This window comes from Carya illinoinensis, chromosome 6 (assembly GCF_018687715.1).
Source record: "Carya illinoinensis cultivar Pawnee chromosome 6, C.illinoinensisPawnee_v1, whole genome shotgun sequence".
Classification (NCBI taxonomy): domain Eukaryota; kingdom Viridiplantae; phylum Streptophyta; class Magnoliopsida; order Fagales; family Juglandaceae; genus Carya; species Carya illinoinensis.
In genome coordinates, this window is record NC_056757.1 from 9,257,782 (window position 1) to 9,329,870 (window position 72,089).

Here is a 72,089-nt window from a genome sequence, read left to right on the forward strand (position 1 = left end):
TAATTTGGAGGATTTTATTAGAGTTGAAGATTCATTCTGGGTATATTTGAGTTTGTTACCCAAATTAATATAAACTACATGTTAATTTGTTTGTTTAAAGTCATTTCATTTTTTCTAACGTTGGGCTGCTATTGAGTAGATGCCACCTTATAATCAGTACCAGTCGTCAAGTAATCTGGAAGACTTGGGGCAAGAAACGCCTCCTGCGTCAATGACACCAAATAGTGTAGAAGCTGAATTTGAAGAAAATGTTGGAAGTTGTCATGATGCTGATGGTATTATACTATGACGTGCTATGTATTTAGTGACGCTAATATCCAATTGATGCTAATTCATTCTTATGTTTCCATTCATAGAAATGTTCTTTGACATAAATGAAGATTTAGAGGGTAGTACTGTTGTCCCGGATGATGAGGTACAAGTTGAACCACCAAGACCCGGTATGGAGTTTGACAGTGAGAAAGAGCTTATTGCCTACTATAAGCAGTATGCCAAGCAAGAGGGTTTTGGCATAAGGACACAGAGGACTAAAAGAGATGATGATGGGAGGCCTGTGTATCTGACTATTGGTTGTGCCCGTGGCGGAAAGTACTATCCGAAGCGAAACACTAATATCTCGAAGCCACGGGCAACAACTAAAACGGGTTGTAAGGTGAAGGTAAATGCAACATTGAACTGTCATGAGAAATGGGTTTTCACTACTATTGAAAATTCTCATAACCATATTACTTTGAGCCCCAAGAAAAGTAGACTATTGCGATCGCACAAGCATCTATATGAATATAGTCAAAGGATCCTCGAGCTGAATGATAGAGCCGGTATACGAATGCACAAGAACTTTTATTCTCTTGTTGTTGATGCGGGGGGTTATGAGAATTTGGCTTTTCAAGAGAAAGATTGTAGGAATTATATTGACAAAACTAGATTTTTAAGGTTGGGTAAAGGAGGTAGCGATGCACTTAATGAGTATTTCAAAAGAATGAGAGATCAGAATGATGGCTTTGTTTCTTACATGGACGTGGATGATGATGGAAGGCTACGGAATGTGTTTTGGGTTGATGCACGGAGTCGAGCTGCCTATGAGTAGTTTGGAGACGTTGTATCCTTCGATAACATACCTAACAAATAGGTACGATATGCCTTTTGCTCCATTCGTTGGTGTTAACCATCATGGTCAGTCCATATTATTCGGGGCGGGATTGCTATCAAGCGAGGACACACATAGTTTTGTTTGGTTGTTTAAAATGTGGTTGGATTGCATGAAGGGTAGGGCGCCCAAAGCTATCATAACCGACCAAGATCGAGCGATGAAGAATGCGATTGCTACTGTATTCCCTGAAACTCGCCATAGATATTGTTTATGGCATATAATGCGCAAACTTCCAGAGAAGTTAGGATCGCACGCCAACTTCAACTATGGGTTGAAAACTGACATTCAGTCTGCATTATATGATTCACAGACCACCATAGAATTTGAGGAGAGCTGGGGTCAACTACTTGCAAAGTACGATCTGCTCGACAACAATTGGCTTCAGTCCTTATATGAGGAAAGGTCCTTTTGGGTTCCAATTTTCCTCAAGAGTGTATTTTGGGCTGGTATGAGCACAACGCAAAGGTCGGAAAGTATGAATGCATTTTTTGACGGGTATGTCCATGCTGGGACGACATTGAAGGAATTTGTTGACCAATTCGATAATGCTCTTAGAAAGAAAGTGGAGGTCGAGACAACTGCTGATTTCAATTGTAGCAACCAAACTATCCCCTGTGTCTCCCCTTTCAACATTGAGAAGCAATTTCAAAAAGTCTATACAAATGCAAAGTTTAAGGAGGTCCAAAGAGAGTTGATGAGCCTAATGTGTTGTAATTGTTGGTTGGTAAGCACACAAGGTTGCATTTTAACATTTGATGTGTTGGATGAAATATCGTTTGATGAGCAAACCAAAAGAGTTCATTACTCAGTTTACTATAATGAAGATGAGTGTGAAGTAAAATGCACTTGTGGATTGTTTGAGATAAGGGGGATTTTATGTAGGCATGCACTTAGAGTTTGTCAGTTGAAAAATATTAATGAGCTGCCAGATGTATACTTCTTAGATCGATGGAGAAAGGACTTAAAAAGGCATTACACATTAATTAGAAGTAGTTATGATGACGTGCGGGGTAGATCAGACACGCGTAATTACGAGCTTATGATCCAAAGATGTTCGAAATTAGCAGCAAAAATATCCTCAAACAATGACAAAGTCCATGCATTTCTGCACTATGTTGACGAGTTTGATAAAACATGTGAAGGTTCAACGTGTGAGTCGACAGTACGCGTGTCTCAGGCCAACCCAACGGTGGAGAAAGATAAGGGTAAACAGATTTTAAGCCCTAACGTCGTTCGAGGGAAAGGGAGACCTCCAAATAAGAGAAAGGTGCCTCCCGTGGAGAAGATTGCAACAAAGAGAAAAAAACTGGTAATACTTGTTGAAACACCAGGCCTACTTGATATTTTGTAGTGTTTAATTCTAATATATGGAAAGATATTTTGTAGTGTTTAATTCTAATATATGGAAATTTTCCTTGGAACTTAGACTTGCAGGAAACTCTCTTTAGATGAAAGTCAGTTGGGTGAGAGCCCGGGATCTCAACCTTAACCAAGTTACTTTTTTAGAAGGGTGGTAGTAACAACTTTGTAATGTGCCTTTTTTCATTTAGCTCTTTATTAGCATTAATAACTTTTTATATAATACTTGAAAAAATTTCGATCTCCTGCAGGTTGTAAACATATGATTTAGTGAGAGTCAATAATTTTGTGAAATGGGTGTTGGTGTAGATGAGGGAGGAGGTTACAGATCTTGATTGCCCAGGGGGACAAGTGAGAGTGACATCAAGCTCCAACATATTGTGAAAGGTATCTGCATTAGAACAGTATGTTGGGAATTTTCTGTTGAAGATATTTGCATGTGATCATAACCTTGATAACAGATTCCTTCCATTTGCAGGAACTGGTGAAAGCTATAATTGGTTTTATGGATTCGGTTTTATAGATGTTGCTGGCTTTACTTTGCCCTGACTCAGTTGAAAATGAGCACATATGGCACTTTATATGTGAAAATGATAATTGCTGATGGTTACTAAAGGTTAGAACATGATTTGGAAAATTTTGGAGCTGCTGCTGACTTTATTGACCTGATGACTTTATTGATGTTACTTTCATAGCTTGACCTGCTGACTATATTGATGCTGCTTTTGGAGCAATTTATGTACCCATTAGCCTAACAAAATGGTGGTATTATAGCCTGCATTCTTGAAGGGTGCCAGTGGATGGAGGCTACTGGCACACCTCATTTTCTAGAATGCACAAGAATGTTGGCTACTGTGTCTAGGCTGAAAGCACAATTTCTAGCAATTGTGAGTCACAGTGTTGAAATAGATGCTGCTGGTATTGGTGTAGATCAGAATGATCTTTAGCTTCCTGTTTTATGCTACAATAAATGATTGAAACTAATTTATTAAACTGAAAATAATTTTATGCTACAATCTTTAGCTTCATTTGGCTTACTATGCAATAAATGAAAATGATATATTGCTACTGTGATTATTACTTTATTATAATCATGAGGTCCGGGGATGGTTCCAGTAATAGAGATACCAACTGCAGCAGTAATGAAGAAAAAGTAGTGGATACTCTGCATTTCTCATGAAACATGTTCGGGTCCACTGAAACTTAAAATACTTGACCAAGCCCTAGATTAATATTCATATTGCTAACCAATGTAGGTACACATGGTGATCAGGAAGCAGCAATAATGAATTAATATTTCACAATGCATAGATGCATATATATTAATGCTAGCTGCAAGCATGACAGAATGCTATCTATATAGGTAGGTAAATAATCTGCAGCAAGAGAATCTACATATATTGCTACTGTGTACTAATAGTAAGGCAATATTGTGGCCTTACTTTTAGAAATGCGTGATTAATGATGACCAATTTACTTTTAGAAATGCAAATTAATTAGGTATGTATATATATATATATATAGCTGGACCTAGAACTCGACTCCATATATGCAGCACTGTAATCAAGTAACCATAAATGCATTAACAACGGTGAAGTAGACCTAGCTGCCATTTATAGGAATTTACTTGTTTTGGTATGTTTTTATGTTGTTGTTGAACTTCATACGATAACACCAGCAAGAATACTGAGGAATTATATATATATATTTTTTTATCATTCGCCCCTCTAATTCTTTCTAGAGTAATACTTTCCTGATTTGCATGGGGGTTGAATAATTCTTTCTAGCAAATACTTTCCTGATTTGCATGGGTGTTTAATTCTAAATCTAGATCTATTAAAGTGTGTTATGTAATCCAAATGAGTATTTGCTAGAAAGTCATTACAGTATATGCGATTGATCCCTTATAGGTCTCGGTGATCAATTGGAGATGTCTATCTGAGGAAAGTTAAGTTTGACAGCCATCATCTTTTGGTAGATGCAGTACAGTTCACTGGATTCAGTCGGAATGCACTATATGCTGCCAATAATCAGTACTCAGTTTGAGGAGGCTGCACTGAACTGAACATGTAACTCTTTTGTCTAGGATTTTGAATGGTTCATATAATGTCCATTCAAAAGGATGTTGCCTGAATCTGTTAACATTTCATTTTAAGACTTAGAGTTTGTAGCATTTTCTTGTACAATCCAATGGATATGTATTAAAATCTGAACTTGTATAGCAGGAAGTTTGAGATCAGAATGATGGCTGTATATATACATTCCAATATGTTGAATGACTTACCATTTTTAAAGTTGACTTTGTATCTACATCTATTTAATTTGAGTCCATGCATATCCACAACAAGAATGTGGGACCAGATCTCAATTTTGATGAGGTAAAACGGTGAATTGCCATCAGGATGCTGAATGATATGACCATAACAGTTTTGCCATTGGGTATTTCAAATGCAGCGCATTAATAATCAAATTAATACTTTCCAATATGCTGCTAGTTATTTTCATATATACTTGGGATAATTCAACCTTACTTAAAAACATAAATCCACCTTGCCTTCAAATCATATGAGGATCAGGAAATGACAAAAACAATATATGAAGTGCATAAAAACTGAATGTAAATTAATAACAGAAGTAGTTTTGAGCAATGTCACTAAATAACACTTAGAGAAGTCTACAAAGACAATTTAATTGCACAAAAGTTCTTCTTTACACGGCGAGGTTAACACCTTACAATTTACACACATGGTCTTGGGACACAAACCATGTGCACTTCAAAAGAACCATGCAAAACCCAAAAGAGTTCATACGAAATACTTTACATAGAATTTATCCGAACCAAATCAACAAGATTACAAATGTCAGAATCCAGTACAAACACAAAAGTTTTCGCTTTTGCTTTTTCATGTTCTTTGCTAGCTCTCTCACTTTATCTTCCCGTTTCTGAACGGCATACTCGCGCTGTAATACATCATTCCACGAAATACCTGTCGCCTTATTCTCACGGGCACGAAAATTTTCCTCTAGCAAATGAAGTATATCGGCCCATACAAAAAAATGACACCTTGCTTCTCCCTACACAGTATTAATAACTAATTAATATGATAAAATACACCCCAAGCAGCAAACCATTAGGCAAAACAAAACAAAACAAAGCAAACCATCAAGTTGCTTTTACCGTTTTATAGTTTGGGCAAGCGAAAAATCTCCTTCCAGGATTTTTCGACGTGTGAGATGTCTTTAGTGGTGTTTTCAAACCACACCAACAAGTTGGAGATTCCATGACAAAATCATGGAATGAAGATGATGATTGAGATGCTGACATGACTGATTCTGAAAAAGCAAAAATAATTTGTGCATGTCATAAGTAGCCAATTGAACAACAGAATTTTAAAAAGAAATTCCAGAATTTCTTTCCAGCTGTTTCATAAATACAAGCTATAATAGTGACGGTTAATCCAAATAAAGTATATAAGATCAGGAGATCAGGAAGAAAACTTCCTGCTCCTTTGTGGACTCGATTTAGTGTATTTTGTGTACTTCGTGTTATATATTGTCTAAGTGTTACAATATAAAAAACAAATTATATATTGTCTTAAGCTATGAAATACACACAAAAGAGGAAAAAGAAAACTAGTTGTCAAGGCCTAGAAATTAGTTGTCACAGCTAGTTCTGTAAAAGGGGCAGGAATCAAGTAATTCTTTTTGCCAAAATGTTTGGTTTTGGGGGTCAACTTCAGGTGGTTAACTGACCCAGTTAAACCAAGTCTTATATAGTTAAAAAAGTGACTCATGTTGATGGCGAGTGTAGCTTATTTACTAGTGTTGACATGGGTTGTGAAGTTCTCAACGTCTTATTTTGTTATGTTTTGGAAAATGAAGTTGTAGCCTAAGACATAACAGAGGTCTAAGACATATTCTGAAAGAACAGTTAGAAATTATAAAAAAATAAAGGAAACATTATGATATATGAGAATTACACATATCAAGTGCCATATGTGCTTGTATTAAATCACCAAATAGTTTATCATGAATTACATATGAATCTAAGAAAGTTCAAATATCAAGCCTAACCTAAGAATTTCAGTATGTGATCTTGTTGATTTTTTTTTATTTCTTTATTTTTTTATAAGTAAAAAAAAAAAAAGTGATGAAGGAGCTTGAACTTATAACCTGGATAGCGAGATTTAGAATTCTTCCTGAAGCATTTGCAACTCCTGAAAAGATCGAAAAAATTTAACATTAGATGACATAATACATCTGGAAAATTCTTTACATGGATTCTTGTATACAATCATCGCTATATGCCAAACCAGAAGACCTTTTTCTATGATACTTCTACCATTCTTCAGGCTCCCCATATCAAACACAAAATTAATTAGATATTCACATTAGAACCATATTTATGCTCTACGTAAACATCCATATTCCAGGATATGGATGGTCATCCAACTCTTCTCATCCTCCATCCCTGGATTTTAGTTCTTAAAAGAAACCTTAAATTTCACACATTAACCAGCCCTACTAAACCTAGAAAGCAACTGAAATCCACCAATTTTTCATTCCACATTGCCATGTAGCCAGAATTTGAAGCTTACATCTAGTATTCACATATCTGCCTACCTCTTTCCTTTTCGTATTCTACTACACAAAAAACCCGGTTCACTAAGCCACTTCAACATTTAATTTCCCAAGCAATAGAAACTAAGAAAGCAATGCAAAGGTAAAAGTCAGACCAACTAACTGTCTCAGGAAGTGTATAGATAAGCACAGAACTCATAACGTTTGCCAGTGCAAAAATCCTGCAAACCCAGGTATTAGAAACATGGAATGTACAAGAATTACAATCATCGATGCAAACCAAAATTACATATGTGCTGGAGATTACCGGTAGACTTCCCAACACTCTCAAATCCCTCTGTATCAAGGTACAAGACAAAAGTACTAACTCCATCAATATTCAACTCTATTTGTCACAGAGAGAAAAAAGAGAAATGTATGCCATGAGAGGCAACATCGGCAACTAGAATCACAAATTCTTTTCTAGCAAATACAGGGAGCAAAAAAGAATGAAGTAACTAGAGAAAAAAAATTTTTTTTTTGCCCAAGCCCTAGAATAACACATTGTATTTACCTTCCCACGTCGAGAACACAAGTTTGGGAGAGAGTAGGGAACTCGAGCACAGTTTCTCAAAAGTTTCTCAAAAATCAGAACGATGAGGAGATTCGGGAGGAAGAGTTTGTGCGAGACGAGGGGGAGCTGGTATACGGGATCCGAGTCGAACGTCGACAAGGAGAGAGGAGGGAACCAGAGGATCTGTTTCTCAAAAATTAAAACAAAAATCAAATGTTTGCTGGAGCTGAGAGAGGGAACGGAGAAAGTCAGGGACTATTTTGTCATTACACAGCGCCACGTAGGGTGTGCGCCGGCTGCTCCCAAACAGGGGCTGACGCGAAGATTAATTCAAAGATCAAACTTTAGTACTTTACCTGTAGTCGTTGCGCGTCTTCGTCTCAACCAAAACCACCACTCCATCTCAATGGTACTCTCTCTATTTTTCAGTTTCCATTTTAAAATTGAAGCCTCCGTTTGGTATCCGAGAAAAAGGAAAGTGGAATTGAACAAAATGTGCAATTATGATGTTTTGTGCTGTTAGTTTAAATTAATCAACCAAGACTAGGAGTTGGATGCTTAATTTTCTGTTTGACCGTTAGGAATTGATGTTATAATTTCTTTAGAAACTCATTTATGAAATTCTCTCTTCCGAATCTGTTTGTTTTACTGTGAAAGTCGAGAGAAAGGAAAAAAAATTACAAGTAATTGATGTTCGTGGTTTAGGTGTTACTGTTTTAGTATTGGTTTCTGATATCCGTGAAACTTATATGTGGTCAATGGCAGTATGTAGATGTTCAGCTGTGTTAAGTGCTTCTTCCTTGCCCTTGGTCTTAACTCTTCCAATTTATGGTAAAATTCAGGGCTCCTATTAACAGCTGTGTTTGATCTTCAGTGTATTTTATTTTGCATTTTCCAGAAAACCATTTTTAGAGGGAGTTGAATGTATGAATTTTGTACACTTTTTTTTTGTTTTGGTAAGTTGTATGAATTTCTTACCAGCATGTGGCAATATAATAAGAATTTAGTTACAATGGCTGATTCTGTTTGGTCAGTGTTCTCATATCATGAGTAAAAACTTATGTAAACTTCGAAATGGAAAAGATTAAATAAATTTGTGTATAATTACAATTAAATGAAGTAAAAAAAAGATTTAAAAGGGATCGTATAAAGTTCCAGAACAGATAAGAAAACTTGTGTCCTAACCATGTTCCCATTAAGGAATTGTTTGTACAATTTTGGTTCACGGGCAAGCAAGTCAATGCAATAGTTTTACCAAAAAAATAAAGTTTGTACTATCTCAGTGCAAGATTCTTGTCTTTAAATGTTTTCTTCTGGTGTCTTTCTTCTTCAGAGTTTAATATCAAGGGGGATTCAATTCCCTGGCCGAGACAATGAGAGTTTGGCAGCTATCTTTACTCCTTGTTCAGTATCAGATTCCAATTATGATGCTTGTCTTCCCCAGCAGATTCTGCGTGATTTTCCTGTGCAAAGCTTTACAGCTGAACAAACAAAGGAAGTGCTTGATGTTACAAGAAACATTATTGAGCTTCTTACAACAGTCTTACACACTTCACCCCAACAAGATTCTTTGAAGGTGACTTTTTTTTTTTTTTTTAATCTCCTTCTTTATTTTTAATTTTTTTTTCCTTAGTGGACAATCTCCCGTAAACTTTGTTCAAAACCCTCACTTGTGGCGGAGGGATACTATGGTTACATATCCAGGCATATTTAGTACATGACCAAGATGCACACACCTATACCATTTCCTATGTGTTCCTGTATGGAGATCAAAATTACCATTCATTTACCACGTATAATAATATAATCGGCAGCCCCACATTAGCCAAAAAGGCTAAGGCCTTGTTTGGGTAATAATATAATCTCAGATATTATCAAAACTTCTCATAATTTCCTTCCCATGCATCACTCAAACACAAAACGCCTTTCAATTTCAAATCTTCAACTTTTTATCCAATCATTACCTAATCATTATCGAAACACAAAAGCCAAAAGAATTTCCCAAACTTCCAAACAAAAAACAAAAAGCAATACAACTTTTTCAAATTTCAAAACAAAAAATTATATTAAACAATTTTTTAACTTCATAATATTTTTATTTAATTTTTTCTCTCTCCTTTCTCAAAACTCAATAAAACATCTTAACTCAAACCATTTTACTAGTATTTATAGAATTCTAAGATATTCTAAGTGTCCAAATGAGCCCTTAGGGTTCTGGGTTAATTGAAAGGAGTCATCTAGATTTTAATGTTAGTTAAGTTTGAACATTTTGCTGATGCTCATCTAGAGTTTGGGGTTATTGAGGAATGGTTCTCAAACATTGTATGAACTTACTTTTGTACCTGGATTTAAAAATGTTATGGAGTAATGGAAAATATGTCACTTTTCTCCTGTAACATATTCAACACACACAATTGGATGGATTCTTGTAAAACCAAATGCCTGTGGTATTGGACATTTTAATTATTGGCAGCCGAAGAACCTAGTAGATCAAGCCATGGGGCAGCTCAGGTTACTGTTATACTAAACCCTTGTACAATTTGTCTGAAGAAACAAGAAGGAAGCTTAGAGCAATAAGATGTTGTGTTATGTTATTTGTGTGGAATAAGATCAAGACTTAGTTGTTTTAAGCCTCCTGGTATGAAGTGCTTGCTACTTGACCCTCTCTATAAACTCCACAAGACAATATTCAAAAATCTCAGAATATATATGTGACAGTGAACATGCGTGAGAGTGGACGTCTAGTTAGATACTCTGGAATAGCCCCTATTGATTATAAAAATGTATATAAGAGATGCCATGTTCCAGTTATATGTATAATGAATGCATTACATAATTCATGAACCACACCATTGCATAATGATCCGGTCTTTTGTCGCTAAACATCTTACATTATTATGTAAACTTTATCAGAGTTGAGAAATACATCAAAAGATTTTATTTGGCGTTAAATTTTTCACATACACAAAGTATCCCAAAAAAAAATAAAAAATGGCACATCTCCAATTTCAATGAGTTCATAAATTTCAAATGGCATACTAAAATAAATGAATATATCATCTCAAAGGTTTGTTTTTTGATGCATAATTGTTGTATTTGGGGCATATTATACTAATAAGAGACATCCGTACACAGATCTATGAAAGCATAATCCAACAGCCAGCACAAAAACAAAGAGTGAAAAGCATGCAATTGATTTAGAACTAATGACAAGGAGAACAGCACAATGGCTTTCCAAATATTAAACATGAAAAGTGCAAAGATAACAAAAGAACATTGATATCGAGAAAGGAACATTTTTTATTAATAAATTGTAAGATTTGCAACAATAATTGACAGAGAAAAATGGAGCAAGAAAAATGTCATGATTCCCCATTTCTAACCACTTAATTCCCAATGCCGAACCCACTGTGAGGTCCAAATGCTATGGGAACTGCATCCAGAAAACACCTTGTGAAATAATTTTATCATCATGTATAGAGATCTGTGCTAATAGAAACATGCATGTAGAGAATAATGTAACATGGTTGGAGAGTAAGAGAGACATTACGTTTCTCAGGTAATCCACTGATTCGATGAGACCATGAACCGTTTATACGCTGATCTTGACTTTTGATTCTCTTCCTATTTGAGAATCTCTAGATTCTCCTCCATTTTGTAGCTTAGATGTCAAGGGACAACTATACAATGCACAAGCTGTAGTGTGGCAGGTCATGAAGAGTGATCGAACGTTGGATCATCGAATTTGTATGCAGAGAGCTTCTTAGCCCTTTAAATTGTGCCTTCTGCTAAGTGGATAGAGGCCTTTAATAGAGCCAAAAAGAAGTTTCAAACCACAAATATCGTGTGAGACCAAAAAATGCCGAACGCCATGTGCCGTTTATAGATCAGATTTTTTCTAAGTAAATCTCATTATCCTTATCTTCACCTGCCTTTTATAACCAAACGATATAAATGAATATATTTTCCACTGATTTTTTATTTAATTATTTTACTTTATCCTAGGAATTAGAAACCTAGGAGAAAGTCTAGAAATGCATGTACGTCTAAATGTCCAGACATGGACGTACTCTAGACATGTACATGCATGTCTAGGCATGCACATACATAAATGAACTATTAAGACAGAGAAACTGCTACTCATCCAAAATAGTGAGACAGTATATAAGACTCCAAATCATGAACACCATCAGAAGATCCAGCCACGACTCCTGTAACAATCAAACCAGTACACGTGGATATTGTCACATGAGGACCAAATATTCCAATGCTAATCAGATCTCACTAACTAAGGACATGTAGTTATTATAAATGGACTAAACTTAAAGTTAGGGTTGCAAAGTAACTATGTCGGATAGGATTAGGGAAAACATGACAGACTGATGGTGGTCGTTTAGATTCAAAAGATGTTTGGAGAGATAGTGGTAGAGTCAAAGAGAATTGTGTTTGCGAGAGTAGGAGCTAACTTTCGCATCTCTGAAAGGGGTTGGAAGGAAAAATATGAGGTGGTTGTGTGCCGTAACACCGTGCTATGGCTCGTACATGTACTGGAGGAATGTCTGCGAGGGGGGAGCAAGGAGGTGTACTCTGTGGTAAGGGAGGGTTTTAGGAGTTTCATTGCACAACGTTGCACAAACCACCGTGGTCGTTATCTCTCGGTTGCAGAGTACAGACGTGAGGGAAGAGTTTCCCTTCTCTGTTTTCTAGAAGGTTCAGGTGGACGGGGTTGGAGGAGTCTAAAGGAACTTGCTGAGGAGATGACCAGGTTGAGGGAACAGGTAGTGAAGGTTGCTGGGGCTCAGGCGTATAGAACGAATGTGAGACAATCCAACCTGACGTATGCAGAGGCTCTCACGGTGGCGAGACCAGTGCACGGAGAGAAGAAACCAGGTGACTATGGGCTGGATGGGGGTGCGTCTCGAGCCATCCAAGCTGTATGGGGTGCAGGTTATGGCAGGCCTAAGGTTGGGCAGGAGACGTGGGTGAGTAGTAGGCGACTGTTGGACCTGCAGGGGCAGTTGAGAAAAATGCAGAGGGAAATGGAGGAGTTACGTGAGTATGTCGGGATGAGAAAGGATATAAAAGGGAAGGGGAAGATGAAGTTTGCTGAGGGTGTAGTGGATTCGGGGCCGTTTCTAGGGCCAGACGGGCCCAGGTGTGGGCCTCAGCCTGTTAAAGAAGGGGACCTAGGGCCTGGGCTTGGGCTGACCCAGCCCACTCACATCCTGAGCCCTGAGACCGGCTCACACACTCCTTTGCGTGACCCAGGGCCTGGGCTTGGGCTGACCCAGCCCACTCACATCCTGAGCCCTGAGACCGGCTCACCCTCTCTTTCGCGTGACCAGGGCCTGGGCTTGGGCTGACCCAGCCCACTCGCATTCTGAGCCCTGACCCGATGCCCCTTTCACGTGACCCGGAGCCCCTTTCACTTGACCCGTTAGCCATCAACGTAGTCTCGACTACGCCCGAGCTCGTGTTGTGCTCGCCGGCGGCTGACTTGCCAACGGCGAGTCCACAGAAGGTGCCGACGGGAGCAGGGGGAGGATTGGGTATTTCACAAGGTGAAAGAAATACAGAAAATTGTGGGGCTTGAATGTGATGGGTATGAGGAGCAGTTCATGGCCTTGTTTACAGCAATTGAGGCAAGGCATAAACAAAAAAATAAGGGAGAATCAAAGAAGCACCGGGAGCTCAAAAGACTGTCTTGGTCTATGAACGTGGAGGGCAGCTCTAGTAGGAGTAGAGTAAAGGGGAAGGGGCAAACGTCTCTCCCATGAAACCAAAAATAGTGTCCTGGAACGTCCGTGGGCTTAATGATGCAGATAAGCGCTTGCGGATAAGGAATATGATTAGGGAATGGAAAGTGGATATTGTTTGTTTGCAAGAAACTAAGTTGAATTATATTGATAGGGGAATTGTGCGAAGTTTATGGAGCGGGGTTCATGTAGATTGGGCTTACTTGGCATCAAATGGGGCGTCAGGAGGAATTGTGGTATTGTGGGATAGACATGTTGTAGAAAGGGTGGAGGAGTTTATTGGAAATTATACGGTGGCTTGCACTTTTAAGAGCGTAGCAGATAACTATCTTTGGGCTTTTGCAGGTGTTTATAGCGCCAATTTAGACAAAGACAGAAGCTTGTTATGGGATGAACTTGTTGGGATTCACAACTGGTGGGATCTCCCTTGGTGTATAGGGGGAGATTTCAACGTTGTGAGATTCCCAAGCGAAGCCTCGGGAAGTAGAAGATTACGGCCAGCAATGGAAGCTTTCTCGGAATGCATTTTCGATCTGAACTTGGTAGACTTGCCATTAGCCGGCGGTACCGCTACATGGTCTAATAATCAGTCATGGTCACGACTGGATCGGTTTTTAATTTCACCGGAATGGGAATGTCATTATCCGGAGGTTTGGCAGAAACGGTTGCCCCGTATTGGTTCGGATCATTGGCCGATTTTGCTCGATTGTGGAGGCATCCGTAAGGGTCGTCGACCGTTTAAATTTGAGAATATGTGGCTGAGATCGGAAGGGTTTGTGGATAGGGTAAAACAGTGGTGGTCTTCGTACCAGTTCCAAGGTACTCCTAGTTTCATTTTTGTGGCAAAAATGAAAGCTCTCAAAAAAGATTTACAAGTATGGAACGTGGAATCCTTTGGCAACGTAGGGGAAATGAAAAAAGCGAAGTTGTTAGAAATCCAGGAGATTGAGAGACTGCAAGAGGTACAACACCTCACTCAGGCGGAACAAGAGAGGAAGGGTGAGCTGGTTGCAGAAGTTGAAAGGTTGATTCTTTTAGAAGAGATGTCCTGGCGCCAAAAATCAAGGGCTCTATGGTTGAAGGAAGGGGATCGGAGCACGGGTTTCTTCCACAGAATTGCAAACTCACACAGGAGAAATAATAATATTGAGATGTTGAAGGTGGATGGAGAAGAGTGCAGGGATGAACAGGTAATCCAAAATCATGTTGTGGAATTCTATGAGAACCTACTCAAGGAGCAGGTGGGATGGCGGCCTCCACTGAATGGGCTGGATTTTAACACCATAGGCTTGAGCGATGCATCACACCTAGAAAGGGACTTCGAAGAGAGGGAGGTTTTTGAAGTAGTGAGGAAAATGGCAAAGGACAAGGCACCAGGACCCGATGGCTTCTCTATGGGTTTCTTTCAGGGTTGTTGGGAAGTTATTAAGGAAGACTTGCTGAAGGTCTTTCATGAGTTTTTCAGCGATGGAAGATTTGAAAAAAGCCTTAATACAACGTTCCTTGCTTTGATACCTAAGAAGGTGGGGGCGTCGAAAATTAAGGATTTCAGGCCTATTAGTCTAGTGAGTGGGGTGTATAAGATAATTTCCAAGGTACTTGCGAATAGACTGAGCGAGGTGATGGGGAAGATTGTTTGTCAACCTCAAAATGCTTTTGTAAAAGGAAGACAGATCCTGGGTGCGGTGTTAATAGCTAATGAATGTCTTGATAGTCGAATGAAAGCCCGGAAAACAGGGATAGTGTGCAAACTTGATATGGAAAAGGCATATGATCATGTCAACTGGGATTTCCTCCTTCATTTACTAAGGAGGTGTGGTTTTGGGGAGCGATGGAGAACATGGATCTATTGGTGCATTTCATCGGCAAAATTCTCTATCTTATTGAATGGAGTGTCAGTGGGTTTTTTCCAGTGCTCACGTGGATTGAGACAAGGGGACCCATTATCACCCTTGCTTTTTGTCATAGTCATGGAGGCGTTAAGCAGGATGCTATCGGCTTTGGTCGCGAATGGTGTTATATCAGGTTTTCCGATCGGAACCCTAAGTAGGGGTATTATCAATATCTCCCACTTATTATTTGCAGATGATACTTTGATTATGTGCGAAGCAGACCAAAGGCAGGTTCAAGCATTAAAGGCCCTACTTTTTTGTTTTGAGGCAGTCTCAGGATTGAAGGTAAATCTGGACAAATCAGAACTGGTGCCAATCGGGCTTGTTCCTAACACTCGCCTCTTGGCAAGAACGTTGGGTTGCAAGATAGCCTCTTTTCCTCTTACTTACTTGGGGCTTCCATTGGGGAGTGTCTCGAGGGTTTCTTCAATATGGGATACAGTGATTGAGAAAATAGAGCGGCATTTGGCGGGGTGGAAAAGAATGTACTTGTCCAAAGGTGGGAGAATCACTTTGATAAAAAGTACATTATCTAACCTACCTACATATTTCTTATCTCTATTTCCAATACCAGCAAGTGAAGCAACTCGTATTGAGAAGCTCCAACGAGATTTTCTGTGGGGGGGTTTGGGGGATGAATTCAAGTTTCATTTGGTTAAGTGGAAACAGGTATGCCGCTCTATCCCGGGGGGAGGTTTGGGAGTTAGGAACCTAAGGGTTTTTAACCGGGCACTATTAGGCAAATGGCTATGGAGATTTGCCAGGGAACCAGACTCTCTATGGAAATTGGTCATTGAAAAGAAATATGGAGGCATATGGGGAGAGTGGTGTACTAGGGAAGTTAGTGGGGCTCATGGAGTTGGATTGTGGAAACACATTAGAAGAGGCTGGGAGGTGTTCAATCGCTTTGTTAAGCTTCAGGTGGGTACAGGAACCAGGATTAAATTCTGGAGTGACATATGGTGTGATAGCAGGGCTTTAAAAGACTTGTACCCCTCTCTTTTTCAAATGACAAGTGTAAAGGATTTATCAGTGGCAGATGCTATGGAGGTGTCGAGGGGACAGATTACTTGGAGCATTAATTTCGATAGAGCAGTTCAGGATTGGGAGATGAGTAGCATTGCTGATTTTTACAGTTTTATTTATTCTATAAGAGTTAACAGCCAGCAAGAAGATATCATGTGGTGGTTTCCAGCAAGAAAAGGAATTTTCTCAGTCAAGTCTTTTTATAAGGCTCTCACCCCAGAGTCCAACTCTCATTTCCCTTGGAGAAAGATCTGGAGTCACAAGGCACCTCCAAAAGCCTCTTTCTTTGTATGGACAGCCTCTTTGGGTAAGATTCTTACCACTGATAATCTAAGGAAAAGAAGGATCATTATTGCAGACTAGTGTTGCATGTGCAAAGGAGAGGGAGAATTGGTAAATCATCTTCTGCTACATTGCGAGGTAGCAAGGACTCTATGGAATGAAGTGTTCGTTCGTTTGGCAATGGTTTGGGTGATGCCAAAAACGGTGGAGGCAACGTTGGCTAGTTGGCCTACCATAAGAGGCAGGCAACCGATTAGAGCTATGTGGAAGATGATCCCTATTTGCATCTTGTGGAGTTTGTGGAGGGAGCGCAACGAGCGGATTTTCGAAGACAAGGAAAGATCTATAGAGGAGCTTAAATTCTTATTTTTCAGAACTCTTTGTAGTTGGGCCATTGCTGTAGATTTTAATGGCATGGCCCTTCGAGATTTTCTTGCCTCTAATGTATCCACTTAGGTGGGGTATCAGAGTTGTAATTCAGGCTTTTTGCCATTCTTTGATCAATATAATTATTTATTTATCAAAAAAATAAATAAATGGACTAAAGAACAATAATAAGTTTTAGTACTACTTTCCACCATGAAGACGGATACTTTCAAAACTTCAGATCTCATTCCCAACAGTTTTGGCTCTTCACAATACCAAGTGATATGATAGGTGCAAATACTTATTGTCAAATATGACAATAAATGAGAAATGAACTTGATAGCCTATCCATGTAGCCTCCTTGTTTAATGTCATTAATCAATTGCTCTCAACCTAATTGCTATCAAGTTGAAATGTTACATGACTATGACAATTGTTTTTTTTTTTGAAAGGTAACTATGACAATTAATTGATCCAGGCTAAACCATCACTCCATGAATATAGAGTTAAGTATAGCTAGCATTAGCTGATACTCTATTTGCAGTAATGCAAGATGACTATTAAAAAAACTTGTTTACACTAAATGAAAGAGAGTTAAGAAATGAGTGTGATTTACCAATTCCCCAATGAAGTGACAGCGAGTGACCTCAGTATGCCACTACAGCCTTCTTGACCTGAATTTCTGAGAGAAGTCATCTATGTCAAATTTTGCACAATGCAGCAGAGGGAAGCTACCTTGCCAAAAAGTTCTTGAACTTTCATTGGGACTAGTACTAGAGATTTTAAAGCTTCTAAACAATGAGAGAACCACACTTGAGAGTCTTGGTTAGTTTTAACAATTGGTAACAGCCAATGAGGGACCTGGTAAATATTCATCTTTTTCTTAATAGGTGTTTTTTTTTTTTTTTTGCGTACATTATGCATGCTTGTAAAATCTATTGCTTGTAAAAAAAAAAAGTAGCTGCTAGGTTAACAATCCCTTTTCTTATGTGGAGGTTTGTAATACAAATGAATCCATATATAACACATGAAGCTTCGCCTTCATCTCTCAACACAATAATAAATATTCTGCACCTATCTCTATTGACAATATAAACAAAGCAGTTACAATGTCCTTCCTTCTTGAATGCTCTAAAGAAATTGATCTGCCTATGCTTGCACTTGAGTTGGCTGCTTACTTCTTAGATCATGAAACCCATCTTTTTAGCCCATGGGCTGGATCCATAGCTGCCCCATAGAGGAGGGCAGACTGGCATTGCTGCACCTGATTGGAAAGCCCTAAACTTTAAATGTTCATGATGGCAAGACTTCGGTTAAGAAAGAGGAGCTTGACCTGCTTAGACCAAGTTATTTGACTTGGCTTGCTAAAAAGTTGGTTGAACCTCTAAGCCTTCTATGAATTGGAGAAATTTCAAGCTGATACTGCAGGCTGGTTGAGAAAAGATTGCAAAATCAGTCAAGAGACCTAGCTAAAATATATGCATATAATGCAAACTGCTTAGATAATGGAAACAGTATTATGACATTGAAATAATGTTATATCATCTTATTCCAGCTATTAAAATGCTATAGAGAATTGTCAGAATCGAACGGGTGCAACTTCATAGATCAGAGAGTAAGATGAGGGCGGAGGTGGGCTACTTACTTTCTCCAATAGGCGCAACATTACATTCTGGTAACTCACTGACTCGATTTGATATTGATATGCAAAAGATTTGAACCAAATATTTTGGAACTCTTGTTTATTTTCCTCCATCAGTGTACAACTCCATTCTTCCATAAAATATAGGTAAAGAACCCTTCAATGAGTATGAAGAAGACAAGAAAGTACCAAAGAAGCAAGTAATTATAAGTATGAGGGGCTAGAATTTTGCATATTGAAGAATTCCAGGCACCATCTAGAGAGAGAAACTAGGGTTTCTTTTCTATGCATACTCAACTGCTCTGAAGGGCGAATTTATAGAGTTTGTAGGTGAGTGTAACTCCCATGGTTTCTCCTCAGCAGATCATATTTTCATAATTTCCATATTTAATATTGTATTGAATGTGGAGAGAGACACAAAACAAGTAATGCTTAATACAACATTTAATATAACGTTTAATTAGTACAATAATTAAACTCAATTTCCATTTCCATAACAATGATACTCAATTGGTACAATAATTTAATGTCTTATGAACCTATTATTGCATATAAAAATTGTTGATTTCCTATTCAATTTTGAATTAATCATACAAAAAATTATAAATCTCATACCAATCTTAATAGGGTTTCATTCCAAATGTGCACATCCCATCCAAAATAAACAAACATTAAAGTCTTCCTCATTAATTTTTATCATTATCTCCACCTGCCTTTTAAATCCAAACGATATAAATGAATATATTCTCCATAGATTTTTATTTAATTATTTCACTTTCTCCCAGAAATTACAAATCTAATGGGATTTTTGTTTTTCATGTTGCATTAATTGGACTGAATATTTTCATTTAAGCTAGCCAATCATATATCATTTGGGTTCCTATCACTCACTAGCTTGTTAAATGTGAACACCGAAAAGATAAACCACAAACAAATCTTAGTAATCATGATACAACACATGATTAAAGTAAAATATAACAATGAGGTCTGTTGATACCAGAATAACATGCTGCAACTAGGGGTGTAACCGATCCGGTTTTGAACAAAATTTGGGGCTAAACCGGTATGTACCGGTTTTGCATTTTCGAAAACCGATTACACAATGGTTACCCTCCTAAACCGGTACCTTCAGCTTTACTGGTTCCGGTCCGGTTTGGTCCGGTTTTCTGATTTTAATAGTATTAGTATAAATATTAGTATTAGTTATAGTGATTAGAATAACTATATATTAGTATTTGTTATAGTGATTTTAAATTTATTACAACTATATAATTGGTAGTGATTTAGTATTACAATATCATTGTTTCATATATAATTATTTAGTATAGTGATTTATATAGTAATTTATATATAGGCTTAAAATATATTACTAATAGTAATATAGTATTAGACTATTAGTATTAGGCCATAAAATGTAAATTGTAATTACTATACATTATATACTAATATTAGTATAACTAATTTACTAATGTACTTATTAAAAAAAATATATTGAGAATTTATTAGGCCATAAAATGTTATTAATATATATTTTTTTTTATCAAATCATATGATCAAATAAATTTTCATGTTTAAGTTTCAAGTTTATGTTATAAATTATAATAACATTATCTTATATATAATTATAATTGATATTATTATATATATAAATTATATATAATATTAAAAAATAATAATTTAAAATATATAATGTAGCGAACTAGTCCAGTCCTAAAAAGCATAGAACCAGAACGGGAACAGTACCAGCTGGTTTTGAAACTAAGGGAATGGGTCCCGGATTGGACCAGTTCTACCTGTTCAAGCCGGTCCGGTCTGGTTTTCCAGTTCCCTGGTTAATTTTTACACCCCTAGCCACAACCTTTTTTGGGTGGAGGGAAGAGGCTTGTAATCATTCACAATAACACCATACATCATTACATAGTTCAAGAATTTGCTCCCTAATCTACAAGGATCCTCTCCCTTTCAAGTTAAATTAATAATATCCCCTAGACAAAACTTGGGACAAAACTTGGGATGTTTTCATCATTTTGTTCTTCAACATAATGTGAAAGGATCAAAATAGCCATTATTTTATATTAAATGAAATACTCTCCCTTCACTTGAAAACTGAAATTGATAAGATCAAAATCCCTAAACTCTTTGAACAAAAATACATCCAATGACCATACTTCTAAAACCTGCATACCCAACTTCTGTAAGTGCACAAATCCGGCTTTAACACAGAAACCAGCAGCTTCATACGCATCTACTTAGCAACACATCATTGGTCAAAAACCCAACTTCCATCCAGCAAACTTATACCCAGCACATAGGAATGGTACCAACCACAAGGGAAAGGCAGCCATCACACTAAATTCCAATAGATACAAAACAGGCACCATAGCACAATAAATGCCATGAGCCAATAACCATACGATTAGGCTGGCTGCACAATACAGTCAAAACCAAGACCACCATGCAGCCAGTGGTTCGTTTGTTGTCAAGCTTGTAAACTTTTGCCCTTGAAGGTGCTGATCATCCACTGCATGCTATCATCCATGCTCCTTTGCACCCCAAGTAATGTTGCACCTGTTGCAAAGAGTTTGCTAGAGTCATTGAGAACATCAGCATTTAACCTTTTAAATGGTTAAAGAGGGTCATTCAAAAAGGTTCTGAGCTTATATGTTTGTTTGTGCGTGTGTGCGCGCAAGCAGTGGGCACCCATACAATCAATATAGTAAATCGAAATTCTATTGAGCATCAAAGAAGTTTCCTTGTATCCTCTATGAAAGAAATGTCGTGTCTAATTGGGTAAGATCAAGACTAAGCTAGTGAGAAGCTAACCTTCACCAATAGTTGTAACCATGGGCCAAAGGTTCTTCCACTGCCAGATTGATCACCTGCTTTCCAAGAATTGTTATCTCGAAGCATGTCCTGATTTGGTGGTGTGTTTGCTACACTTTCCAAACTAGCATCTCAACTTCAACAAACAATCGTGACAAAAGAAGAAAAAATCAACCCATCATTTATGAAACTATTCCCATTCAGCAATTAAAAGCAAGAATATTTGACTGAAGATAATTTTACGATGTATGGTAACAGATTTAAACGTATACGTGAAAGTTATTAGATTTTTGTTCACACATGCATGCCAATGTGCGAGCGTGTGTGCTTGATTGTACTTAAATCTTTAGGCATGCACGTACATAAATGAACTATTAAGACAGAGAAACTGATACTCATCCAAAATAGTGAGACAATATATAAGACACCAAGTCATGAACAACATCAGAAGATCCAGCCACGACTCCTATACCAATCAAACCAATACATGTGGATATTGTCACATGAGGACCAAATATTCCAATGCTAATCAGATATCACTCACTGAGGATATGTGATATGATAGGAGCAAAACATTATTGTCAAATATTACAATAAATGTCAATTGATTAATGACATTAAAGAAAGGAGGCTGCATGGATAGGCTCTCAACCTAATTGCTATCAAGTTGAAATGTTACATGAAAACACCAATTAATTGATCCCAACTAAACAATCACTCGAAACATGAATATACAGTTAAGTATAGCATTAGCTGATAGTCTATTTCCAGTAGTGCAAGATGATGCTTAAAAAAACTTGTATACACTAAATGAAAAAGACTTAATAAATGAGTGAGATTTACCTCTTAATGCATAGAGTATTAGGCTTAAGTGCCCAACAATGGACCAAAGAAAATTAAAAATTTACAGTTAGTAAAACTTTCTACCGTTTACTTTTAAGTAAATATATATTGTCTTACTTATCAAAAAAAATTTAAGGTAAATATACAAGGGTTTAAAAGTATCAATAACATCCCATGCAAAGCACTAAATCAATCATTGTGGCTCTGAGAAAGCTTATATGCACAAGTGTGATACAATTCATAAAAACGAAAAGACAAGACTCAACTCTTCTCTTCTAAGGTATGCATCTCCAAAATTCTATAAATGCAAGTACATGAGATGATAAATTTGACAAATATCATACATCAAGAGTCAATGGCATTGCGATCAACATAAAAATGTATGGCTCTGAACATGTGTGCTGGGAAATTTAGTGAAAACCCACAGTTCTTTCTCGAAGTACATAAGAGAAGCCACAAAAGTCTGTTTTCCTTAATCAGGATGGGAAAACCTGTTTTTGAGTGTGCCTATAGCAAGGACATGAGCATATAATCCAGATCTAATTGACTATGTTGACTAAATAAGATTTAGAAACTTTAAAACAAAAACAGTATGTGTTCAGGTCAAATATCTTCTTCCTCTTTTCTTCAAGAAACAGTAAAGAATTTTATGTTTAGCTGTGTAACATTAAAGGATCTAATATTTGCACTCTCAGTGTTGCTTTAGAGCTGGAGATTTTAAAGGTTCTCAACAATGAGAGAAACAAACTTGAGAATGTTCGTAAGTTTTAACAATCGGTTTAGTTCAAACAGCCACTGAGAGACCTTGTAAATATTCATCTTTTTTTTAATAGATGTTTCTTTTGGTACATTATGAGTGCTTGGTTGCACCCTTGGTGATTTTTAATCAAATATGTTGCTTGTAAAAAAAAAAAAAAAAAAAAGGTTAGCTGCTAGAATAACAATCCCATTTGTTATTGTGGAGGTTTGTACTACAAATGAATCCATATGTAACACATGAAGCATCACCTTCATCTCTCAACACAATAATATATATTATGCATGTATCTCTACTGACAATATAAACAAAGCAGTTACAATGTTCTTCCTCCTTGAATGCTCTAAATAAATTGCTCTGCCTATACTTGCACTTGAGATGGGTTCTATTTTATTTTCCAAGATTAATATTCTAGCTGCAGAACCAGTAACAAGTCACTTCATATGGCTGCTTAGTTTGTAGGTCATGAAACCCATCCTTTTTCCCCATGGGCTGGAGCCATAGCTACCCCATCAAGGAGGACAGATTGGCATTGCTGCACCCAATTGGAAAGCCATCAATTTTGAATGTTCCTAATGAAGACTACGGCTGACAACGATGAGCACCATGACTTGCTTAGACCAGGTAATTTGACTTAGCTTGCTGAAAGGCTGATCATACCTCTAAACCCTAGTATGCAGTTTCATCTTGCCCTTCTGCGAACTGGAGGAATTTCAAGTTGATAATACTGGCTGGTTGAGAAAAGATTGCAAAATCAGTCACTGACCTAGCTAAAATATATGCATATAATGAAAACTGCATAGATAATGGAAACAATATTATGAAAGCCATTCGGACGGGCTACGTTGCGGTGGGCCTGTGCAAGCTTCTTCAAGCCATCCGGATGGGCTACGTTGCGGTGGGCCTGTGCAAGCCCAAACAAAAGTCTTGAATGCCCAGAAGGATGGGCAGAAATCTCAGGCCGGGGGTGGGCTTTCAAACCCGTCCCAGCCCAAGCTCGATGGATTGAAAGCTTTGGGCCCCCCGGCCGGAGACTCGGACCCGGAAACGCCCAAGACCCAGTCCGGGTCGAATCCCATTGACCCTGTTAGTGGGAGACCCGAAGATAACTCGGACTGCGAAGGTCATTCAGGCTTCGTACCGGAGACATTGACCTGCCCGATAACGACGGAAAGGATCCCGACGAGCATACAGACTCCGGCGACAGTGGCAGAGGCTTCCGGCGAGCACACCGACGTTTCGACGGAGCTGTTGATGAAGCGTATATCGAGCGTCGAAGTGGCTGGTACGTTGCAGGGAAGCCAAAATGAGCCGATGGGGGCAGAGGCCTCCGGCGAGCATCCTAACGTGCTTTCTGGGACTAAAGGCACTAACCCAGTACAGTGTCTTGAGCTTACGTCGAGTGTTGAAGGGTCTGTTTCGCTACAGGGAACCCAGATTGAGTCGATAACTTCAGTAGACATGGGGGGAGTCTTTTTGGACGGCGTGGTACAACCAGGGACTGAATCTGAGGTGAAGGATGATAGGGGGAGTGGGTTAGAAGTCTCAATCTTTTCGGAGGATGACGAGCTTGTTTTTCCGGATGTGTGTGGGCAGTTGGGGCTGGACGACATCATGTTGGAAAGTGAAAATAGAGGAAATCAGATTTGTAGTGTTGAGGAGCCTGTACCGTTGAGTTTATGTCTGCCGATGCAACCAAAAGTTTCAGATTGGGTTTTCCATAAGGTGAAAGAGATACAAAAAGTGGTGGGTATTGAATGTGATGGTTACGAGGAGCAATTCTTTGCGCTCTTTATAGCGATTGAAGCGGGTCATAATCAAAAAAGTAAAGGCAAAGCGAAGAAGCTTCGGGAACTTAAAAGATTGATGTGGTCGATGAACATGGAGGGTAGTGCCAGTAGTGGCAAGCCAAAGGGAAAGGGGCTGACTGTTCCTCAATGAAGCCAAAGATTATATCGTGGAATGTCCGTGGGCTAAACGACATTAATAAGAGGCTCTGGATTAGAAACTTGCTGCAGGAGTGGAAGGCAGACATCGTTTGCCTACAAGAAACAAAACTAAAAATGATTGATAGAAGATTAGTGCGAAGTTTATGGAGTGGAATATACATTGACTGGGTTTTCTTGGCTTCGAATGGAGTGTCGGGAGGGGTGGTAGTGATGTGGGACAGGCGGATGGTGGAAAGAATGGAGGATTTTATGGGGCGGTATACGGTGGCATGTTCCTTTAAATGCGTGTCCGATAACTTTTTGTGGGCTTTTGCAGGTGTTTATGGCCCGAATCTAGATACAGATAGAAGGTTACTGTGGGTAGAACTGGCTGGGATTCATAGTTGGTGGGACATCCCCTTGTGCATAGGGGGAGATTTCAATGTGGTAAGATTCCCAAGTGAAGTTTCTGGTTGTAGAAGATTGCGGATGGCTATGGAAGAGTTCTCGGAGTGTATTTTTGAATTGAGCTTGGTGGATTTGCCATTAGCAGGGGGTACAGTGACTTGGTCCAACAATCAGTCATGGTCCCGATTGGACCATTTCCTAATTTCACCAGAACGGGAAAGCCATTTTCCGGATGTATGGCAAAAGCGTATGCCTCGTATTGGCTCGGATCATTGGCCTATTATGCTTGATGGTGGAGGTATTCGGAAAGGGCAGCGGCCGTTAAAATTTGAGAATATGTGGTTGAAAGCAGACGGCTTCGTGGATAAGGTCAAACAATGGTGGTCTTCTTATCAGTTCCAAGGGACTCTCAGTTTCATCTTCGCGGGTAAATTGAAAGCTCTTAAACGAGATCTAAAAGCTTGGAATGTGGAGTCGTTTGGCAACGTTGAGGAGGTAAAAAACTAAAGATGGCGGAACTCTAGGAGATCGAGAGGAGGCAAGAGCTACAACCACTTTCCCAGCAAGAACAGGCCCGAAAGTCCGAGATGGGGGCGGAGATTGAGAGACTGTTATTACTAGAAGAAATGTCTTGGCGTCAAAAGTCCAGGGCATTATGGTTGCGGGAAGGGGATCGAAGCACGAGCTTTTTCCATAGAGTTGCAAATGCACATCGAAGAAATAACAATATTGAGATGCTAAAGGTAGATGGGGTGGAATGGCAGAGATGAGCAGGTAATTCACAATCATGTAATTGATTTCTATAAGAACTTACTAACGGAGCAGGTGGGATGGAGGCCGCCACTGAATGGGATGTCTTTTGACTCCATCGAACCAGGTGACGGGGAGCGGTTGGAAAGGGAGTTTGATGAATTAGAGGTACATGGAGTAGTACGGAAAATGGCTAAGGATAAGGCGCCTGGACCGGATGGTTTCTCTATGGGCTTTTTTCAGGATTGTTGGGAAGTGATAAAGGAGGACCTCATGTAGGTGTTCCAGGAATTTTTCAGCGCTGGAAAATTTGAAAAAAGCCTCAACAGCACTTTCCTTGCTCTGATTCCTAAAAAGAACGGGGCTACGGAGATAAAGGACTTCCAGCCTATTAGTTTGGTAAATGGGGTGTACAAGATCATATCCAAAGTCCTGGCGAACAGATTGAGTGAGGTGATGGGGAAGATTATTACACAACCCCAAAATGCTTTCGTCAAGGGGTTAATTGCTAATGAATGCCTTGATAGTAGATTAAAAGCCAGGAACACAGGGATCATGTGTAAGCTTGACATGGAAAAAGCTTATGATCATGTTAATTGGGATTTCCTACTTCATATGCTTAGGAGATGCGGTTTCGGGGATAGGTGGAGAAAGTGGATCCTTTGGTGTATTTCTTCGGCAAAGTTCTCGGTGTTAGTCAATGGAGCTTCAGTGGGCTTTTTTCAGAGTACACGTGGACTGAGACAAGGGGACCCGTTATCGCCATTGTTATTTGTTATTGTTATGGAGGCTTTAAGCAGGATGCTCTCGGCACTGGTTGATAATGGCCACCTAGCTGGTTTCTCGATTGGCACCCCAGATAGGGATAACATAGTTATCTCTCATTTACTGTTTGCTGATGACACCCTAATTATGTGCGAAGCGGAGCAAGACCAGATGCGAGTTTTGAAGGCCTTACTTTTCTGTTTTGAGATAGTATCCGGCTTGAAGGTAAATCTGGAAAAATCTGAATTGGTGCCAATTGGGGCAGTTCCCAATGTTCGACAGTTAGCAAGAACGCTGGGTTGCAAGATCGCCTCACTCCCTTTGACCTACCTGGGACTCCCTGTTGGGGAGCGCTTCGAGGGCCCCTTCGGTTTGGGATACAGTGATTGAGAAATTCGAGCGGCGTTTGGCAGGGTGGAAGAGATTGTATTTGTCAAAAGGTGGAAGAGTTACGTTGATTAAGAGTACACTCTCTAATCTACCCACTTATTTTTTATCCCTCTTTCCCATACCGGCACGTGTGGCGGCCCGAGTTGAGAAGCTCCAGCGAGATTTCCTGTGGGGGGGCTTGGGGGATGAGTTTAAGTTTCACCTGGTCAACTGGGAGCAGGTTTGCTGTCCTATTGCGGGGGGTGGTTTGGGAGTCAGAAAACTAAGGGATTTTAATCGTGCCCTGCTAGGCAAATGGTTATGGAGATTTTCCAGGAAACCGGAATCTTTGTGGAAATTGTTGATTGAGAAGAAATATGGGGGACTATGGGGGGATTGGTGCACCAGTGAGGTGAGCGGGGCATATAGAGTTGGTTTATGGAAACACATAAGAAGAGGGTGGGGGGCGTTCTGTCGCTTCATTAAATTTCACTTGGGTACGGAATCTAGAATAAAATTTTGGATCGATGTTTGGTGTGGAGACAGGGCCTTGAAAGATCTGTTCCCTTTGCTCTTCCAATTGGCAAGTGCCAAGGATGTCTCGGTAGCAGAAGTCATGGAGGCAACGAAGGGACAACTACTTTGGAACGTCAATTTTAGCAGGATGGCACAAGATTGGGAAATGAGCAGTTTTGCAGACTTTTACAGCCTTATCTACTCCGTTAGACCAAACAGACAACAAGAGGATGCTCTGTGGTGGTCCCCTGCAAGTAAAGGTATTTTTTCCGTGCGATCATTTTATAAGGCCCTCACCCAAGAGCCTATTATTCAGTTTCCCTGGAAAAAGATATGGCATCACAAGGCCCCTCCCAAAGTGTCATTTTTTGTTTGGACAGCCTCCTTAGGTAAGATACTGACCACCGACAATTTGAGGAAAAGGAGGATTATTATCGCGGACTGGTGTTGCATGTGCAAAGGAGCCGGTGAGTCGATGGAGCACCTTCTCTTGCATTGTGATATAGCAAGGAGTCTCTGGAATGAAGTCTTTGGACGACTGGATATGGCTTCGGTCATGCCAAAAACCGTGGAGGCAGCCTTGGCTTGTTGGGCAAGCTTGAGAGGTCGGCAACCTATTAAAGCTATATGGAAGATGATCCCTCTTTGCATTATGTGGTGTTTGTGGCAGGAGCGCAACGAGAGGACTTTTGAAGACCAGGCGAGATCGATGGAGGAGCTTAGAGCTTTATTTTTTAGAACTTTATGTAGTTGGGCTATTGCTGTTGACTTCAATGGCATGGCCCTTCAAGAGTTCCTTGTCTCTATTGTGCCTACCTAGTTAGGACATCTTGCCTATTTGTAATACTGGCTTTTGCCATCCTTTTTTTATTAATAAAATTTGTTTATTCATCAAAAAAAAAAACAATATTATGAAATTGAAATAATTTGATATCATCTTGTTCCAGTTATTGCAAATGCTGTAGAGAATGGTCAGAATCAAATGGGCGCAACTTCATATGTATATAGCAGAGAACAAGATAAGGGCGGAGGTTGGCTACTTACTTTCTCTGTCCGGCGCAACATTACATTCTGGTAATTCATTGACTCGATGTGATATTGATATGCAAGAGATTTGAACCAAATATTTTGGAACTCTTGTTTATTTTCCTCGATACATTCATTTGGATTTCCTCCATCAGTGTACAACTCCATTCCTCCATAAAATATAGGTAAAGAAAACCCTCAATGAGTATGAAGAAGACGAAAAAGTACCAAAGAAGCAAGTAATTATAACTAGGCGAGGGGCTAGAATTCTACATATTGAAGAATTCTAGACAACCTCTAGAGAGAAGCTAGGGTTTCTTTTCTGTGCATACTCAATTGCTCTAAAGGGCATATTTATAGAGTTTATAGGTGAGTGTAACCTCCCTTTATTTCTCCTCAGCAGGGCTTATTTCCAGAATTTCCATATTTAATATTTTATTGAATGTGGAGAGAGATATATAACAAGTAATTGGTACAATAATTAATACTATATTTAATATAACGTTTAATTGGCACAATAATTAAACTCAATTTCCATTTCCATAACAAGAATATTCAATTAATGCAATAATTTAATATCTTATGAACATAGATGGCATATAAAAATTGTTGATTTCCTATTCCATTTTGAATTCTTCCTATATCTCATACCAATCTTAATAGGGTTTCATACTAAATTTGCACATCCCATCCAAAATAAATAAACTTTTTTTTTTTTTTTTTTTTTTTATGTCGGGGAACCTCTCCAAGGCAGGGCCCTTTGGACCCTACCCTGCAGAATAAACCCCGGTCCCATGCACCGCACCCTTGGAAGTTTCCCTACAAAAATAAATAAACTTTAAAGTCTCTCTCTCATTAATCATTATCATTATCTCCACCTATCTTTCATAACTAAACGATATAAACGAATATATTTTTGACAGCTTTTTTATTTAATTATTTTACTTTCTCCTAGAAATTACAAAGCTTGGGGGATTTTTGTATTTCATGTTGCATGAATTGAAATGTTCATTTCAGCTAGCCAATCATATATCATTTGGGTTTCTATCAGTCATTAGCTTGTTAATGCGAACACCTAAAAGATAAACCCTTAGAAATCACAATACAACACATAATTAAAGTAGAATATAGCAACAAGGTTTGTTGATGCCTGAATAACATGTGGCAACCTTTTTTGGGTGGAGGGAATGGGCTTATATTTATTCACAATAAAACCATACATCACTTGCATCATTTGAGAATTTGCTTCCTACTGTATGACAAGGATCCTCTCCATTTCAAAGTTAAATTAATAATATCTATTTAGTACAAAACTTTGGATATTTTCGTCATTTTATTCTTCAACATGATGTGAAATGATCAAAATAACTATTATTTTATATTAAATGAAATACTCTCCCTTTCACTAGAAAATTGAAATTGAGAGAATCCAAATCCCTAATATACAACTCTCTGAACAAAACTACATCCAATGACCATACTTCTAAAACCCGCAGACCCAACCTTTGTTAGTTCACAAATTCGGCTTTAAGACATAAATCAGCAGCTTCATACACACCTACTCAGCAATACATCATTGGTAAAAAACCCAGCTTCCTGTTGAAATGTTACATGAATTACCAATTAATTGATCCCGACCAAACCATCACTTTAAACATGAATATACAAATAAGTATAGCTAGCATTAGCTATTTCCAGTAGTGCAAGATGACTATTAAAAAAACTTGTTTACACTAAATGAAAGCGAGTTGAGAAATGAGTGAGATTTAGCTCTTATTGTGTAGAGTATTAGGCTTAGCTGGCCTCCAATGGAGCTAAGAAAATTAAATATTTACAGTTAGTCAAACATGCTACCATTTAATTTTAAGTAAATAAACATTTTCTTACTTATCAACTTTAAGTAAATATACAAGGGTTTAAAAGCTTCAAAAACATGCCATGCAAAGCACTAAATCAATCATTGTGGCTCTGAGAAAGCTTATATGCACAAGTGTGATACAATTCATAAAAATGAAAAGATACGACTCAACTCTTCTCTTCTAAGGTATGCATCTCCAGAATTCTATAAACACAAGTACATGAGATGATAAATTTGAGAAATATCATACATTATCAAGAGTAAATGGCATTGCGATCAAAATAAAAATGTATGCTCTGAACACGTGCTGGGAAATTTAGTGAAAACCCACAGTTCTTTCTCCAAGTACATAAGAGAAATCGCAAAGGTCTGTCTTCCTTAATCAGACCATGGTCTTCAATCATTCAACCATGGTCCTCAAAACTTCTATTATTCCTTTTCCTTCAAATATACATAAAACCATGATCTTCCCATTTTTTAAAATGAACCAGCATACAACGAATATTGTCATTAAAAATACAATTGACAACATGTCTAAGAAATATGAAGTTGATTGATTTATATAATTCATCTTCTATTTTTTATATGCAAGCATGGAGAGAACATTTGTATAACCCCAGCCATATGATCTATCTATACGTGAGGACCCCAAATAACCTTTAACCTTGTCTGCAGTATCAGCTAGTATCTGGTTACATAGGTAATGCACTTTTTCCACCAAGAAACAGAAGGTTTTCTCAGTTTGGAAACGATTACCTTTATAGCAGTTAAAATATACATATGACATGAGCTTCATTCTTTAGTTCAGCCAGTTAATTTATTTATTTTCATCTGAGGTAGTTAGTTGACTTGATCATGCTCTGGTTTCTTATTAGGGATGTCTATCTATGATAAAGCTAAATCTGTATAATTAATGCAGAATGCAATTTTCCACCAAATAAAGGCATTGCCCTACATGCGTACAAATTAATAGTTATACAACCATAATTGTTTCTGTCACTCAGTTATGAAGATACCTAGAGATCTTTCTAAAGAAAGATTATGTCCAGGAAACAAAAAAAAAGTAACATTGATTACCTTGTTGTGGCTTACATTTATGGGAAACCCTCCACAACATCTAGCTTTTCTTTCCATCTACCAGCACATGCACAACATTACAAAATGATGACGAAACGCTCAATCTATCAGATCTCAACAGATTGTCAGATGTGATACAATTCTAGTGTGAGACAGAGAGAGCGATATTAAGTGTGAGAGACAGAATCTAGTAAATTAACGTTCTAGTATAATCATCTACCGTTCTATGCCAACACTTCACTTCTATTACCCTGCTTTTAGAAATGCTACTTAACTTCCTGTAAGATCTAAGGTGAAGGAAGCCCAATTTTTAAGAACAAACTAAAGAGAAGTTAAGACTTCCAAACGAACAGAAGTGATAAAGAACACTATAGTTCAGTATTTTTTTTATCGGTAAACAAAACTATAGTTCAGTATTATTATCATTATCCAGGAGAACTGCTTGTAAGTGATTCCATATCTTCCCCCTGCATCTTGCTTAAAATATAGAAATCCTTTTACGTAAACCCCTGGGATGGTGGTTGATCTTCTAACTAGTTGGAGAATTCTTAAGTGCATCCCTCCCTCATATTGCAGTTTTGTGGAAGATGGTACCTATTTGCCTACAGTCGTGCATTTGGCGGGAAAGGAATGATCAGAACTTCAAGTATCAGTAGTGCCCTTCAGGTGAGTATAAAATTTCTTCTGTAAGACCTTATTTATGTGGCCACAGCTATAGATTTTAAAGGTCCCAATTTCCATCATTTTCTTGTATCTATTTCTAGATCCTAAGTAGGTGCATTCTCTTGTATATTTCTTGTGTATTTGGGTTATGCCTGTTTTCTTATCAATAAAGTTTCTCTTACTTCTCAAAAAAAATATTGCTTCAGTAGACATATCTATTTTCTTGAGATTCCCAGTATTTACTAATAGTAGTCCAGTCCAGGAAACTAAAAAGGGTATCATGGATTACCTTGTTGTGTCTTACCTTTTATTGGAAGCCCTCCTACTAAAGAGGTCCAATAAAACCGTGCTTAAAAACATTGCTTTACTTCCAATATACACACTTAAAGGCATACACGTGTAAACTCAAAACCACAAATTTTGACTGAAGAAACCCTACCAACTGAACAAAAGATCCACAAATTCATGCTTATCTTGTCATGAACCAGCCACCCGCCCACAACGTTACAAACTGCACTCTGAATATGGACAATATGTTGGATCTCAACAGAGAGTAAGTATAGCAATCATTCATACAGAACAGAATACAGAATTCTAATTCCAAGGAAGTAATACAGAGAGGGGTGGGGTTTTCTTTTCTGGTGGCTGGACTTTCTATGTCTGGTTTAGGTATAATAGAGCAGACTGTTTTAGTGTTCCTCATGCAGGGCATGGCGCACCAAACGTAGTTAGTCATATTTGTTGAGCTACTGAATACATGCCATACATTCTACACTGGTAAACAAGCGGTTAACACCCATACAATCAATAGATAAAATGGAAATTCTCTTGGACATCAAAGAAGTTTCCATGTATCATCTATGAAAGAAATGTCGTGTCTAACTGGGTAAGATCAAGACTAAGCTAGTGAGAAGCTAACCTTCACCAATAGTTGTAACCGTGGGTCAAAGGTTCTTCCACTGCCAGATTGATCACCAGCTTTCCAAGAATTGTGAACTCAAAGCAGGTCTTGATTTGGTGGCGTCTTTGCTACACTTTCCTAAACTCGCATCCCAACTTCAACAAACAATCGTGACAAAAGAAGAAAAAATCAACCAATAAATTATGAAACTATTCCCATTCAGCAATTAAAAGCAAGAATATTTGACTGAAGATAATTTTACGATATATGTTAACAGATTTAAATGTAAACGTGAGAGTTATTAGATTTGTATTCACACATGCATGCCTATGTGCAAGTGTATGCGCTTGCATGTGGGTAAACTTTTAGACACACACACATACGTCTAAGGCTTAGTTTGGATTGAGAAAAACTCTCAACCCATCTTATCTCATCATTACAATTTTCACGAATTCCTAAATAAAATACAATAAACAATTCAACTTTTTAAAACCCAAAACAATAATAATATTAAAAAATAATATTTTAACAATATTTTATTCAATTTTCAACTTTTATCTCAACTCAACTCACTATCCAAATCTAGCCTAACTGTCTAGACATGCATGTACATAAATGAACTATTAAGACCGAGAAACTGATACTCATCCAAAATAGTTAGACAATATATAAGACACCAAGTCATGAACAACATCAGAAGATCCAGCCACGACTCCTATACCAATCAAACCAGTACATGTGGACATTGTCACATGAGGACCAAATATTCCAATGCTAATCAGATCTCACTAACTGAGGACATGTAGTTATTATAAATGAAGTACTCTGGGATGTTAAAGAACAATAATAAGTTTAAGCACTGCTTCCCACCATGAAGACGGATACTCTCAAAACTTCATAGCTCAAGATTCCCAACAGTTTAGGCTCTTCACAATACCAAGTGATATGATAGGTGCAAAACATTATTGTCAAATATGACAATAAATGTCAATCGATCAATGACGAGAAAGGAGGCTGCATGGATAGGCTCTCAACCTAATGGCTATCAAGTTGAAATGTTACATGAAAATACCAATTAATTGATCCCAACTAAACACTCACTCTAAACATGAATTTGCAGTTAAGTATACCTAGCATTAGCTGATAGTCTATTTCCAGTAGTGCAAGATGACGATTAAAAATACTTGTTTACACTAAATGAAAGAGAGTTAATAAATGAGTGAGATTTACCTCTTATTGCCTAGAGTATTAGGCTTAAGTGGCCAACAATGGACCAAAGAAAATTAAAAATTTACAGTTAGTCAAACTTTCTACGATTTATTTTTAAGTAAATATATATTGTCTTATCAAAAAAAAAACATAAGGTAAATATACAAGGGTTTAAAAGCTTCAAAAACATCCCATGCAAAGTACTAAATCAATCATTGTGGCTCTGAGAAAGCTTATATGCACAAGTATGATACAATTGATAAAAACGAAAAGATAAGACTCCTCTTCTAAGGTATGCATCTCCAAAATTCTATACACACAAGTACAGGAGATGATAAATGTTGAGGGAAAAATGAGCGTGTTGGCATATTCTTGTGAAAACCTGTGTAAAATAGTGTGTCGCTCGACCCTCGCTCGACACTGAGCTCGAGCGAACTCAGGCAGAGTCAACCGCTCGATACTCGCTCGACATGGCGCTCGAGCGAACTCAGGCAGATTTCGGCGCTCGACCTTCGCTCGACACTTCGCTCGAGCCAATGTTCCAGATCACTTACAATGTAGGGTTTTGAACGCCTCATTTGATGGGAACTATAAATAGAACATGTTAGCTTCTGTTCTATGTGTGGAGAATCAGAGCAAAAACTCTAAGGGCCTCCAAGAACTTCTTAGAGCAACCTCTCCCCCATTTGGTTGATTCTTTCTTGGATAAATATTTCTCCATCACAACACATACAAAATCAACTCTTACTTGAGTCCATTGAAGTGGACATTTTTGTTGGCCGGAAGAGTCCGGAGCTGCCGTTGATGCAGAGATCGAGAGGTTCTCGTGGGAAGCTATAGGAAAGTCGGAGTTCTGACACTACATGCGTGTAGAGATCGAGTGGGTCACTCGTGGTGTTGCAAGCCAAGTTTAGCTACTACAAAGGTTTTGTGAGTGTCTCTAAATTGGTTGTAACAAACTAAAGTTTCTATAGTGGATTTGAGGTGGTGTCTTACACTCGGAGTGGTTTTAGATTTTGAAGATGTTCTTCAAATGAGTTTCCACTCCGTGAACAAAATCATGTGTTGATTATTTGTGTTATTTGATTTATTTATTAACTGCTTGTTTGATTAATTTTAAAAAGGCCATAAAAATTAGATTACACCTATTCACCCCCCCTCTAGGTGTAGTGCTGTGTAGAACCACTGCTTTTTCAATAAATTTGACAAATATCATACATCAAGCGTCAATGGCATTGCGATCAACATAAAAATGTATGCTCTAAACATATGCGCTGGGAAATTTCATTAAAACCCACAGTTCTTTCTCCAAGTACATAAGAGAAGTCACAAAGGTTTGTTTTCCTTAATCAGGATTGGAAAACCTGTTTTTGAGTGTGCCTTTAGAGCTAGCAAGGACATGAGCATTTAACGCAAGCATCTAATTGACTACGTTGACTAAATAAGATTTAGAAACTTTAAAACAAAAACAGAATGTGTTCAGGTCAAATTTCTTCTTCCTCTTTTCTTCAAGAAACAGAAAGAATTCTCAGTTTAGCTGTGTAACATTCAAGAATCTAATCTATGCACTCTTCAGTGTTGCTTTAGAGCTGGAGATTTTAAAGCTTCTAAACAATGAGAGAAACAAACTTGAGAGTGTTGGTAAGTTTTAACAATCGGTTTAGTTCAAACAGCCACTGAGAAACCTTGTAAATATTCATCTTTTTTTTTAATAGGTGTTTCTTTTGGTACGTTATGAGTGCTTGGTTGCACCCTTGGTGATTTTTAATCAAATCTGTTGCTTGTGTTAAAAAAATAAAATAAAATAAAAATAAAAATTAGCTGCTAGAATAACAATCCCATTTGTTATTGTGGAGGTTTGTACTACAAATGAATCCATATGTAACACATGAAGCATCACCTTCATCTCTCAACACAATAATATATATTATGCACGTATCTCTATTGACAATATCACCAAAGCAGTTACAATGTTCTTCCTCCTTGAATGCTCTAAAGAAATTGCTCTGCCTATACTTGCACTTGAGATGGGTTCTATTTTGTTTTCCAAGATTAATATTCTACCTGCAGAACCAGCAATAAGTCACTTCATATGGCTGCTTAATTTGTAGGTCACGAAACCCATCCTTTTTCCCCATGGGATAGAGCCACTACTACCCCATAGAGGAGGACAGACTTGCGTTGCTTCACCTGATTGGAAAGCCATCAACTTTGAATGTTCCTGATGAAGACTACGGCTAACAATGATGAGCACCTTGACTTGCTTAGACCAGGTAATTTGACTTAGCTTGCTGAAAAGCTGGTCAAACCTCTAACCCCCTGGTATGCAGTTTCATCTTCCCCTTCTGTGAACTCAAGGAATTTCAAGTTGATAATGCGGGCTGGTTGAGAAAAGATTGCAAAATCAGCCAGTGACCTAGCTAAGATATATGCATATAATGAAAACTGCATAGATAATGGAAACAATATTATGAAATTGAAATAATTTGATATCATCTTGTTCCAGTTATTACAAATGTTGTAGAGAATAGTCAGAATCAAACGGGCTCAATTTCATGTGTATATAAGAGAGAAAATATTACAAATATTTTGGAACTCTTGTTTATTTTCCTCAATACATTCATTTGGATTTCCTCCATCAGTGTACAACTCCATTCCTCCATAAAATATAGGAAAAGAAAACCCTCAATGAGTGTAAAGAAGACAAGAAAGTACCAAAGAAGCAAGTAATTATAAGTATGAGGGGCTAGAATTCTACATATTGAAGAATTCTAGACAACCTCTAGAGAAAAGCTATGGTTTCTTTTTTGTGCATACTCAATTGCTCTAAAGGGAGTATTTATAGAGTTTGTAGGTCAGTCTAACCCCTATGATTTCTCCTCATCAGGCCATATTTCCATAATTTCCGTATTTAATATTGTATTGAATGTGGAGAGAGAGACATATAACAAGTAATTGGTACAATAATTAAACTCAATTTCCATTTCCTTAGCAAGAATATCCAATTGATTCAATCATTTAATATCTTGTGAACCTATTATGGCATATAAAAATTGTTGATTTCCTATTCCATTTTGAATTCTTTCAGAATTTCATACCAATCTTAATAGGGTTTCATACCAAACGTGTACATCCCATCCAAAATAAATAAACTTTAAAGTATGTCTCATTAATCATTATCATTATCTCCACCTGTCTTTTATAACCAAACGATATAAATGAATATAGTTTTCACAGTTTTTTTTAATTATTTTACTCTCTCCTAGAAATTACAAAGCTAGTGAGAATTTTGTTTTTCATATTGCATAAAATAGACTGAAATTTTCATTTGAGCTAGCCAATCATATGATGCACCTAAAAGATAAACCACAACAAAATCATAAAAATCACAATACAACACATAATTAAAGTAGAATATAGCAACGAGGTTTGTTGATGCCTAAATAGCATGCGGCAACCTTTTTTGGGTGGAGGGAAGGGCTTGTATTTATTCACAATAAAACCATACATCATTACATTGTTCACAAGGATTCTCTCCATTTCAAGTTAAATTAATAATATCCACTTAGTACAAAATTTTGGATATTTCCGTCATTTTGTTCTTCAAGATAATGTGAAATGATCAAAATAACAACTATTTTATATTAAGTGAAATACTCTCCCTTTCACTTGGAAATCGAAATTGAGAGTATCCAAATCCCTAATGTGCACCTCTTTGAACAAAAATCCAAGGACCGGACTTCTAAAACCCGCAAACCCAACTTTTGTTAGTGCACAAATACGGCTTTAACACACAAACCAGAAGCTTTATGCACACCTACTCAGCAACATATCATAGGCCAAAAGAATAAATCTATTTGTGAATGGGGATTACTTTGTAGACCTAAATGAAAGTGTTTCATTACTAAATGAAACACTGTGTTTCATTACATGAAAAGAAAACGGGGACAGGATGCACGAGGGAAGTCTTCTAGCCCTTTGAGAAACTTTCCTTCCTCAGATGAAATCGCCCTCCCCTTGCCCCATCTCCCCATTGTGAAACGCACATGGTTGAGCGGTAATGACTTTTTCCCCATGTCTTAACTGAACAGTACTGATTTCGTACCAAGAACTTTTTTGCTTGTTTTCACTGTCAGTGTCAATTTTTGCAGCTCAAAGCATTGCGATAGGTGTGATTCTATACCATGCAATAAGAACACGAATCTCTACCCTCCCTCAAGACAGATATCTATGGAAGTTACTCTTGGATGATCTCCTCAAGAATTCAGTCACCAACTTCAAGAATGCAGATGAATTATCCTTGAGTAACTGAGCTGGGGAGTCGTACTGTACAACCTTGCCTGTGTTAAGCAAAACAGCAGCACTAATAAGCTAAAATCAATTCAATGATGTATGCAGTCTTATATAAGTGATACTAATCTATATGATTCTTAGCAATTTTATAAATATGAAAATGCCCAGAATTTTATATATATATATATATATATATATATATCAATTACATATATATATATATATATATTCTTAGCATCCTCTTGTTTCTTCTTTTATTGTTTCTTGATTTAAATTATCTATTGCAGTAGAAGCAGTAGCTTCATCCAACACCAGAATTCTTCTCTTCTTGAGGAGCACTTTGGCTAGGCAAACGTGCTGCCTCTATCCAACGTTCCTCCATCTTTTGCAATTGCATAATCTAACTGCATTCCCAAAATTCCAGAATGAAAAACCCAAACAGTGAAATATAAGTGGCTTTGTGAAAGAGAGGGAAAAGAATAAAAAATTGGGACAAAATATTTGAACACAGAGAATAGCATTTGAAAATATTTTTAATTGGTGGAGAAGATTGGGTTGAGGGTGGTCGTCGATGGTGGAGAGAGTAGTTCAGGTTTGGAGGGCATGCACAGCAGAGAAAAACAATTTTTTGCAATTTGAAATGTTTTGGGTTTAGGTTGTAGAAGAAAGAATGGTAATGTAGTCAATTCATGCCTAAAAAGGAGGACAATTTGGTCATTTCATACACTGTATATAGAATTACTCAAGTCAAAAACCCAACTTCCAGTTGAAATGTTACATGAATATACCAATTAATTAATCCCGACTAAACCATCGCTCTAAACATTAATATTGTTATAATATAATTTTTTTAATATTATTTTAGTTTTGAGAATTGAAATGGTTGAATTGTTTTGTGTTTTGTTTGAAAATTTGAAAATTTTATAATGATTAGTTTGAAAGTGTTTGTATTTAAGTGATGTTAGAGAGGGAAATGAAATGGAATGAGATAATATGGAATGAAATGAAAATTATTTCCAAGCAACCCCTAAATAAATTTAGAAACTTGAAAATAAAAACAGTACGTTCAAGTCAGATATCTTGTTCCTCTTTTTTACAAGAAATGGAAAGCACTCTAAGTTTAGTTGTGTAACATTCAAGAGCCTAATCTATGCATGCTTCAGTGTTGCTTTAAGGTTCTGCTTGGCTCCAAAAAATTTTCATCTCAAACATAAAATTCTCTTCTCATCATTACAACTTTATCAAATCCCCATACAAAATATAATAAACAATTTAACTTTTTCTTAACTTTTTCAAATCTCAATACAATAATAATATTAAAATATAACATTTTAATATTTAATCTTAAAATTCAAAATTCTCATCTGAGAATTCTCAGTGGCCAAGCAGAACCTTAATGCTAGGAAAGGTATGTAACGTCCCAATAGAATGCCTAAACTGCATAGCTTATACTCCAAACAATCTAGTCAACGATACAATTAGAGTCTCATTGAAACCCTATAAAGAGCAAGAACTTCTCATTCCTAAACAAATCTCATACACTACATACCGTTATCCTTATCATATGAGGTATCACAATCCCCCTTAAATTCTCGACATCTTTGTCGAGACAGTCCATCGTAGGTGACAGCTCAAATCCAATATTTCTGCTTAAGATAAGATTTGATATCATTTGTAATGTCTCAATACAATACTCAAATCACATGGCTTATACTTCAAAAGAACTAGTTAAAGATACAATTGAAACCCCTTTGGAACCCTATAAAGAGCAAGAACTTCTCATTTTCAAGTAATATGGAATCTCATATATCACCTACCATCATCCTTATCATATCCCAATGAAATGCCCAACCCACTTGGCCTATACTCCAAAATAACTAATCAATTATACAATTAGAACTCCATTAAAACATTATAAATAGCAAGAAATTTTCTTTCTCAAGTAATGTGAGATCTCATATACTATCTACATTTATACTTATTATATGGGGTATCACAACATATTCGAAATCAAACTCAAACATGAGGTGAAAAGAGCAGTAATTGGAAGTGCTGCTATGAACCAAAGTAATGGGATGGTATAGTGGGAGAATATTTTCACATTATGCCATAAACTATTCAATTTTATATATTATAATGACAAGTAATTAGAATTTCATTAAAAACCTAAAAGGCGTAATCAAAGTACACATAATTCATACAAGAGAGATACCTATCTAGAAAGAGAAAAAGACACAAGAAAATCATGGAAATTAGGCTCATTAAAGTCTATAGCAAGTTCAAATGAGGAGAGCATTGAGAAATTAAGTATTGAGCTCCTCAATCATCCGACCATGGTCCTCAAACCTTCTATTATTCCTTTCCCTCCAAATATATATAAAACCATGGTCTTCCCATTCTTTAAAATGAACCAGTATACAACGAATATTGTCATTAAATATACAATTGACAACATGTCTAAGAAATATAAAGTTGATTGATTTATATAATGTGTCTTCTATTTTTTATGTGCAAGAATGGAAAAAACATTTGTATATCCCCAACCATATCATCTATACACAAGGACCCCAAAAAACCTTTACTTCAAACCCATCTGCAGTATCAGCTAGTATCTGGTTACATAGGTAATGCACTTTTTTTCGCCAAGAACAGAAGGTTTTCTCAGTTTCAAAAGAATTATCTTTATAGCAATTAAAACATACATATGACATGAGCTTCATTCTTTAGTTCAACCAATTTATTTATTTATTTTAATATGAGGTAGTTAGAGCACTGGTATTGGCCTAGTCAAATTCCAGTGCCTAGTAAGATTTTAGCTGACTTTTACTAAAGTGGACTGTATTAAAAGTTAAAATTCTAAGGCTTCACTTTTGAGCTATAGTAAAGTCATTTCTTTCTCCAAATTTAACCAGCTATTACTGTTCATCTTCGAAATAATATTTTATTTTAAAAATATTCCCAACGATCTTCTTCATTCCTTCGTTTTTAATAACAAACTATCGAGAAGTTAAGACTTCCAAATGAGCAGAAGTAACAAAGAAAACTATAGTTTAGTATTTTTTTTTATCGGTAAACAAAACTATAGTTCAGTATTATTATCATCATCCAGGAGAACTGCTTGTAACAATGTCTTGTGTCAAGTGATTCCATATCTTCCCCTTGCATCTTGCTTAAAATATAGAAATCCTTTTGCATAAACTCCGCGGGATGGTGGTTGATCGTCTAGCTAGTTGGAGAATTCTTAAGTGCATCCCTCCCTCATATTGCAGTTTTGTAGAAGATGGTACCCATTTGCCTACGGTCGTGCATTTGGCGGGAAAGGAATGATCGGAACTTCAAGGATCAATAATGCCCTTTGGGTGAGTATAAAACTTTCTTCTTTAAGACCTTATTTATGTGGGCCACGGCTACAGATTTTAAAGGTCCCAATTTCCATCATTTCGTTGTATCTATTTCTAGATCCTAAGCAGGTGCATTCTTTTGTATATTTCTTGTGTATTTGTGTTATGCCTATTATCTTATCAATAAAATATCTCTTACTCGTTAAAAAACATATTGCTTCAGTAAACATATCTATTTTCTTGAGATTCCCAGTATTTATTAATAGTAGTCCAGTCTATTCCATGAAACTAAAAAGAGTAACATGGATTACCTTGTTGTGTCTTACCTTTTATTGGAAGCCCTCCTACTACAAAGGTCCAATAAAACCGTGCTTAAAAACATTGTTTTACTTCCTATATGCACACTTAAAGGCATACACATGTAAACTCAAACTACAAGTTTTGACAGAAGAAACCCTACCAACTGAACAAAAGATCCACAAATTCATGCTTATCTTGTCATGAACCAGCCACCTGCCCACAATGTTACAAACTGCACTCTGGATATGGACAATTTGTTGGATAGTGGATTCATTCTATCCACTAGCCAATTGTGGAAGATAAGCCAACGGGAAACAAGTCTCATAAACACAGGCAACTCCTTGTTTGGCTGAACAGCTAGCAACAAAAATGATACACATTCTTGACTAACTAGAATATGCATCACTGATTCTTCTCGGAGTCTAAATTCCGACGTGGTGAAGATAAATTGCTAAAAAAAATTCATCACTAAACTATTTCAACAGTAACTACAAGTAAATCCACAAGAAGATAGTAAAGAACTTACCAAAATAAAGCAAATCTTTCAACATGAGTATTGTAGCAACTCCCAAATGAAGTGACAGCAAGGGACCTCAATATGCCACCACAGCCATCTAAATCTAAATTTCTAAGAGAAAAGTCATCCATGTAAAATTTTACACAATGCAGTAAGGAAGCTGCCTTACCAAAAAGTTCCTAAACGTTCATTGGGACTAATATTGGAGATTTTAAAGGTTCTAAACAACAACAAAAGCACATTGGAGATTTCATCTTTTTCTTAATAGATGTGTCTTTTGGGTACATGATGCATGCTTGGTTGCACCTTTGGTGCTTTTTAATAAAATCAATTGCTTGTAAAAATAAAGCAATTTAATAAAATTAGTATGCAACCACAAAACTCATTGGACTTGCGAGAAGACAATGGTGGTACCGAGGAGTTCATCGGCTGCGACAAAAGACCTGAGAGAAGAATATGAAGGAGCCAAGGTGTCAAGAAATGTAGTGTAACGATCCGGTCCAATAATTCTAAGATTAGAATATTGATAATTTTATTAGGCCTAAATTATATTTAATGCGTCATATTGGATAAGCCCACTAGCGATAAATTTTTGAAGTTGATTAGGAATTTTAATTAGACTCAATAACTAGGTTAAATCTCATTTATTATTTATTGAACGAGTTAGACTCTTTTTAAAATTTAAATATCGATTATTAGAAATTTATTTCAATTTAAAATCATCACTAATTGAAATTGCTACACAGTCTCAGTCACTATCAATTCTATATTAAATGAACTACTAGAGTGTGCTCTTTTTTCAAACATATTCGGATTACAATTCTAGAATTTATAATTCTAGAATCCTCTTTACCTTAAAATTCCTAAACCCAACCCATATCATCACTCACATAGTATAACATCTTATATATAGAATCCCATGCATCGTATACTTTTGTAACTGCCCCAAATCTAAGCATCCTTCGTGATTTCTCTTTTTTTCATTTTTCTCTCACTGAATACCATTGGGTTTCAATTATTCCCTATGAAGAAAAAGAAACGGTAGCCTTCCATAATTTGAACCATTTGATCAACGGTAGCCTTCCATAATTAAGTATATGGGCTAGTATGATAAGTAAGATAAGTCATATAAGTCAAGATAAGTCATGCATGTCATAAACATACGTATGAATGATTATGATTTTAAGTTCTCAATATAAAATATTTTATAAAAAACTTTATATATGTTTACATTATGATGTGTTTCTTACTGAGCCATCAACTCATTTTAGTTTGTTTTTATGTTTTAAACCATTCCAAGTCAAAATCTTTATAAAGGTAGAGCTAGGGAACGAGATTTAGTCCAGGGAAGCGTAACAGTAGCCTAAATCATGTACAAAGATTTTAAGTTATAATTTTTATGATATGAACTTTGAGAAATTTTGATAAATGCTTCCACACAATCTCATTTATGATTTCATTATTTTAATACAAAACGAATCTATTTATTATAAGGAGTCTTTGTACTTGGCACTTCCTTTAGGGAAAATAAAAAACAAAAACAAATGTACGTTAAGTCAGGTTCAGTAGTAACACTCTGGCTCTCGTGATTTTCCAAAAACAATGACGTCTTTCTTTACTGTGGGGAGCCAGGTGTTACACATAGTTTATGCATCAATCAATCCATCGGGATCATGAGTGGCTAAGGAATCATTGACAGTGGCCTAGAAGGTGATCTTGGAGTTATCGATAAACGATCCAAAAATTGATCTCTACATTTTCTCATCGGTGAAGTAGAATCTCAGTTATAGTATACACAGATAGGGTCGATGGGTAGGGGGAAGAGGCTCAAGCAATTTTCTCGCCGGTGGATGTGGGTTCTCAGTCACAGCACCCACATACAAGACCGATAGGTAGTGGGGAAGAGGTTCATGTGATTTTCTCTCCGATGAAGGTCTATAGACAACTTCAATCAGTCTAAGGGAAGGTAGTGGGGGCAAAGAATGGCATGGGTGTCGGTAAGATAATGTCAATGCCTCTTGATTTCTTGAGCTAAAGGATGTGAATTACACTCTTCAATTGGTTTATAAGGAGGCTGAGGTGGACCCAAAACCGTTATGCACCCTGTCTCCCTTGCTTACAACAAGAAGCTCACCATTGGATTAGGTGACTCAAAAAGTGAAGGATATTAAAGAGTGGGAATTTCTTATGACGGGCTTGATGAGCAATTTAGGGCATTACTTATCGTTATTGAGGAGAGTCGATTTTAATCTCCTAAATCCATTTCTAGAAAAAGAAGGGAGCTGAAGAGTCTCACTTGTTCGATCAATTATGATGGATGGGAGGGGAGTACTAGCAAAGTTAGATCCAAGGGAAAGGTTGTTTTTACCCATATTCTTTCTTGGAACATTCAATGATCCCAATAAACGGTTGCGGGTGAATAATCTTTTACAACATTGAAAGTTGGATATTGTGTGTTTGCAGGAAACCAAGATGGAATTCATGAATCATGACATCATCACTAGCATTTGGGGCTGCCCATTTGTGAGATGGGTGTACCTTTCTTTTGAGGGAGCATCTGGGGGAATCCTTATTATGTGGGATTTGAGGGTGGTTGAGTTTATCAAGGAGTGTGCTCGAAATTATATGGTGGCGTGTTCATTCAAAAATGTGGAGGACAATTTTTGTTGCGCCTTTGCTAGTGTGTATGGGCAAATTATGGACACACTTAGGAAGGTTTTATGGGAGGAGCTTGTAGGTTTGGACAGCTTGTGGAATTTACCATGGTGTATTGGTGGTGACATAAACATCACTCGGTCCCCTAGTAAAAGATCGGAAGAAGTATGGTATAGTCAGGCAATGAATGAGTTTTCATCTTCGATATGGATTTGGTGGATTTAACACTTTTAGGTGGCAGGCACACTTGGTTTAATAACTGGGCTTGGTCACGTTTGAACACATTTTTTATGTCTCATTCTTGGGAGGCACATTACCCTAACTTGCTATTACAAATGATGTAGATAATTGTCAAAATCAAACGGGTGCAATTTCATATATAACTCAGTGAGTAAGATGAGGGCAGAGGCGGGCTACTTGCTTTCTCCGATCAGGCCCAACATTACATTCTGGTAACGCACTCACTCGATGTGATATTGATATGCAAAAGATTTGAACCAAATATTTCTAAACTCTTGTTTATTTTCCTCCATCAGTGTACAACTACATTCTTCTATAAAAGAAAGGAAAAGAAAACTCTCAATGAGTACAAAGAAGACGAGAAAGTACTAAAGAAGAAAGTAATTTGCAAAATTCCAAACAACTTCAAGAGAGAAGCTAGGGTTTCTTTTCTATGCATACTCAATTGCTCTAAAAGTGTAACCTCCCATGGTTTCTCCTCGGCAAACCATATTTCCATAATTTCTATATTTAATTTTGTATTGAATGTGAAGCTAAACACATAACAAGTAATTGGTACAATACTTAATACAATATTTTATACAACGTTTGATTGGTACAATAATTAAACTCAATTTCCATTTCCATAACAAGGATATTCAATTGATGCAATAATTAAATATCTTGTGAACCCTATTATGGCATACAAAAATTGTTAATTTCCTATTCCATTTTGAATTTTTAGTACAAAAAAATTATAAATCTCATACTAATCTTAACAAGGTTTCATACCAAACGTGTACATCCCATCCAAAATAAATAAATATTAAATTCTCTTTCATTAATCATTATCATTATCTCCATCTGTCTTTTATAACTAAACGATATAAATAAATATATATTCTCCACATATTTTTTGTTTAGTTATTTTACTCTCTCCTAGAAATTACAAACTTGGTAAGAATTTTGTTTTTCATATTGCATAAAATAGACTGAATATTTTCATTTGAGCTAGCCAATCATATATGATTTGGTCATATATCACTTCCTTGTTTCATTCTTACCTATTTTCTTGAAAGGGTCCTTCCCACCCCACCACACCCCACCCCCCACCCCCCCAAAAAATACATTAGTGCATTCCATTATGTTTCTGTTTGTTTTGATTTTTTTCTCTCATAATTATATCCTTCATAATTAATACATGTAATCCTCCATGATTACAGCATTGATGGCCTTTATAAAATTTGTGTGATTTTCTATAATATTATAAAAAGAAGATCTCAAGAGCCTTTCAAGAAATTAATTAGGAATGAAAGGTCACTATCTTATTATAATAGTTTCATCTATTTCCATGGGGAATAAATTTATTAACAATATTTCTTTAAAATTTCTTATAAATAAAATAAGATCTTAAATTTTTTGTCCGAACTCTTAAATTTTCTCTTCACTCGCACTTAAACGAAGAGATGTCTCATCACGAACATCATTGATCAATACAAAATAAATTTAAGGGAAAGTAAGACTAATGTGCTTAATCGGAATTTTAAAGATCAAAATGTTAATAATTAATATTGACACTCTCCCTTTTTCTTTTTCTTTTTTTGAAAAGAAATTGATCTTTATTGCAATCTGAAGACTTACAACATCTCATTGATGACAATGGACTGAAGACATTGAGGAAAATCTTCCAAATCATACATGCATTCATCTAGATTAAGATCATCTCTAGCTAGATAATGAGCATCTATATTTGCACCTCTCTTAGTATGGGTCACTCACCAATTAGCAAATGAATTTAGGATTCTCTTTGCATCCTCAATCAATAAGCCCCCTAAGCTCCAATATGTGTTAGCCTTTTCTAGCATATTCACCACCTGCAACGCATCCCCTTCTAAGATGATCTGTTTGAGCCCCATCTCTTTACAAAACACAGCTATTGCCAACAGTCCATATGCTTATGTAGTAAAGGAATTTTCACTCAGCATTCTAGAAGCTCTAAGAGTACCAAGAACCTAACCCTTAAAGTCCCTAACAATCACACCAATCCCAATTATGTCCAATGCATGTTTAGTAGCTACATCCCAGTTTAGCTTGTAAACTCCCTCCATTGGTTTTCTCCATTGAGTGGTGATTGACACTCACTTGAAAGTTATATTTATTGACATTATTGTATAATGACTCAAAGGAAAATAAGTTAGCTATAAATAATAATTTTTTTTTTTTAAAGTAGCTAATATTGTATATGGCATGGTCTACTGCAAGTTCAAACGAATTTTGAAGTTAAAGTTTCTTTCTTAATAAGTGCGGCTCTTAAATTTGTATTTTTATAATATAATTAACAACAATTTACAAAATAATGGTATTGGGCATTATTCCTGTAATAGGTATTCTTAAGTATTCTCACGTTTTTAGATATTTTCATACACAAACTATTTCGCTCCTGACAAATATTTTGAGATATTCTAAATATCCAAATGATCACTTTTTTTATAAGGGAAACTGTCATTATTCATTCATCAGATAAACTTATATTAATGACCAAATATATTCTGGGATGTCCCCTTATCAAACATGACATCATAAACCAAAATAATGCATTTGGAGGTCTACCAGTACACTATTCCTTTTGTGACTGGTTTGGTCTGGTCTTTACTATTTCTGATACTCTTTACAGATAAAAGTCCAAGAGACAACACTCTCTGCCTAAATAGAGATTCAATCTCACCCTTCAACCTCTGCAGACAAACGTATGAGAGATTAGTAAGATAGATGTGAAAAAAGATGGATTACAGTTTGGATCAACTCTAGTAGATTTCAGAATCTGTGACAGCCCTTAAAAGCAACACACTTGTCTTTTTTAGCTACAAAGGTCAAATCTAAAAGGTTTGATGGTGGCGAGTCTCATGATCTACCACGTGTATCGAGAAGAGCTACCCAAAAAGGTGGCATGTGAGTACCACCGACCACACGAGGTGATTTTTACAAAACCACCACTTTCCTTCGAAAGATTTTTAACATGTAAATTTGCTTGTACCACGCATGTCTCTCGGGACTTGCCGAAAAGTTATAGATTTGCCAACTTCGACCTTGAAGAAAATAAAATAAAACTAAGTGAAAAAAATATTGATAGACAATGAGGGTGAATGTTGGAATGAGGGAAGGACGCCAGTGAAAATCAGATCTGGAACCCTTAATTCTTTATAAGAAAAAGAGAGGGAAGGATGTGCATAGGGTTTCACAAAGAACTTGTCAAAAAAAATCACCTATTGGGAGAGGAACTTGTGCATCATGATAGAGTTGCAAATTATAAATGATGTATAGTATTTTGAAATATTTGCGATCCAAACGAGCACTTAAACAAACTTCAAAATCCTTTTAGACCTAAATTTCAAATAAGAAACTTTGGTATAATAAACCTCTTGTAGTTTTGGCAATTGAGATTCATCCTACGTCTTTTTTTTAGAATTAATCCTTTATGTTTTTGAATTTTTAAACCAGACCCTTCTATCCATCTCAATTAACGGATAACATTTGCCATCGAGCAGCTACATGTCAATCTATTTTTTTATTTTTCATAAAATAAAAAATAAAAAATTAGTGATTTCACTGGCTTGTGGAAGGGCCTTCCCTGCCCACCAAACTGCGTTGCGTTGGTGTCTGAATCATAGCCATTTTGTGGTGGTCAGCCAACTCTGGCATGGTAGAATGAGACATCTAACATAAATAACAAGGAAGAGACAGTTATACCATCGTCGGGATTAACCTGTGCGTTACTCGTTACTCGTCACGGTTGAAGAGGTCGAAAGAGTCATACGTGGCAGCTAAATAGTGTATGGTGGTTGTTTTGGGCATTTGGGAGTTGTTTGGGCATTGGGCTAGGCTATTAGGCATTGGGTTAGGCTATTGGGCATCTGGTCAAGGTTTTGGGGTGATGGTCTCGTGGTGGTGCCAAGGTGGCACACAGTGGCTCGTGGAGGAGTTTGGGCCGTGGGTTTCAAGAGGGAGCCGTGGGTCTTAAGGTATGGAAATGGAGGGGGAGAGCTAGTGGAAGGTGGCTGAAGAAGTGTCTTGGTGGCAGGTGGTGGCTCAAGGAGTTAGTGGGTGGCTAAACGGTGGCAAATCTAAGTCGTGAGGTGCAACCCTTGTGAGAGAGAGGGAGGCTACGTGAGGAGAGGATCAGAGCTATGGGTGGCCAGGTTCGGTAGAGGGATGGGTTGCCAATGAGGTGGTGGTGGTACAGTGGCGTGGGGCAAGGCTATAGTGCAAAGGGTGGAGAAACCCATGAGGGTTTCATGTGATGGAAAGGGAGAACCGCGGGGAGGTAGAGGCCATGGGAGGAGGAGATTGGTGGGGGGGAGGGGGGTAGAGCTGGTGAGAGGAGATGGTTGTGGTGGTGCTCAGTGGGGCTAGAAGCTGACGATGGCGGCGCACAGTGGAGAGAAATGGGTTTCACCCATTCCAGTTAGGCTACTGCAGGAGGAGAGAGAGTGTTGCGTGGAGCTTGGGTTCCACGGTGGAGGCTTATCGGCCAGAGGGGGAGACACTGGTGGTGGCGATAAGGCTAGGTGGCGCACGGTGGCACAAGGCTAAGCTGGATGAAGGACTGGGTGGAGAGGAGAGGTTGTCGTGCGTGAGCTGAGGGAGAAAGAGGAGAGAGAGGGGAAAGGGAAAAGTGAAGGAAAAGGGGAAGGGCTTGGGTATTTAATCTAGGCCCTTCATCCTATGGTTCCCAATCAAATCCAACATTGGGGAATTAAAATACTGATTTAAAATACGTAAATATTAATTTAACTAAAAACATAAAGTGGAGTTAAGATAAAGTATTAATTAATCTTCATCCTTAATTATAAAATATAATCTTCATCCTTAATTAAATGATGAAGTTTTGCTAATTATTTTCAAGAGAATAAAACCATTTAAATAAATTACAGTTTTAACATAATTTAAATCTCATAATATTTTTAAATGGCCAAAATCATGTAAATAAAAATAAATTTTCACAATTATAATATTTTTGGAACTCTTCAAAAATATTATAATTGTCTTATTTAAAAGCATGCTTAGTTCAATAACACTAAAAATATCCTATATAAATACTCGCAGGATATTTTAAATATTCGAGGGCTTTAAAACATTAGACTTACTAAAAAATCACCTAATATCTTGAAAAACATGCCATTGGGGTTTTGCATGTGGACAAAGTTCATAACCATAAGAGAGAGAAGGAGCGGGATGTTACACATATTGGCACAAGTCATCTTTCTGAGCATCTTGTTCTTCATGATGTTCTCTATGTATCCTCATTCATTTACATTCAAATTAATTTGCATCAGCAAGCTTACCAAATCACTAACTTGATGTTTTCTATTTTCTTCTGACTTGTGCTTTATTTAGGACTTGACCACCTTGAATCTGATTAGAGTGGGCAGACAAGAAGGAGGACTCTACATTCTACAGCAACCAAGCTCATCTCTTTCTCCTCCATTGCCATTGTTTTCTCATAATAAAGTCTCTAGTTTCAATAATGCTTTGTTATCACCTGCTTGTTTTACTTCTTGTAAAAGTTCCTCATTTGATGTTTGGCATAATCTATTAGGTCATCGTTCTATTTCAAGAATTTTTTTCTTGAATAAATTTGTACTAGATTTGGTTATGTCTAATAATCCATGTACTGTTTGTCCATTAGCCAAACAAAAAAAAGTTACCCTTTCCTAATAACAATCACTTTTCTACCTTGCATTTTGATCTCATGGACTGTGATATTTGGGGACCTTTTTCCATTCCCACTTTGGAAGGTTACAAGTTTTTTTTTTTAACAATTGTTGATGATTGTACTCTTGAAACTTGGATTTATTGTTTCTATCATAAATTTGAACTTCTAATCCTCATTTAGAATTATTTAAACATGGTTAAAACTCAATTCAATACAAAAAATAAAAAAAAAATGAAAAATCTATACCAATCTTGGTACAAAATGTTTTATCACATCATTTCTTAACATAGTTGTGTTGAAACTCCACAACAAAACTCTACTGTAGGGAGAAAACATCAACAAATTCTTAACAATGCTCGGGCCTTATTGTTTTAGTTTTAGTCTCACGTGCCTCTTAAGTTTTGGGGTGGTGTTGTCTTAATAACCGCCTACTTACTTATAATAGGTTGCCTACTCCTCTCTTGCAAAATAAATCTTATTTTGAGATACTATTTCATACTTTTCCTTCATATGAAACACTTTAGAACCTTTGTTTGCTTGTGTTTACCTTCTAGCTTGCAAAAATCTCTTACTCAATATAATCTTCATTAGTTTAAAAAAGGATGGATGGACTGTATGTGAAAGCATTTGATCATAAAGTACAAAAATTCCCATCAAACAGTCAATCTATTCATCTTCTTCCAGTAAGCAAGATAATTTTGCCATGAGTCTCCTGATTTCTAGCAATTAAGGAAATCTAGTACTATTTTAACTACTGATGTTCTTTTGTTCTCTACCTTTGGATAATCTCTCATTGCAGGCCAGCTCAATCTATGTACTTTAAATCATAGAAAAGAAGTTGCACTTTTCATTGTAACATGGCGTAACTCTAAAAAAGCTAAAGAGAGTTAAGGCTAAAATAAATCAAAACCCTATCATAGAATAATAGAACACAATTTACGACATCATGAAGCATGCCAAATGTCTTTCTGTTGAGTTTCACTAAACCAACTGAAGAAGCTATGTGCATAAGATTCTTCATGAGTAAGTCAGGGTGTATACACAAGAAGTTGAAATGGTAAACAAGGATAAACCTGATTACATTATTTGGGAATAAAATCTAGCACTAGAGACAAAGCTAACAATTTGCAACAATATATGAGCCCAAATTCCTTTCTTGGAATTCAATGATAGCATGGTCATACTTAAAAAAAAAAAACTGTGAATAAATCCACATAAAGAAAGGATTTGCACTAGAGACAAAGAAAGAATCGTTGTAAATACTCAATCGCTGCAAGACAAGGGAACAAGGAAAATGGATTAACAATTGAAATGTTCAACATCATTTATATTGGTTTTTGGATTGAGCTATGGCTATATGTGACTGAAAATAAATGAATATAGCAAGGATGAAAGATGGATAAGTATGAAACTAGAGATAGGGGGATTATATATATTAAAGCTCAAAGTTAATATGGCAGCTAAATAAAGTTAATTGTTTAATAATCTTTGTGAACTCAAAAGGGAAGAAAGAGCAAAGATTGTCTTCTTTATCCCAACACTTCCAACCCATGTTTCCCAACTTCCAACTCCTCTTTAATTAGATGCTAAGTTGATGATGATGATGAACATCTAGCTAGCTGCTCATTGGAGATTTTAAGATTTGCACACCTAGTTTAGCTAATCAAATCTCTGCCACCCTTGATTCAGGAAATAGGGGAAAATAATAATAATTCTTCAACATGAAAGTACATCTGGAATCATCTTCCTTGGTGTACCACATCTAATTCACAATTGGTTTTCTTAGTTTCATACAGATCATCATCATCTTGAATACCTAAATATACTTCCATTTTAATACTTTTTTTAATTAGATTAACAATAGTTGGACTAAATACCCTATTTTCTAATGACAAATTAACTATAAGATTAGAAAAACCAACAGGATTTTACCAAAAGAAACAAAAAATCATCAAGCATGCTTATAAGAAAAACCACCTTCCATGAACTACCATTCTCTTTCATTTCAATTAAGAATTGTATTCAATTCCCAGTGATAGGAATAACAAAAAACATAAGTAGTCCAGGGAAAGAGGAAGGAAAAATTGAGTGCAAACAACAGGACTCAAAAAATTAAAGAGAGACAAGAAGATGAAGTAATTAGATAGTCATCACGAGAGAGGGGAGAAGGGGGGGGGGGCAGAAACTGAAAGTTTCATTCAATATAACAAGCATACATATCTGCAAATCCCCAGGTCCCAACAATATAGGATTTTAAACAATGATATAAAAGAACTTTAAAAATGATGCAGAAAATTGTAGAGCATTGTGTCAAGCATGAAAGAGTACTTATTGGTAAAAAAGACTTTTATATCTTACCCTTTGTTTGATCTAGCTATGTCACTTTCTAGCAATGCGGGGACAAAGTAGCACTTGCACAGAAGAATTCTTAAAGAAACAGCGAGATGAACTTTATAAGTTGTATATGCTTATTGTTCATATAATGCAAGATGAACTTTATGCATTGAATAATCTCAACTAATACCAATCAGCAACTCATGCAGTCTAGAATTTATGCAATAAATATAAAAACTATTCCTATAGTTTTTATACATCACCTATTCCTCCAGTTTATATACATCAATAAATATAAAAACTGCCCAATAATTATTTCTTATTAGTATCGAGTCTTACTCTAATATTTGTACCAACTAAAATACTCTAAATATATATATATATATATATTGTATAGCACTCTTTAAATATAGTAACTTATTGTATATCACTCTTTAAATACATATATTTCAACATATTTATATGGTCCCCATAATTCAACATATGAAAACAAAAGCAAGACTCAAGGTATTACAACCAAAAAAGAGATGAAGTTAGAAACTAGTACCACAACTTTCTATACTAGCAAAACTTAGCACTAAAGATAACATAACCCAAGTGCATACTGATTGCACATAGGCTTGATAAAATCATGCTATGGAGATGGACAAAATACTAATGTTTTAGGAGTAGTTGCAAGAGAAAATAAAATGAACAGTCGGAGGTAGGAGACAAATTTTCTGTTGTTGCAGTTGTTGTCTAGCTATATTTCATTTCAATTTTTGTACCACTTGACACAATTACAAGTACATACACTTTCCATGGTCGAAATACAGAGGAAAAGGATTCTAACTAATAGAGGATGCTCTTGAATCATTATGATATTAATTAACACAGCTAGAAGAAGACATGAACCAAAAATAAAAAGAAACGCATCCAAGGCTCTCAGGGTGATTGTGTTCTATGTGCCTAACATAGTCTCAATGGTGGAAATGAATGAAATGCAACAACCATTATCTAATTTATGCTACTACCATGATCAATAATTAAGGAAAAGAAAAGGAAAACATAGTAGTCAATCCATTTCATGCTAAGTTTATGTAAGATCTTGAGCTCCTTGTAGTCAATCCATTTCATCTTCTTGATGGCATAGACTTCCCCATCAAGGCTCCCTTTGTACACAGAACCCTGAATCAAGCAACTTTGGCTGAATCCATTAGTGGCTTCTATCAAATCTTCAATCTTAACACCCTATACTTGTCCAAGCAATCTGAAACATCTACCATCAAGTTCTCCATTCCCATCAACCCATTCCCTTCCATACCCAAAAGTCCAAACTCGTGGCAAACCATAAAACAGTTTTAAAGACCAAAAGCCATCACATGTATAGATTTGGACTTCAGAAATTAAACCTAGTATGGGTTTGGCATGCACAAATTTCATATCATCCAACAACTTCAATCATATAGCATAAAACAATGAGAGTTACTAGTAATGATAGCCTAAATTCAATAGCATACACACCTCTTCCACGGATTCATGTCTTGCTTCTTAAGACATACATAATCAAATCAAAATGACTAGAGCATAAAAGATGCAATAAATCCAAGAGATAACATATTAAGGCTACCTTAGCTTGATTTATAACTTGGATTTTATACTATGGAAAACCTACTTTCCATAGTAGTTGTAACACATCAGCATCAATCTAATTTACTGATCTCAAAGTAGAAATTCATTCAAGTAAAGTACAACTTTAGAACAAAACCTCTTTTTTATAAAATTATGGAAAAAAAAAAGTGTATTGTTAACACTAGAAAAGCTTAATAGTATTTTTCACTTACAAATAAATAATATAAACATTTTATAATTTAATGTACAGTTCAACAACTGATTCAGAATATGAACATAGTACCACAACCTTCCTTGAACTAGAACTTGGAAAGCAAAGACTTCCAATCTCAGATTTACTAGATTTATAAAAAGAAAGCAAGAGAGCTTTAGTTTGAAGTGTTTATGACATATCGTATGAACCGGTGTCTTGAATTCACTTGCAAGCTCATAGCCATTCAGGTCCTCACTAGGAGGATGTAGGATTGATATGTAAACACAGGCATCAGGATAAACTGCAATTGATGCAGCAACCAAAACAAATTTCTTTTTCCACAATATGAAAAAAAAAAAAAAAAAATCACTCAACCATATAGCAAACATTTGGTAGATATCTATCTTTTTGGGACCATTAATTAGATATTTCAAAAGCAACATTCAAACAACCAATTTCTTGAATATTAATAAATAGTTAGTTTCATTTTCTTGAGTATCATGGATATCCACAAGATAACCATTAATACGTGATTTAAAACAAATTTCATATCATCCAAAATAGATAGTCATAAAGTAAGAAGTAGGTACATGAGAAAAAGCAGGAGCTGTAGCTCTTGAGGCCATGAAAAGGACATGCTTTCAAATTCATGGTGTCGAAAAGATCCATAATAGATTATGCTAAATTTATGACCAACATTTAGTTGAACAAGAATAATCGTTTAAGTGATGAGATTCTGTTCCAAGCTTTTACATTTATTGACAAGAAAAGTGTTAAAAAAATGCATTCTCATAAAATGGACCACTAAGATCTCCAGCAAGTGTTGTAATTAAATTCTAAATGCCAGTGGAGCATACAAAGAATTAATGAAAAAAATGAAGTGGTACAACATCACCAACAACAATGTCATATATAGATATCTCAATTCTTCTGCCACCTCTAATAACCTATAACGTAGATCTTCAAATAAAAATCCTAAGATAAAATAACCAAGCCTTGTGAAAATCAAAATAAGAAGAATAACGCACAGAAAGCCATAAAGTATAGCTCCATATGGATATTTCTTTTCTCCTTATTACAAATTTGGAACTGAAGAGATTGTTTGTAATCACTTATAGCTGTAAAAGAAAGAATTAAAAAGACAATAAACCAAAACATAAAATAATGCAAATAAAGGAGACCACAATGACACAATGCTTAAATCCTCCAAGTTGTACAGAATAAATAAATGACAATTGACAATCATGTTGAGAATTAAAGATTCATAGAGAATTTCAGACATAGTACATCAAAGTAGAATAGACTAAGATTTAAATACTTAATTATAAGAGCTCGCAGGCATTCAAGTAGTAACTTTTACTTAAGAATTTATACATAGAGCAATAATGCACAAGAGGGAATTTATAAAATGACATAAAAATTATACATAGAGCAATAATGCACAAGAAGCCCATTCCTTTTCAATCAGTGGGTGACATACACAGGGAAATACCAACGGTGCATTAACAGATCGAGTGTATAATGAGTTAGGGTTTTCGTCACAGGATAGCAATTTCAAATCAATGAACATAGATTTAAGCCTAGGAAATGTAACAAATGGGAAATCATAAATGTCAGGGAGAGAATTACATATATATATATATATATAAATATTCTAGCAAAACATGAAGAAAAACATAAGAAAAAAATAACCCAAACTCACAAGGGACTGGCAGAGAAGTAAACCACGTGGGGGCCGTGGGTTGGAAATAGAGCAAGGGGGAGAAGGAGGGCCTCGGGTGGCTGGACTAGGCACAGAGGAGAAGGGGGCTCTGATAGAGGACTGGCGATGGCGTCAACTTGTGAGTGGTTGCGAAAGGCACCCCTAGCGACGATGATACAGAGAAATCAGAGAGAGAAAGAGAGAGAGAGAGAGAGGTGAGGCCAAATTTGGGGAAAAGGAAATTTCCGGCATGGGGTTTGGGGGAGAAGGAGGGGGCGGACATCGAGGTGAGGTGGTAGTGACTTGGAGGGGTCGCTGGCGACGAGCTGTGCACGGCGCAGTGGGTCGAGGGAGAAAGTGCTGGGCATCGAGAGGGGGGAGGGGGGGCGAGGCTGCTGGAGGGAAAAGAAAAGAGGAAATCGGGGGGAGGGGGGGGGAAATGAAATTTGGCACTCAAACTCAATTCCGACTATTATTTAGGCTCTGCAATCATAGTTTTACAAATACATCGATCAAAATCGCTTCAAATATTAAATTTCTCATTGTAAATATAAATATCATGAATCCTTTTTAGTTTTGAGGAAAAAAATAGCAACGATTTAAAAAACGTTGTAGTAAAAGACCTTTTGCGGCGATTTTTTTTGCAATAATATAAAAATCGCTACAATAGGCCAAATTTCTTATAGTGTGGTTATATTCAGGAATTTCTTGTTCTTTCTTTTGACCAAATTATAGATAATTTAGGATAAGGATCTTCTAGAGTTTTATCTCGATGACATTCATTCTAAATTTTTAGAGTTCAAATTTTTAAGATCTTTATCTAAAAATCTACTATATCAATTCATATTTTATTTATACCACATTTTGAAGAAATATTGTTAATAAATTTATTCCCAATAGAAATAGGTGAAACGTTTATAGTAGGTTAAAGCTTTTCATCTCCTCTCCAGGATATAAAAGACTATATAGTTAAAATTAAAGCCCGCTTTGTAAATTTAAAGAGAGTTGTAGCAATATTCATTAAATTAAAATACAAAGTTCATTTTACAAAATATGCATTCATACGTTACATAAAATGCGGCTAGGCTTCTATCACATTTTCCTTGAGCCATGTTTTTCTTGATGGTTCATTATCATTTAATTATTTGGTGGGGCACGCACAAATAAAAAAAGAGTTGAATACTTAGTAAACATTATTTCTTGGTGTAAAATGAATGAAATAATTAGGCCTATCTTGCAAGCCCAATATGGCACGCCCCATTGAACCATTCATTCCCTCCATTAACTCAATGAGCCTCCTAGGCTTGCTTGGAGGCAAGAAGTACTATCCCGAAGTTGCAAAAATACCCTTAGCCCTTGCAACACAAATGAATTTGTACACAATACACAGATCATGGTCTTCAATTATAAACACAATAATATATTTAGAAAAACTATTTAAATTCAAATAGAAGGCAATAACAGTACGTATAATATATTATTGCGATGGATATACCCTTATCAAAAACATATTGAGCCAAATGTCTCTTAAATAACTAGCCTGAGCCACTATTTAAATATCTATGCCACACGCTTGTAAAGATCATCAATATGAGTCCATGGTCCTAGCACAACCCAAATCCTATATTACAATCATGTTAATACTTCTTATCATAACTAAAATACATTCACATGCAGTAACCACTATTCTTGCTCATGACATTGCAAATTGTCAATTATTCTTGAAGTGTTCAATACCATAAATGCAGACACAGAGACATGACAATTTATATGGTTATGCTTAAGTGGTAGGTCATGCAATCAGAACAGTTGAATTAAGAATTTGCATATTTACAACTTCTATATTTGGAGCTGATATATAGTAGATCCAACTCAGTTACATGGAGATTTTTTCCCCAGACACAACTCCCTTCCCCCGAGCTTTCTCTCTCCTCATTCCCTTTCTCTCAAAAAAAAAAAAACCTAATCCTCCAGAGCTTTCGACGGAGTGGGGAGCTTCGGCTCCCCCGCCCCCTCCACCCTCTTTCCCTTCCCCTTCCCCCCTCCTTTTATCTTTGGTCTCTATTTTCTTGTTTTCGTTCTTCTATCGTCAGTTTTCAGCTTTTTGTGTTCTCAGACAATTAAAGGGGAGTTACTGACGGAGTCATTCCCAGCCACCGACCGCCAACACGAGCCCCACAAGGACGTTGGCCAGCCTCCGATCTTCAAGACCACCGAACGCGGCGCCAAACGGAGGGGAGCGTAGCCCGCACACGCGGGATGGAGTCCCGGCCTGAACCAGAGCGTGGGGGTCACGCGCCATTTGGGAGCCTCCTGCCGACTCAAAACCTGGTTATTCCAGGACCTTAGACTCCGAGAAATCATCGACCGGCTGTTGTTTCTCCCCTAAGAGTGGTTTTTGCTCAGCGAGCACCACTGTTTGTGTTTTTTGTCCGTCGTTTTCTGTGTTTTTTTCAGTTGTTTGCACGGTTTTTCTTTCTTTTTTCTAGGTTTTGGTCTGTGTTCCATGTTCAAACCGAGCGGGGTGATGAGCCTTTTTGTTCGGACACAGCTTTGGGCTGGTGCTGGTGAAGCATGGCAGTCGACGTTACGGCCGGGGGACGTATGGCCGACCTCTGCAGTGGAGGTAGTGTGGTCCGTACGCGAGCTGGGTACTCGTACTGTTCTTGGGCTCCTAATGCCGAAGCTTGGGGTGGGTGTGCTACCGAGCTCACGCCGGTGCTGGGTTTACGTGGCTTTGTTGTTTTGTTCCTTTTTTTTTTTTTTTTTGCTGTGTTGGTTATGTAGATTATTAGTAGTTTTAGGTGTGAAGAGGCAATTAAAGAGAAAGAGGACAACAAGGTATACTTCAATCTCTAGCACTCCTTGGAAACCAAAGTGTGATAGAAATGATAGAGTTGTAGCAAAGGGGAAGCTTGAACCACCTAAGGGAAAACATGAGGAAACTAGCAAGAACAAACCCAAAGTAGATTTCCAGTCTTCAAGGAATAGAGATATTAAATGTTTTAAATGTTTGGATTCAGGGCACATCATGTGTCAATGTCCAAACAAGAGGGTGATGGTTATGCATGACACTAAGGAGGTGATGACTAAGAGTGAGGATGATGGTGATGAGATGCCGGAGTTGGTAGATGCTAGTGATGATGATGGAGTGAAATACCCTGTAGAAGGTGAGTCTCTTATTGCCAGGCATGCTCTCAATATGCAAATTAAAGGAGATAATCTGGAGAAGTAGAGAGAGAACATATTTTATACTAGATGTTATGTAAAAAACAAGGTGTGTAGTATGATTATAGACAAGGGAAGTTGCACTAATGTAGCTAGTACCATCCTAGTTGAGAAGTTAAGATTACCTTTACTGAAGCATCCTAGACCTTATAAGTTGCAATGGTTAAATGAATGTGAGGAGGTCAAGGTCAATAAGTAGGTTTCAATGACTTTTACCATTGGAAGGTATAGTGATGAGGTGCTTTGTGATATAGTTCATATGCTTGTTGGCCATATTTTGTTGGAAAGATCGTGACAGTATGATGGAAGGGTGATTCATGATAGGTTTAGGAACAGGTACAACTTTGTAAAGGATGGAAAAATAATCAAACTTGCTCCTTAACCCCAAAACAAGTCTATGAGGACCAACTAAAGTTGAAAAGTGCGATTGACCAAAAAAGAAAGGGTGAGGCATAAAACACAATAAAGAAAAATGAGAGAAAAGAAAAATGAGGGTGAGGCCGAAACCTCAAGAAAAAGAGAGAGTAAAAAAGAAAAGAGAGAGGTGGTTGAGAATAAAGAAGAGAAAGTGGAGCCACGAGAGGAAAGTGAAAGAGAACTTACAAAGAAAAGAAAAGACAAATATGAGTTTTTATGCAAAGGAGAGTGAGGCTAAAAAGGCCTTCTTAGCATATCAGCCTATTATTTTTCTTTTTTACAAAGAATCTTTGTTAATCTTGATGAAACAACAAATCTCTCCCTAGTTTGGCGGTTTCTTTGTTGTAGGAGTTCGAGGATGTATTTCCATAGGAGATGCCGAGTAGGTTGCTGCCCATTAGATGCATTGAGCATCAAAATGATTTCATATCTAGAGTTGTTATTCCAAACCAACCAACCTATAAAAGTAATCCAAAGGAGACAAAGGAGCTTCAAAGGCAAGTGAAAGATTTGATGAACAAGGGTTACGTGAGGGAGAGCATGAGCCCATGTGCAGTAATAGTGCTACTAGTGCCAAAGAAGGATGAGACTTGGAGGATGTGCATTGATTGCAAAGTAGTCAACAATATTATAGTAAAATATCGTCATCTCATTCTTAGAATAGATAATATGTTTGATGAATTGCATGGCTCAAATATTTTCAGTAAAATTGATCTTAAAAGTGGATATCATCAAAATAGAATGAAAGAGGGAAATGAATAGAAAAATGCATTTAAGACTAAATATAGACTCTATGAATGGTTGGTTATCCCATTTGGACTTACAAATGTGCCTAGTACTTTCGAACCATGTATTACGTGTGTTCATAGGCAAATTTGTAGTCGTGTACTTTGATAATATCCTAGTGTACGACAAGAACTTAGATGAATATATTGAGCATTTGAGATGTGTGTTCGATGTGAAAAGTTGTATGCTAATTTTAAGAAATGTACCTTTTGCATGAGCAAAGTTGTTTTTCTTGGTTATGTTGTTAGTACAAAATGTATTGAGGTGGATGAGGAGAATGTCAAGGCCATCAAGGAGTGGCCAACACCAAAAGGCATCACTGAGGTAAGAAGTTTTCATGGTTTAGCTAGCTTTTATATGCATTTTGTTAAGGATTTTAGCACCATTGCTGCACCACTCATTGAAATAATTAAAAAGAATATTGGATTTTATTGGGGGATTGATCAAGCAAATGCATTTGCTACTATTAAATAAAGGTTATGTTCGGCACCTGTGTTAGCATTACCTAACTTTAACAAACTTTTGAGATTGAATGTGATGCCTCAAGAATAGGAATTGGAGCCCTTTTGATGCAAGATTGGTGGCTCGTAGCCTTTTTCAGTGAGAAGCTAAGTGGGGTGGCCATGAATTATCCCACTTATGACAAAAAACTTTATGCTCTTGTTCGCGCTCTAGAGACATAGCAGCACTACCTTTGGCCTACGGAGTTTGTTATGCACACTGATCACAAATTATTGAAGCATCTCAAGAGCCAAGATAAATTAAATAAGAGATATATTAGATGGATGGAATACATCAAGACCCTTCCTTATGTTATCCATTACAAGCAGGATAAGGAGAACATTGTTGACAATGCTTTATTACGGAGGTATGTACTTCTTATTTCTATGAGAGATAAAATGCTTGAGTTTGAATATGTGAAAGAGGTATGTACTTTCTTACGTGTATATGGCGTGTGATAAAGCGATAGTTTTACAAGCATAATGGTTATTTGTTCAAAGAAAGCAAATTGTGTGTGCCAGATTGTTCAATGCGTGAATTATTGGTGCATAAGGCAGATGGTGGGGGATTAAGTGGACACTTTGGTGTCAGGAAAATTTTAGAAATTTTGCATGAATATTTCTTTTGTCCTAGGATGACAAGAGACATCACTCAAATATATGGTAGATGCATTAAATGTAGAAATGCCAAATCTAAGATTTTACCACATGGGTTGTATACACCCTTACTCATTCCTAGTAAGCCATGGGTAGAGATTCTATTTTTGTGTTAGTAGATAGATTTAATAAAATGACACATTTCATTCCATATCATAAAATAGATGATGCCACAAATATAGCTGATTTGCTTTTCGAGGAAATAGTGCAACTCCATGGTGTGTAACTAGGAGTATTGTTTATGATAAAAATGTTAAATTCCTTAACTAATTTTGGAAGATTTTGTGGGGAAAATTAGGTACCAAAATTTTATTTTCTGCTACTTGTCATCCACAGACTGAAGTAGTCAACACGATTCTAACTCAACTCTCAAGCACTGTCATTCAAAAGAAATTAAAAACGAGGACTATTTGCCATTTATAGAGTTTGCATATAATAGGACTATGCATACTACTACTTCTTGTTCTCCCATTGAAATGTTTATGGTTTTAATCTACTTACTTCTTTAGATTTGATGTCTTTATCTATTGATGGAAGGAGTAGTTTGGATGGACACAGGAAGACCAAATTGGTGGAGTTAATTCAGAGAGGGTACAACTTCAAATTGCACAGAAGAATGAAAAGTTTGCTTCCCAAGCCAATAAAGGGCGAAGGCATGTCTTCTTTGAACCAGGAGATTGGATTGGGCTTTACGTGCGCAAAGAAAGATTCTCAGCCCATTGAAGGACTAAATTACATCCTTGGGGAGATGGACTTTTCCAAATCTTTAAGAAAATTAATGATAATGCTCATAAAGTGGATCTTCCAAGTGAGTATAATATCTCTGCTGTGATGCCCTCAACTCCCACGTACGGACACGTTGAAATCGAGGCGTCGGGATGATGACAACATGGGTCACACATCCATTGCCAAGTGCCAAGTGTGTGTACATGCAACAAGTATACACTAAAAACACGCAGCGGATAATAAAAGTCTTATAACTATGTACTAGAATTTTTGTTTAAATACAAACTCATTTAAACCATACATAATAAAATATTACAAGTCTCAAATATTCTTTTAAAACCAAAATACAAGACATAAAAACTAGAAGAGATATTTTTTTTGACATAAACAACTCCAAATCAAAACTCTGTCAAAGCCGCCTCCTCGGGCTCAGCCTCCTTCTCCTCCTCAACATCTGCATCCTCAACATCTGCATCAAAATCTACGGTACCAAAATGGTGCTGCAGGTAAGTAACATTCCAAACTCCATAAGATAAAAATATATTAAACTCAACAATATGCATGAAAGAATGCCAAATGCACATATCCCATAAATCCACATTTTTCCACGCACGCCAAAAATCCCAAAAACGTATTACCTTCCAACTCACGCCAAAAGTCTCATTTGGCTCAAATCCAAATTCAATTCAATATTCAATTATCCGAATGCATCATGACCTCCCCTAGGGGTCATCCGCACACCCTGGCTCCCATCATTATACCATGGGTAACGACCATGCATGTGACTTTGTAATGAGCGATGCCTAGTTTCGCGCCCCGCGTATAAGTAGCCAAGCATCTTCTAGCCCTGGCCAGTAAAGGGCCACGGAGTCGGTAAGAGAGTGTTACCATCCCGCCTGCTCCCGTTGTCGCCCAATGACAACCCAGGGGACGTCACTCAGTATACTACGCTCCCGAATGACCAGAGGAACTTCACAGAGATAATACCCCATCTCGATTTCGAGTCGTGATACACACTCACCCGAAAATCCATTTACACAAATAAAACCAGTTTTTCTCAATTTAATACATGCACATGAATGCACCATGCAATGTACACCTCAAGACACAATTTATCAACAAATCACAAAATCAACAACAACCAAACAACTCCATCCTCAAATCCATCCGACCCCCGACTCCTTGAACTCAGTCCAGAAATAACCAACCAGTCAATGAATTTATTGTAAAAGTAATAATATATTTAAATCTAAAGTAGAGTTTGAAAAATACTTACAGCACTATATAATAATTTTTGAAGGATCAACAAGCTGAAAAGAGCGAAGAGAAAGCAACGTAACAGTGTAAAATACACTGTAGCCGTGGGTTGTAAAATATCCATAACGAAGACTAGGAAAGGCTAGGGTAGGGCTTCGAGGTGTTGGTGAAGCTAATGGTGGTGGTGTTTGGCCGTGGGTGGCAGCGCAAAGTGGAGATCGGCCAACTTTGAGGGAAAAGAGGGCAAGGGAGAGTGAGGGAGAGTGCGGGAAGGTGGAGGCATGACTGAACCCGGAGAGGCTAGGGAAGACTCACCGGTTTGAGGGGAAGACAATGGTGATGGCGGTGAGGTGATGTGGTGGGTCACGGCGGCGCTACTGGGAGGAACCCGTGTGTGGAGAGAAGCCAGGTTTGTGTTATTTTAAGGGGAAGGAGTGGTCATTGTGGGTTGGGCTTCATGGTGGAGGATGCTGGGAGGTCGCCGGTGGTATGGTGAAGAGTTGGCGGCGAACGGCAGAGGCACGGCTGCTTGGGAGCAAAATGGAGTTGAGGCTTGAAGTCGTGCGTGGGGGAGATAGGTGGTGCGGGATGGGCTGAAAACAGAGGAGGAATGTCGCCGGCCAGTGGGGAATCAGGTGGGAGGGGCGGTGTGCTTCACAGCGGCAGCTGGGCGGGCTAAAGAAAAACGAATGGAGGGAGAGGAGGGAGCTGGGTCGCACGAGCTGGGGGGAAAAAGCAGGGGAGGAAAGAAGAAAAAGAAAGAAGAAAAAGAAAAAGGAGAAAAGAAAAATGAAAGAAAGAAAATGAGATCCAGTTCTCACATCTTGAGTCAAGACACTGATCCAATGAAAACAACTTTAAAGGCCACATCAAGCTAAAATGTAATAAATAACTAGTAAAAACTAACAACTAAATTCTAAATCAAAAAATAAACTAAAATAAATTACACAGCAATTTAAACTCAAAACGATAATAAATATTAAGAAAGCTCTATAAAATAAATATCACAACTAAATATCAAGGAAGTAATGCAAGAATTGGTGCAATCCACTTGGGCTAGGTTTGTAAATTTATCGAACAAGATCCCAACATTCAAGATGGGCTTGAAAGAAGAAGAACTAGCTTTAATTCATGTGATACAAGTAATAGAGGGGCGGCATAGCCTAGTGGTTTAGTGTAAGCTCTTTATTTCATTAAGTATATGCATGTGGGCCTATTTTATGTTTGTATGGTTGTAGGCATTTGGGCCTATTTAATTCATTAAGTTGACTTCTTTTAATTAGTTATAGTCGTGTAGTTAGGATGTTTTGGGCTTGAAGATGTTCAACCCATGTCTTTTAATTGATGAAGGCCTTAGTCGGCCCTAGGGTTTCATGGAGGGGATTAAAAACAGGCTTGTAGCTGCATTTTCCATAAGTTAAATGTGAATGAAGTTTCTTCATAGAGAAATTTCAGTTTTCCCTACTAGTTATTGATTGAACTAAGAACATATCAAAGGCAAAACCTTTGTGTGGCATTCTCACCAAATCTAGGTTCTTGAAAAAAGATTTCAACAAGTCTAGATCATCTTGACTTGATTCTTGGCTTTCTTGGATAAGTTTCAATTTGATTGTGGGTTTAAGAGATTTCAATCCCATGGGTTCACATCACAAATGGACTCTAAGAAATGAATACCGTGGAGTACAAGGGGCAAATCACGAAGGTAACAAAGAAAATCAAAATAAAAATGATGGTATTGAATAGGTGGGCAAAAATATTATCTTGATAATTGCAATAGAAAAAGTGGTAGGAGAGGAAACAGAGAATGTTTAAATGGTGGCATTCCCAACATTGGTGGGGAAGACAAGGCAGACTTCCAACTAGTGGGTTCCAACAAAATGGGAAACCAAATGGGCTCCAACAAAATAAAGAACATACAATTCAAGGGTAGCATGCGTTTCCAGGAGAGTACAGAGTGCAAGGGGTTGCAATAGAAGATGTGGAAGAATTCACAATAGAGGATATAAAGAATATTATAAATTGTGACATCCTAACATCATTGGGATGACAACAGGAACTTCCAACCAAATGTGATCCACAAATCAAGAAGCTAATGAAGAAAATCAAAATGTAGATGCCGGGGGTGAATGAGTGAATGAAAATGATATCTTGGTAGCTATTGTGGAAGAAGGGGCGGCCAATATGCATGGCGATCTCTTAGCATGCCCGCACATAGAATATCATGTACAAATGATTCAGGTTAGTGATGAATCCTTTAGGAAGAAACATGTAGCCTTCTTGGCCATATTCCTAGCATTGTTGCCATAATGTGTTGATGTACTTGATCCCGATTATGTTGTTATTATTTTAATATCAAACTCAATGCTTGTAGGTTAGGAATGGAGACCCCTAAAGATGCTATTGGATAAAAATAAGTTATTGTTAGATTCTAAATCACATGCATGTGTGTTACTTAGGTTTCTCCTTGTTCAATCCACTCTATGATATCCTTGTTTTATTTAAACTTGTCTTACAAGAAAAAAAATCAAGATTTTCCCATATTCAATTGCATTTTCCTTTTTCTTTACAAATACAAATTTCATTAGAAGAGTATTCATCATCCCAGCAAGCACTATGGAAGATAGCATGCCCAAGGAATTAGTTTCATGCTCAACCTTAAGACTCAACCCTAGTATCTGCATGCACAACCAAGTAACAACTCAAAGCTACCTTCATGCTCACCTTGAGGTTATTTGAGAAAGAGCTTCCAGTAGTGGAGCACTGTATCCCTCCACAAAGGAAGCTCACTGATTTTGCTCTTGACAATAAGAGAAGGTAACCATTAGGGGCACTAATTCATGGGTAGATTGAGGCAAGCATTATGCTAGCCCTAATACTCCTATCGAGTTTGCCTCAAGGTTACTTGTGGCATAGCCTGGTCCTCCGTCGAGTCTATCATGGGATGATTGTGACTTAGCCCAATCCTCCCTTAAGTTTTCCTTAGATTGATCTCGGCCTAACTAGCCCAAACCCCCTCAGGTTTTCCTCATCGTGACTTGTGGCCTAGCCAAGTTCTCCCTTAAGTTTGCCTAAAGATGACCCGCAGCTTACCCAATCCACCCTCACGTTTGCCTCATGATGATCATAGCCTCACCAGCCCAGTCCACCTTCGAGTTTTCCTTGGGATGACTTGCAGCTTAGCCTGGACCTCTCTTTGAGTGTTCCTTAGGATGACCCACAACACAAGCCAATCTTCTCTCAAGTTTGCCTCAGGACGATCGTGGCCTCACCAACCCCATCCCCCCTTAAGTTTGCCTTTACAGCCCTGCTTAGTCCTTTCTTGATTTTTCCTCAACATGATCCACAACACAACCCAATCCTCCCTTGAGCCTGCCTCAGGATGGTCGAGGCCTCAACAACCCTAATGCCCCATCGAGTTTGCCATTAGGCTACTTGCGGCCTAGCTCGACCCTCCCTTGAGTCTGCATCGAGACAACATGCAGTTACTTCCAATCCATACTAAAAAATGACCTACAAAGATTCATGAAGACTAAGGGAGAGGGTATGTCCCTGAATGCAACATCCCCGCGACCCCCAAGGATTTTTGAATATTGAAAGGCATGTCCCTCTGGTGTCTAAAGTCAAACACAAACACGATGTCCCCTCAACCTAGAAGGATTTATGAAGATCAGAGAGAAGGCGGGGGGGGGGGGGGGGGGGGGGGGGGGGGGGGGGGGGGGGGGCTATCCTACAAGGAAGCTCGTCCATTATGTTTTACACCTTCAATCTAATCATGGGATGGTCGCATAGACAAGTTTATTATAGTTTCGTAAATTGATATTTGGATATTTTTGATTAATTTTATTATGAAGAATATATTGTCATTTATGTTAAGGTTAATAATTTTTCTTGTATAAATTTCTGGTTTTCCAAACACGAAACCTCTCAAAAACTTAGAAACGTGCTTCAAAAAACTATAATAATGAGTAATTGATGTAGATAAAATGGGCATTCAACAAGTTTCAATACACCAGATTTGATCATGGGATACCGCTTTCCAATATATATATCATCTAGCTTAGGGCATCACAAAAATTTAATCATGCAAAACCTAAGGATTGTTCTTACAGTTAACCCAAAAACTTTATGTACAATGTTTATATGAAAATACAAGTCATGTATGAGAAGATCATGTTCCTTCAAACTAGATGGTTTATGCCTGGAATAAATTTTCTACGTTCAGTACAACATAACTGAGTTTTTGTGATGGTTTTAAATTTGTGAGAGTTCTAAAACCGTCACTAAAAATCATTTTCTGTTACAATTTTAGGAAACCGTCACTAGAGGTGGATGAAAAATGGTTATACATTTGAATGATAATATTGTTTCATTCAAACGTAACTCAGACGATGTCATTCTGGAATGAGTACATGCAAATGTATAAAATGTTACATTCAAATGGTTCATGTACATTCAAACGTCAAGCCCACTTACGTGCAAACGTGTAAGTTATTCGTTTGAACGTTTAAATGATAGTCATTAACGTTCGAACATGAACTTTTTTAAAATTAAAAATAGAATTTCAAATTAAAAAGATTGAGAATTGAAATACAACAACACTAGATATATTAAATGATATTGTTCATTACATAAAGTATAAAAAAAATGAGAAAAGTGCAAAAAACTCAGAAAAAGTTGTTTACAAAAGTATGAAATTCCTCGATCAATGTGTTGACCTTTTCGTTTAGGATATCTAAATGATGATGAACCTTAGTAACACTTTGCTATACTGATGCGATCTGTTAGTCAATATGTACAGTAATATCTGAGACCATTACATCAACCCAAGCAGGGCGTGTAGCGAGCTAAGCAAGGCACGCATTCCCTACAGATGTACCCATCGATTGTTGACTAGTGGGAGCAACACCAACCCCAGACTGAGTTGGAGGAACAAGATCTCATGTAGGCCTAGGTTCACACAGAGCCTTGCCCCTTCCCTGTCCAATGCTCTAACGATATGAGTTCATGTCTAGGGGTTAATCTGCTCAATCAACCACTCCTTTGCTTGGGGTGGCACTCTCTAGTCCAGTAATAGCTAAGTAATAATCACCCTATATGGTAGGTTGTCAGTGGAACTGTGTCTGACTAAAGGTGGCTTTATGTCCCACAAGATCCACGTTTTTTGCAACTATAAGATGCAACATACAAAAAAATGGGTGCAATAACGTCTGGGAGAACGTGTTCTTCTTATAGAACAATGTCAGGTATCTCCCAATGAGAATGAAGAAATTCTTATCGCATTCATCATTCCGAGGTTGATTAGTATCCTCGCCCTCTGACTATTCAACGAATCTGGCCATAAACTCGACTAAGCCAGTAGATGATGCAGATCGGCCTGCATCTGGTGCGTCCGCAGCCTGAGCATCCATTGTACTTGATGCCTCAGATATGTAACGGACCCCAAGTAGCTTAGCAATGACATTCATACAGTTACAGTTACAGTGTGAGATGATGCATCTTGAGACATAGACAACATCTCCATGTAAAACTCGCGGACCATGGAGGAGTATATAATCCCTCTTAGTGGGCAAATGTTGGTTCAACCTCTAGAAATAAAGACGCACATCAAACTCTTCTCCTCCCATGTCAACTTGTCGAACTCATTGATATACACTTCGCATTCGGCCATTATAGTTTACAGCCTATCCAAGAAGTGTCATGGGTTCCTTTCCTCCCCCATTTCCTAGTTATCAAAGGATAAGCCATATTCTACAAAAAGATAAAACAACAGTGTACATATATATAAAGGGAAACAAATTATTCTATTTTGAAATACATTCAAACATAAAAGGATAATATTTGAATGTGTAAGTAATCATGTTTGAACATTAGGAGTCAAAAGACCCCCAAAACATTATATTCAAACGTTTCATGTAAATACATTTGAACATGCAAGTGCTTTCGAATGAATTTAACTTAAAATTAAAACTAATGCAGGTATACATTCGAACGTCAGGACTAAAACATCCCACGAGACCTTACATTTGAACGTTTGATGTATAAAGTTCAAACGTATACCTAAATGTTCAAACTATAGAAATGTTACATTCGAACATTAGGATTCAAACGATCAAAAAAACATTACATTCAAACATTTTAGTGTATAAACATTCAACAGTACACTCGAATGTAGATTAACAAATGTTTAGAGTACCAACAATAGCTCAAACTTTGTCAGCGGGATGTTTGAATGTTTAAACCCAAAAATGATTGAGTTGACTTAGCCATTTCCGATTTCATAAAAAATGACGTTAAGTTAACAAATCAAGCCACCAATGGATTTATGTTCATACCAAACCCTAAAAATGTTAAAAAAACACAAGAAAAGAGTGAGAGATAGACACTAACCTTTTATGTGATGATTGTGGTAGCGATTGGCGGCGGCGTGTGACGGATTCAATGGTTGAGTGCAACAATTCAAATTTCGAATGTGGGTGGAAATGTCATTCAAAGTTCGGTGCACAACATATATACAAGTAATGTGTGAACGTTACATCAAACATGTTCAAACGTTATGGCACTTTCCTGTACCATACAAACGTGTGTTGTAAACGTTCCAATGTACAATATTATATTACTATATATATTGACTATATAGATTACTATAATATACTATATACTTTACTATACTATCTATATAGATTATTATACTAACTATATAGATTACTATACTATATTATCATATAATTTATACTATACACATTACTATACTATATATACAATATACTATATTACTATATTATATAACCATATAACATATACTATGCATACTATATAACTATATACTATATACATTATTGTACTATATATTAGATTACTTATAGCAACAATCCAGTATATAGTTATATAAGATAGTAATCTAGTATATACTAGCACCTGTCTGGCTCTACCACCTATTATTATTTATATACTACAGGCAGGTTATACCGCCTATTATTATAATTATTAAACATATATATTTATCTATTATATATTACCTAAGATACGTATATGATATTAGAGCCATTGACTATTATATTAGTACGATATTATATTGTTTTTTTATTTTATTGCTATTATATTTGTGACGCCCCCAAATCTCCACATACGGACATGGGAAAA

The 72,089-nt window shown here is 37.0% G+C and overlaps 4 protein-coding genes across 4 annotated transcripts; all 4 read left to right on the forward strand.

Annotated features, from left to right (window-relative positions):
- Positions 1–1,307: 1,307 nt before the first annotated feature.
- Positions 1,308–3,456, forward strand: LOC122312607 (protein FAR1-RELATED SEQUENCE 6-like). Its single transcript, XM_043127260.1, has 3 exons — positions 1,308–2,459; positions 3,064–3,115; positions 3,284–3,456. Exons 1-3 carry the CDS (start codon positions 1,308–1,310, stop codon positions 3,454–3,456), a joined length of 1,377 nt encoding a protein of 458 aa, XP_042983194.1.
- Positions 3,457–7,725: 4,269 nt separating this feature from the next.
- Positions 7,726–18,699, forward strand: LOC122312608. The gene is made up of 3 exons (XM_043127261.1): positions 7,726–8,052; positions 8,977–9,219; positions 18,538–18,699. The coding sequence occupies exons 1-3, from the start codon at positions 7,726–7,728 to the stop codon at positions 18,682–18,684; spliced, it is 717 nt and encodes a 238-aa protein (XP_042983195.1). The 3' UTR covers positions 18,685–18,699.
- A 6,268-nt stretch (positions 18,700–24,967) lies between these two features.
- Positions 24,968–25,873, forward strand: LOC122312609. The gene has a single exon (XM_043127262.1). It carries the CDS (start codon positions 24,968–24,970, stop codon positions 25,871–25,873), a length of 906 nt encoding a protein of 301 aa, XP_042983196.1.
- Positions 25,874–27,627: 1,754 nt separating this feature from the next.
- On the forward strand, positions 27,628–28,586 carry LOC122312610. Its single transcript, XM_043127264.1, has 2 exons — positions 27,628–27,662; positions 27,797–28,586. The coding sequence occupies exons 1-2, from the start codon at positions 27,628–27,630 to the stop codon at positions 28,584–28,586; spliced, it is 825 nt and encodes a 274-aa protein (XP_042983198.1).
- The last annotated feature ends 43,503 nt before the right edge of the window (positions 28,587–72,089 follow it).

Excerpts from the sequence above, each read along its gene's own strand:
- LOC122312607 (XM_043127260.1), top strand. The coding sequence starts at position 1,308 with ATGAAGAATGCGATTGCTACTGTATTCCCTGAAACTCGCCATAGATAT. Across the intron at positions 2,460-3,063 it reads CAACAAAGAGAAAAAAACTG|TTGAAAATGAGCACATATGG; the intron begins GTAATACTTGTT and ends GCCCTGACTCAG. Across the intron at positions 3,116-3,283 it reads GAAAATGATAATTGCTGATG|CCTGCATTCTTGAAGGGTGC; the intron begins GTTACTAAAGGT and ends GTGGTATTATAG.
- LOC122312608 (XM_043127261.1), top strand. The coding sequence starts at position 7,726 with ATGAGGAGATTCGGGAGGAAGAGTTTGTGCGAGACGAGGGGGAGCTGG. Across the intron at positions 8,053-8,976 it reads ACCACCACTCCATCTCAATG|AGTTTAATATCAAGGGGGAT; the intron begins GTACTCTCTCTA and ends TTTCTTCTTCAG. Across the intron at positions 9,220-18,537 it reads CCCAACAAGATTCTTTGAAG|AGAATTGTCAGAATCGAACG; the intron begins GTGACTTTTTTT and ends AAAATGCTATAG.
- LOC122312609 (XM_043127262.1), top strand. The coding sequence starts at position 24,968 with ATGAAGCCAAAGATTATATCGTGGAATGTCCGTGGGCTAAACGACATT.
- LOC122312610 (XM_043127264.1), top strand. The coding sequence starts at position 27,628 with ATGGGGGACTATGGGGGGATTGGTGCACCAGTGAG. Across the intron at positions 27,663-27,796 it reads GGGATTGGTGCACCAGTGAG|GGCCTTGAAAGATCTGTTCC; the intron begins GTGAGCGGGGCA and ends GTGTGGAGACAG.